The sequence below is a fragment of the Syngnathus typhle genome, linkage group LG15 (assembly GCF_033458585.1).
Source record: "Syngnathus typhle isolate RoL2023-S1 ecotype Sweden linkage group LG15, RoL_Styp_1.0, whole genome shotgun sequence".
In the NCBI taxonomy this organism is placed as follows: domain Eukaryota; kingdom Metazoa; phylum Chordata; class Actinopteri; order Syngnathiformes; family Syngnathidae; genus Syngnathus; species Syngnathus typhle.
This window is the reverse complement of record NC_083752.1, coordinates 12,310,598-12,382,273: the sequence shown is the minus strand read 5'-3', so window position 1 is coordinate 12,382,273 and position 71,676 is coordinate 12,310,598.

Genomic DNA, 71,676 nt, shown 5'->3' with positions numbered 1-71,676 from the left:
ATGACCACCTCCAACGTTTGGTTTATGTTTAATAAGCATTTTTAATTTTATTGCTTAAATCGCATTTTCTCGGCGAGCTGAGCACTTTTTCTGAATTGTGCCGCTCCCGTCACTCTGGTTAGGTTGGCATCGAAAAAAACGCTCTCGGGTGCTTTAGAGTGCCGAGTTTATTACTGCGCATTAAGAAATGACCACCTCCAACGTTTGGTTTATGTTTTATAAGCATTTTTAATTTTATTGCTTAAATCGCATTTTCTCGGCGAGCTGAGCACTTTTTCTGAATTGTGCCGCTCCCGTCACTCTGGTTAGGTTGGCATCGAAAAAAACGCTCTCGGGTGCTTTAGAGTGCCGAGTTTATTACTGCGCATTAAGAAATGACCACCTCCAACGTTTGGTTTATGTTTTATAAGCATTTTTAATTTTATTGCTTAAATCGCATTTTCTCGGCGAGCTGAGCACTTTTTCTGAATTGTGCCGCTCCCGTCACTCTGGTTAGGTTGGCATCGAAAAAAACGCTCTCGGGTGCTTTAGAGTGCCGAGTTTATTACTGCGCATGAAGAAATGACCACCTCCAACGTTTGGTTTATGTTTAATAAGCATTTTTAATTTTATTGCTTTAATCGCATTTTCTCGGCGAGCTGAGCGCTTTTTCTGAATTGTGCCGCTCCCGTCACTCTGGTATAGGTTGGCATCGAAAAAAACGCTCTCGGGTGCTTTAGAGTGCCGAGTTATTCACTGCGCATGAAGAAATGACAACCTCCAACGTTTGGTTTATGTTTAATAAGCATTTTTAACTTAAATCGCATTTTCTCGGCGAGCTGAGCACTTTTTCTGAATTGTGCCGCTCCCGTCACTCTGGTTAGGTTGGCATCGAAAAAAACGCTCTCGGGTGCTTTAGAGTGCCGAGTTTATTACTGCGCATTAAGAAATGACCACCTCCAACGTTTGGTTTATGTTTTATAAGCATTTTTAATTTTATTGCTTAAATCGCATTTTCTCGGCGAGCTGAGCGCTTTTTCTGAATTGTGCCGCTCCCGTCACTCTGGTTAGGTTGGCATCGAAAAAAACGCTCTCGGGTGCTTTAGAGTGCCGAGTTTATTACTTCGCATTAAGAAATGACCACCTCCAACGTTTGGTTTATGTTTTATAAGCATTTTTAATTTTATTGCTTAAATCGCATTTTCTCGGCGAGCTGAGCACTTTTTCTGAATTGTGCCGCTCCCGTCACTCTGGTTAGGTTGGCATCGAAAAAAACGCTCACGGGTGCTTTAGAGTGCCGAGTTTATTACTTCGTATTAAGAAATGACCACCTCCAACGTTTGGTTTATGTTTTATAAGCATTTTTAATTTTATTGCTTAAATCGCATTTTCTCGGCGAGCTGAGCACTTTTTTCTGAATTGTGCCGCTCCCGTCACTCTGGTTAGGTTGGCATCGAAAAAAACGCTCTCGGGTGCTTTAGAGTGCCGAGTTATTCACTGCGCATGAAGAAATGACCACCTCCAACGTTTGGTTTATGTTTTATAAGCATTTTTAATTTTATTGCTTAAATCGCATTTTCTCGGCGAGCTGAGCACTTTTTCTGAATTGTGCCGCTCCCGTCACTCTGGTTAGGTTGGCATCGAAAAAAACGCTCTCGGGTGCTTTAGAGTGCCGAGTTTATCACTGCGCATGAAGAAATGACCACCTCCAACGTTTGGTTTATGTTTTATAAGCATTTTTAATTTTATTGCTTAAATCGCATTTTCTCGGCGAGCTGAGCGCTTTTTCTGAATTGTGCCGCTCCCGTCACTCTGGTTAGGTTGGCATCGAAAAAAACGCTCTCGGGTGCTTTAGAGTGCCGAGTTATTCACTGCGCATGAAGAAATGACCACCTCCAACGTTTGGTTTATGTTTTATAAGCATTTTTAATTTTATTGCTTAAATCGCATTTTCTCGGCGAGCTGAGCGCTTTTTCTGAATTGTGCCGCTCCCGTCACTCTGGTTAGGTTGGCATCGAAAAAAACGCTCTCGGGTGCTTTAGAGTGCCGAGTTTATTACTGCGCATTAAGAAATGACCACCTCCAACGTTTGGTTTATGTTTTATAAGCATTTTTAATTTTATTGCTTAAATCGCATTTTCTCGGCGAGCTGAGCACTTTTTCTGAATTGTGCCGCTCCCGTCACTCTGGTTAGGTTGGCATCGAAAAAAACGCTCTCGGGTGCTTTAGAGTGCCGAGTTTATTACTGCGCATTAAGAAATGACCACCTCCAACGTTTGGTTTATGTTTTATAAGCATTTTTAATTTTATTGCTTAAATCGCATTTTCTCGGCGAGCTGAGCACTTTTTCTGAATTGTGCCGCTCCCGTCACTCTGGTTAGGTTGGCATCGAAAAAAACGCTATCGGGTGCTTTAGAGTGCCGAGTTATTCACTGCGCATGAAGAAATGACCACCTCCAACGTTTGGTTTATGTTTAATAAGCATTTTTAATTTTATTGCTTAAATCGCATTTTCTCGGCGAGCTGAGCACTTTTTCTGAATTGTGCCGCTCCCGTCACTCTGGTTAGGTTGGCATCGAAAAAAACGCTCTCGGGTGCTTTAGAGTGCCGAGTTTATTACTGCGCATTAAGAAATGACCACCTCCAACGTTTGGTTTATGTTTTATAACCATTTTTAATTTTATTGCTTAAATCGCATTTTCTCGGCGAGCTGAGCGCTTTTTCTGAATTGTGCCGCTCCCGTCACTCTGGTTAGGTTGGCATCGAAAAAAACGCTCTCGGGTGCTTTAGAGTGCCGAGTTATTCACTGCGCATGAAGAAATGACCACCTCCAACGTTTGGTTTATGTTTAATAAACATTTTTAATTATATTGCTTAAATCGCATTTTCTCGGCGAGCTGAGCACTTTTTCTGAATTATAATAATAATAATAAATTATATTTATAACGCACTTTACATTTGGGGTAATCTCAAAGTGCTACATGGCAGATAAAAAACAAGAAAACAAAACAAGGACAAGTTTAGAACAACTGGACGACAACCAAGATATGAGAGAAATTACGGAAATGCTAAGGTAAAGAGGTGAGTTTTAAGTCCAGTTTTGAAAGAGTCAGTGGATTGGGGTGCTCTTAGGTGGTCGGGGAGGGAGTTCCATAGTGTAGGGGCTGTATGGCAGAAGGCCCGGTCGCCCATGGTGCGCAGCTTGGTTTTAGGAACGTGGAGAAGGTGTGAATTGGATGAGCGGAGGCTTCGGGTGGCAGGTTTTGGGGCAAGGAGTTCTTTGAGATATGGGGGAGCATGTCCAAGGATACAATGGTGAGTGAGGAGGGCGATCTTATAATCAATTCGGAATTTGATGGGGAGCCAGTGCAGAGAACGGAGGATGGGTGTGATGTGATTGCTTTTCCGCACCCCCATCAGGATCCTAGCAGCGCTGTTTTGAATGTACTGAAGCCTATGGAGGCTCTTGCTAGGGATCCCGATGAGGAGTGCGTTACAATAGTCTATCCTTGAGGAGACAAAGGCGTGGACAAGTTTCTCAGCATCCGTCAGGGTAAGTGTGGGGCGGAGTTTGGAGATATTTCTGAGGTGGAAGAAGGAGGTTTTGCAGATGTGTTTTATGTGTGACTCAAGGTTGAGTTGAGGGTCCAGTTTCACACCCAGGTTGGTGACAGTGGCTGAGAGGGGAATAGTGAGACCGGCGAATAAGATGCTTGTTATTGGGCAGGTATGGATCTGATGGGGAGTGCCAATTAACATGGCTTGGGTTTTGTCACTGTTAACTTGCAGGAAGCTGAGATTCATCCACGCCTTTATCTCCTCCAGACACAGGGAGAGGATGGATGAGGGAGATGGAGAAGGCTGGGTTATGGAGGGCGGGGGGTCAAGTTTGAGGTATAGCTGGGTGTCGTCCGCATAACAATGAAATGAGATGCCGAACTTCCTGATTATATTGCCGAGGGGTAGTATGTAGAGAGTGAAGAGGGTAGGACCGAGTACAGATCCCTGGGGGACACCGGAGGTGACAGTGTGAGTGTCGGATTTTTCCCCCCCCAGGGAAACGTACTCGGTCCGGTTTGAGAGGTAGGACTGAAGCCAGGTTAGAGCAGTGCCAGAGAATCCAGTGGAGTGAAGCTGGTTAAGGAGGATATTGTGGTTGACAGTGTCAAATGCAGCGGACAGATCCAACAGGATGAGAAGTGACGGGGAGCCTGCATCGGCAGCCATGAGAAGGTCGTTGGTGACCCTAACAAGTGCTGTTTCAGTGCTGTGGCCAGAGCGGAACCCGGATTGAAATTTCTCAGCGATGTTATTGCGGGTAAGATGAGTGTGAAGTTGGGCAGCTACCACTTTTTCCAGAACCTTGGAGAGGAACGGGAGTTTAGATATTGGTCTGTAGTTGGCAAGGTTGTCCGGGTCAAGTGAGGGTTTTTTGAGCAGGGGGTTAATAATGGCAGTCTTCAGTGCAGGGGGTACAGAGCCAGACTGGAGTGAGAGGTTGATGACATTGGTTATTAGGGGACTAATGGCTGAGGTTTGTTGTTTAATGAGGGCTGTGGGGAAAGGGTCCAGGGCACATGTGGAGGGCTTCATCTTTTTGATGATGTCCTCTACCTCCGACTGCAAGATAATTGTGCCGCTCCCGCCACTCTGGTTAGGTTGGCATCGAAAAAAACGCTCTCGGGTGCTTTAGAGTGCCGAGTTTATTACTGCGCATTAAGAAATGACCACCTCCAACGTTTGGTTTAAGTTTTATAAGCATTTTTAATTTTATTGCTTAAATCGCATTTTCTCGGCGAGCTGAGCACTTTTTCTGAATTGTGCCGCTCCCGTCACTCTGGTTAGGTTGGCATCGAAAAAAACGCTCTCGGGTGCTTTAGAGTGCCGAGTTATTCACTGCGCACGAAGAAATGACCACCTCCAACGTTTGGTTTATGTTTTATAAGCATTTTTAATTTTATTGCTTAAATCGCATTTTCTCGGCGAGCTGAGCGCTTTTTCTGAATTGTGCCGCTCCCGTCACTCTGGTTAGGTTGGCATCGAAAAAAACGCTCTCGGGTGCTTTAGAGTGCCGAGTTTATTACTGCGCATTAAGAAATGACCACCTCCAACGTTTGGTTTATGTTTTATAAGCATTTTTAATTTTATTGCTTAAATCGCATTTTCTCGGCGAGCTGAGCACTTTTTCTGAATTGTGCCGCTCCCGTCACTCATGGTTAGGTTGGCATCGAAAAAAACGCTCTCGGGTGCTTTAGAGTGCCGAGTTTATTACTGCGCATTAAGAAATGACCACCTCCAACGTTTGGTTTATGTTTTATAAGCATTTTTAATTTTATTGCTTAAATCGCATTTTCTCGGCGAGCTGAGCACTTTTTCTGAATTGTGCCGCTCCCGTCACTCTGGTTAGGTTGGCATCGAAAAAAACGCTCTCGGGTGCTTTAGAGTGCCGAGTTTATCACTGCGCATGAAGAAATGACCACCTCCAACGTTTGGTTTATGTTTTATAAGCAGTTTTAATTTTATTGCTTAAATCGCATTTTCTCGGCGAGCTGAGCACTTTTTCTGAATTGTGCCGCTCCCGTCACTCTGGTTAGGTTGGCATCGAAAAAAACGCTCTCGGGTGCTTTAGAGTGCCGAGTTTATCACTGCGCATGAAGAAATGACCACCTCCAACGTTTGGTTTATGTTTTATAAGCATTTTTAATTTTATTGCTTAAATCGCATTTTCTCGGCGAGCTGAGCGCTTTTTCTGAATTGTGCCGCTCCCGTCACTCTGGTTAGGTTGGCATCGAAAAAAACGCTCTCGGGTGCTTTAGAGTGCCGAGTTATTCACTGCGCATGAAGAAATGACCACCTCCAAAGTTTGGTTTATGTTTAATAAGCATTTTTAATTTTATTGCTTAAATCGCATTTTCTCGGCGAGCTGAGCGCTTTTTCTGAATTGTGCCGCTCCCGTCACTCTGGTTAGGTTGGCATCGAAAAAAACGCTCTCGGGTGCTTTAGAGTGCCGAGTTATTCACTGCGCATGAAGAAATGACCACCTCCAACGTTTGGTTTATGTTTAATAAGCATTTTTAATTTTATTGCTTAAATCGCATTTTCTCGGCGAGCTGAGCACTTTTTCTGAATTGTGCCGCTGTCGTCACTCTAGTTAGGTTGGCATCGAAAAAAACGCTCTCGGGTGCTTTAGAGTGCCGAGTTTATTACTGCGCATTAGGAAATGACCACCTCCAACGTTTGGTTTATGTTTAATAAGCATTATTAATTTTATTGCTTAAATCGCATTTTCTCGGCGAGCTGAGCGCTTTTTCTGAATTGTGCCGCTCCTGTCACTCTGGTTAGGTTGGCATCGAAAAAAACGCTCTCGGGTGCTTTAGAGTGCCGAGTTATTCACTGCGCATGAAGAAATGACCACCTCCAACGTTTGGTTTATGTTTAATAAGCATTTTTAATTTTATTGCTTAAATCGCATTTTCTCGGCGAGCTGAGCACTTTTTCTGAATTGTGCCGCTCCCGTCACTCTGGTTAGGTTGGCATCGAAAAAAACGCTCTCGGGTGCTTTAGAGGGCCGAGTTTATTACTGCGCATTAAGAAATGACCACCTCCAACGTTTGGTTTATGTTTTATAAGCATTTTTAATTTTATGGCTTAAATCACATTTTCTCGGCGAGCTGAGCACTTTTTCTGAATTGTGCCGCTCCCGTCACTCTGGTTAGGTTGGCATCGAAAAAAACGCTCTCGGGTGCTTTAGAGTGCCGAGTTATTCACTGCGCACGAAGAAATGACCACCTCCAACGTTTGGTTTATGTTTTATAAGCATTTTTAATTTTATTGCTTAAATCGCATTTTCTCGGCGAGCTGAGCGCTTTTTCTGAATTGTGCCGCTCCCGTCACTCTGGTTAGGTTGGCATCGAAAAAAACGCTCTCGGGTGCTTTAGAGTGCCGAGTTATTCACTGCGCATGAAGAAATGACCACCTCCAACGTTTGGTTTATGTTTAATAAGCATTTTTAATTTTATTGCTTAAATCGCATTTTCTCGGCGAGCTGAGCACTTTTTCTGAATTGTGCCGCTGTCGTCACTCTAGTTAGGTTGGCATCGAAAAAAACGCTCTCGGGTGCTTTAGAGTGCCGAGTTTATTACTGCGCATTAGGAAATGACCACCTCCAACGTTTGGTTTATGTTTAATAAGCATTTTTAATTTTATTGCTTAAATCGCATTATCTCGGCGAGCTGAGCGCTTTTTCTGAATTGTGCCGCTCCTGTCACTCTGGTTAGGTTGGCATCGAAAAAAACGCTCTCGGGTGCTTTAGAGTGCCGAGTTATTCACTGCGCATGAAGAAATGACCACCTCCAACGTTTGGTTTATGTTTAATAAGCATTTTTAATTTTATTGCTTAAATCGCATTTTCTCGGCGAGCTGAGCACTTTTTCTGAATTGTGCCGCTCCCGTCACTCTGGTTAGGTTGGCATCGAAAAAAACGCTCTCGGGTGCTTTAGAGTGCCGAGTTTATTACTGCGCATTAAGAAATGACCACCTCCAACGTTTGGTTTATGTTTTATAAGCATTTTTAATTTTATTGCTTAAATCACATTTTCTCGGCGAGCTGAGCACTTTTTCTGAATTGTGCCGCTCCCGTCACTCTGGTTAGGTTGGCATCGAAAAAAACGCTCTCGGGTGCTTTAGAGTGCCGAGTTATTCACTGCGCACGAAGAAATGACCACCTCCAACGTTTGGTTTATGTTTTATAAGCATTTTTAATTTTATTGCTTAAATCGCATTTTCTCGGCGAGCTGAGCGCTTTTTCTGAATTGTGCCGCTCCCGTCACTCTGGTTAGGTTGGCATCGAAAAAAACGCTCTCGGGTGCTTTAGAGTGCCGAGTTATTCACTGCGCATGAAGAAATGACCACCTCCAACGTTTGGTTTATGTTTAATAAGCATTTTTAATTTTATTGCTTAAATCGCATTTTCTCGGCGAGCTGAGCACTTTTTCTGAATTGTGCCGCTCCCGTCACTCTGGTTAGGTTGGCATCGAAAAAAACGCTCTCGGGTGCTTTAGAGTGCCGAGTTTATTACTGCGCATTAAGAAATGACCACCTCCAACGTTTGGTTTAAGTTTTATAAGCATTTTTAATTTTATTGCTTAAATCGCATTTTCTCGGCGAGCTGAGCACTTTTTCTGAATTGTGCCGCTCCCGTCACTCTGGTTAGGTTGGCATCGAAAAAAACGCTCTCGGGTGCTTTAGAGTGCCGAGTTATTCACTGCGCACGAAGAAATGACCACCTCCAACGTTTGGTTTATGTTTTATAAGCATTTTTAATTTTATTGCTTAAATCGCATTTTCTCGGCGAGCTGAGCGCTTTTTCTGAATTGTGCCGCTCCCGTCACTCTGGTTAGGTTGGCATCGAAAAAAACGCTCTCGGGTGCTTTAGAGTGCCGAGTTATTCACTGCGCATGAAGAAATGACCACCTCCAACGTTTGGTTTATGTTTAATAAGCATTTTTAATTTTATTGCTTAAATCGTATTTTCTCGGCGAGCTGAGCACTTTTTCTGAATTGTGCCGCTCCCGTCACTCTGGTTAGGTTGGCATCGAAAAAAACGCTCTCGGGTGCTTTAGAGTGCCGAGTTTATTACTGCGCATTAAGAAATGACCACCTCCAACGTTTGGTTTATGTTTTATAAGCATTTTTAATTTTATTGCTTAAATCGCATTTTCTCGGCGAGCTGAGCGCTTTTTATGAATTGTGCCGCTCCAGTCACTCTGGTTAGGTTGGCATCGAAAAAAACGCTTTCGGGTGCTTTAGAGTGCCGAGTTATTCACTGCGCATGAAGAAATGACCACCTCCAACGTTTGGTTTATGTTTAATAAGCATTTTTAATTTTATTGCTTAAATCGCATTTTCTCGGCGAGCTGAGCACTTTTTCTGAATTGTGCCGCTCCCGTCACTCTGGTTAGGTTGGCATCGAAAAAAACGCTCTCGGGTGCTTTAGAGTGCCGAGTTTATTACTGCGCATTAAGAAATGACCACCTCCAACGTTTGGTTTATGTTTTATAAGCATTTTTAATTTTATTGCTTAAATCGCATTTTCTCGGCGAGCTGAGCACTTCTTCTGAATTGTGCCGCTCCCGTCACTCTGGTTAGGTTGGCATCGAAAAAAACGCTCTCGGGTGCTTTAGAGTGCCGAGTTTATCACTGCGCATGAAGAAATGACCACCTCCAACGTTTGGTTTATGTTTAATAAGCATTTTTAATTTTATTGCTTAAATCGCATTTTCTCGGCGAGCTGAGCACTTTTTCTGAATTGTGCCGCTCCCGTCACTCTGGTTAGGTTGGCATCGAAAAAAACGCTCTCGGGTGCTTTAGAGTGCCGAGTTTATCACTGCGCATGAAGAAATGACCACCTCCAACGTTTGGTTTATGTTTTATAAGCATTTTTAATTTTATTGCTTAAATCGCATTTTCTCGGCGAGCTGAGCGCTTTTTCTGAATTGTGCCGCTCCCGTCACTCTGGTTAGGTTGGCATCGAAAAAAACGCTCTCGGGTGCTTTAGAGTGCCGAGTTATTCACTGCGCATGAAGAAATGACCACCTCCAATGTTTGGTTTATGTTTAATAAGCATTTTTAATTTTATTGCTTAAATCGCATTTTCTCGGCGAGCTGAGCGCTTTTTCTGAATTGTGCCGCTCCCGTCACTCTGGTTAGGTTGGCATCGAAAAAAACGCTCTCGGGTGCTTTAGAGTGCCGAGTTATTCACTGCGCATGAAGAAATGACCACCTCCAACGTTTGGTTTATGTTTAATAAGCATTTTTAATTTTATTGCTTAAATCGCATTTTCTCGGCGAGCTGAGCACTTTTTCTGAATTGTGCCGCTGTCGTCACTCTAGTTAGGTTGGCATCGAAAAAAACGCTCTCGGGTGCTTTAGAGTGCCGAGTTTATTACTGCGCATTAGGAAATGACCACCTCCAACGTTTGGTTTATGTTTAATAAGCATTTTTAATTTTATTGCTTAAATCGCATTTTCTCGGCGAGCTGAGCGCTTTTTCTGAATTGTGCCGCTCCTGTCACTCTGGTTAGGTTGGCATCGAAAAAAACGCTCTCGGGTGCTTTAGAGTGCCGAGTTATTCACTGCGCATGAAGAAATGACCACCTCCAACGTTTGGTTTATGTTTAATAAGCATTTTTAATTTTATTGCTTAAATCGCATTTTCTCGGCGAGCTGAGCACTTTTTCTGAATTGTGCCGCTCCCGTCACTCTGGTTAGGTTGGCATCGAAAAAAACGCTCTCGGGTGCTTTAGAGTGCCGAGTTTATTACTGCGCATTAAGAAATGACCACCTCCAACGTTTGGTTTATGTTTTATAAGCATTTTTAATTTTATTGCTTAAATCACATTTTCTCGGCGAGCTGAGCACTTTTTCTGAATTGTGCCGCTCCCGTCACTCTGGTTAGGTTGGCATCGAAAAAAACGCTCTCGGGTGCTTTAGAGTGCCGAGTTATTCACTGCGCACGAAGAAATGACCACCTCCAACGTTTGGTTTATGTTTTATAAGCATTTTTAATTTTATTGCTTAAATCGCATTTTCTCGGCGAGCTGAGCGCTTTTTCTGAATTGTGCCGCTCCCGTCACTCTGGTTAGGTTGGCATCGAAAAAAACGCTCTCGGGTGCTTTAGAGTGCCGAGTTTATTACTGCGCATTAAGAAATGACCACCTCCAACGTTTGGTTTATGTTTTATAAGCATTTTTAATTTTATTGCTTAAATCGCATTTTCTCGGCGAGCTGAGCACTTTTTCTGAATTGTGCCGCTCCCGTCACTCTGGTTAGGTTGGCATCGAAAAAAACGCTCTCGGGTGCTTTAGAGTGCCGAGTTTATTACTGCGCATTAAGAAATGACCACCTCCAACGTTTGGTTTATGTTTTATAAGCATTTTTAATTTTATTGCTTAAATCGCATTTTCTCGGCGAGCTGAGCACTTTTTCTGAATTGTGCCGCTCCCGTCACTCTGGTTAGGTTGGCATCGAAAAAAACGCTATCGGGTGCTTTAGAGTGCCGAGTTATTCACTGCGCATGAAGAAATGACCACCTCCAACGTTTGGTTTATGTTTAATAAGCATTTTTAATTTTATTGCTTAAATCGCATTTTCTCGGCGAGCTGAGCACTTTTTCTGAATTGTGCCGCTCCCGTCACTCTGGTTAGGTTGGCATCGAAAAAAACGCTCTCGGGTGCTTTAGAGTGCCGAGTTTATTACTGCGCATTAAGAAATGACCACCTCCAACGTTTGGTTTATGTTTTATAAGCATTTTTAATTTTATTGCTTAAATCGCATTTTCTCGGCGAGCTGAGCGCTTTTTCTGAATTGTGCCGCTCCCGTCACTCTGGTTAGGTTGGCATCGAAAAAAACGCTCTCGGGTGCTTTAGAGTGCCGAGTTATTCACTGCGCATGAAGAAATGACCACCTCCAACGTTTGGTTTATGTTTAATAAGCATTTTTAATTTTATTGCTTAAATCGCATTTTCTCGGCGAGCTGAGCACTTTTTCTGAATTGTGCCGCTCCCGTCACTCTGGTTAGGTTGGCATCGAAAAAAACGCTCTCGGGTGCTTTAGAGTGCCGAGTTTATTACTGCGCATTAAGAAATGACCACCTCCAACGTTTGGTTTATGTTTTATAAGCATTTTTAATTTTATTGCTTAAATCGCATTTTCTCGGCGAGCTGAGCACTTTTTCTGAATTGTGCCGCTCCCGTCACTCTGGTTAGGTTGGCATCGAAAAAAACGCTCTCGGGTGCTTTAGAGTGCCGAGTTTATTACTGCGCATTAAGAAATGACCACCTCCAACGTTTGGTTTATGTTTTATAAGCATTTTTAATTTTATTGCTTAAATCGCATTTTCTCGGCGAGCTGAGCACTTTTTCTGAATTGTGCCGCTCCCGTCACTCTGGTTAGGTTGGCATCGAAAAAAACGCTCTCGGGTGCTTTAGAGTGCCGAGTTTATTACTGCGCATGAAGAAATGACCACCTCCAACGTTTGGTTTATGTTTAATAAGCATTTTTAATTTTATTGCTTTAATCGCATTTTCTCGGCGAGCTGAGCGCTTTTTCTGAATTGTGCCGCTCCCGTCACTCTGGTATAGGTTGGCATCGAAAAAAACGCTCTCGGGTGCTTTAGAGTGCCGAGTTATTCACTGCGCATGAAGAAATGACAACCTCCAACGTTTGGTTTATGTTTAATAAGCATTTTTAACTTAAATCGCATTTTCTCGGCGAGCTGAGCACTTTTTCTGAATTGTGCCGCTCCCGTCACTCTGGTTAGGTTGGCATCGAAAAAAACGCTCTCGGGTGCTTTAGAGTGCCGAGTTTATTACTGCGCATTAAGAAATGACCACCTCCAACGTTTGGTTTATGTTTTATAAGCATTTTTAATTTTATTGCTTAAATCGCATTTTCTCGGCGAGCTGAGCGCTTTTTCTGAATTGTGCCGCTCCCGTCACTCTGGTTAGGTTGGCATCGAAAAAAACGCTCTCGGGTGCTTTAGAGTGCCGAGTTTATTACTTCGCATTAAGAAATGACCACCTCCAACGTTTGGTTTATGTTTTATAAGCATTTTTAATTTTATTGCTTAAATCGCATTTTCTCGGCGAGCTGAGCACTTTTTCTGAATTGTGCCGCTCCCGTCACTCTGGTTAGGTTGGCATCGAAAAAAACGCTCACGGGTGCTTTAGAGTGCCGAGTTTATTACTTCGTATTAAGAAATGACCACCTCCAACGTTTGGTTTATGTTTTATAAGCATTTTTAATTTTATTGCTTAAATCGCATTTTCTCGGCGAGCTGAGCACTTTTTTCTGAATTGTGCCGCTCCCGTCACTCTGGTTAGGTTGGCATCGAAAAAAACGCTCTCGGGTGCTTTAGAGTGCCGAGTTATTCACTGCGCATGAAGAAATGACCACCTCCAACGTTTGGTTTATGTTTTATAAGCATTTTTAATTTTATTGCTTAAATCGCATTTTCTCGGCGAGCTGAGCACTTTTTCTGAATTGTGCCGCTCCCGTCACTCTGGTTAGGTTGGCATCGAAAAAAACGCTCTCGGGTGCTTTAGAGTGCCGAGTTTATCACTGCGCATGAAGAAATGACCACCTCCAACGTTTGGTTTATGTTTTATAAGCATTTTTAATTTTATTGCTTAAATCGCATTTTCTCGGCGAGCTGAGCGCTTTTTCTGAATTGTGCCGCTCCCGTCACTCTGGTTAGGTTGGCATCGAAAAAAACGCTCTCGGGTGCTTTAGAGTGCCGAGTTATTCACTGCGCATGAAGAAATGACCACCTCCAACGTTTGGTTTATGTTTTATAAGCATTTTTAATTTTATTGCTTAAATCGCATTTTCTCGGCGAGCTGAGCGCTTTTTCTGAATTGTGCCGCTCCCGTCACTCTGGTTAGGTTGGCATCGAAAAAAACGCTCTCGGGTGCTTTAGAGTGCCGAGTTTATTACTGCGCATTAAGAAATGACCACCTCCAACGTTTGGTTTATGTTTTATAAGCATTTTTAATTTTATTGCTTAAATCGCATTTTCTCGGCGAGCTGAGCACTTTTTCTGAATTGTGCCGCTCCCGTCACTCTGGTTAGGTTGGCATCGAAAAAAACGCTCTCGGGTGCTTTAGAGTGCCGAGTTTATTACTGCGCATTAAGAAATGACCACCTCCAACGTTTGGTTTATGTTTTATAAGCATTTTTAATTTTATTGCTTAAATCGCATTTTCTCGGCGAGCTGAGCACTTTTTCTGAATTGTGCCGCTCCCGTCACTCTGGTTAGGTTGGCATCGAAAAAAACGCTATCGGGTGCTTTAGAGTGCCGAGTTATTCACTGCGCATGAAGAAATGACCACCTCCAACGTTTGGTTTATGTTTAATAAGCATTTTTAATTTTATTGCTTAAATCGCATTTTCTCGGCGAGCTGAGCACTTTTTCTGAATTGTGCCGCTCCCGTCACTCTGGTTAGGTTGGCATCGAAAAAAACGCTCTCGGGTGCTTTAGAGTGCCGAGTTTATTACTGCGCATTAAGAAATGACCACCTCCAACGTTTGGTTTATGTTTTATAACCATTTTTAATTTTATTGCTTAAATCGCATTTTCTCGGCGAGCTGAGCGCTTTTTCTGAATTGTGCCGCTCCCGTCACTCTGGTTAGGTTGGCATCGAAAAAAACGCTCTCGGGTGCTTTAGAGTGCCGAGTTATTCACTGCGCATGAAGAAATGACCACCTCCAACGTTTGGTTTATGTTTAATAAACATTTTTAATTATATTGCTTAAATCGCATTTTCTCGGCGAGCTGAGCACTTTTTCTGAATTATAATAATAATAATAAATTATATTTATAACGCACTTTACATTTGGGGTAATCTCAAAGTGCTACATGGCAGATAAAAAACAAGAAAACAAAACAAGGACAAGTTTAGAACAACTGGACGACAACCAAGATATGAGAGAAATTACGGAAATGCTAAGGTAAAGAGGTGAGTTTTAAGTCCAGTTTTGAAAGAGTCAGTGGATTGGGGTGCTCTTAGGTGGTCGGGGAGGGAGTTCCATAGTGTAGGGGCTGTATGGCAGAAGGCCCGGTCGCCCATGGTGCGCAGCTTGGTTTTAGGAACGTGGAGAAGGTGTGAATTGGATGAGCGGAGGCTTCGGGTGGCAGGTTTTGGGGCAAGGAGTTCTTTGAGATATGGGGGAGCATGTCCAAGGATACAATGGTGAGTGAGGAGGGCGATCTTATAATCAATTCGGAATTTGATGGGGAGCCAGTGCAGAGAACGGAGGATGGGTGTGATGTGATTGCTTTTCCGCACCCCCATCAGGATCCTAGCAGCGCTGTTTTGAATGTACTGAAGCCTATGGAGGCTCTTGCTAGGGATCCCGATGAGGAGTGCGTTACAATAGTCTATCCTTGAGGAGACAAAGGCGTGGACAAGTTTCTCAGCATCCGTCAGGGTAAGTGTGGGGCGGAGTTTGGAGATATTTCTGAGGTGGAAGAAGGAGGTTTTGCAGATGTGTTTTATGTGTGACTCAAGGTTGAGTTGAGGGTCCAGTTTCACACCCAGGTTGGTGACAGTGGCTGAGAGGGGAATAGTGAGACCGGCGAATAAGATGCTTGTTATTGGGCAGGTATGGATCTGATGGGGAGTGCCAATTAACATGGCTTGGGTTTTGTCACTGTTAACTTGCAGGAAGCTGAGATTCATCCACGCCTTTATCTCCTCCAGACACAGGGAGAGGATGGATGAGGGAGATGGAGAAGGCTGGGTTATGGAGGGCGGGGGGTCAAGTTTGAGGTATAGCTGGGTGTCGTCCGCATAACAATGAAATGAGATGCCGAACTTCCTGATTATATTGCCGAGGGGTAGTATGTAGAGAGTGAAGAGGGTAGGACCGAGTACAGATCCCTGGGGGACACCGGAGGTGACAGTGTGAGTGTCGGATTTTTCCCCCCCCAGGGAAACGTACTCGGTCCGGTTTGAGAGGTAGGACTGAAGCCAGGTTAGAGCAGTGCCAGAGAATCCAGTGGAGTGAAGCTGGTTAAGGAGGATATTGTGGTTGACAGTGTCAAATGCAGCGGACAGATCCAACAGGATGAGAAGTGACGGGGAGCCTGCATCGGCAGCCATGAGAAGGTCGTTGGTGACCCTAACAAGTGCTGTTTCAGTGCTGTGGCCAGAGCGGAACCCGGATTGAAATTTCTCAGCGATGTTATTGCGGGTAAGATGAGTGTGAAGTTGGGCAGCTACAACTTTTTCCAGAACCTTGGAGAGGAACGGGAGTTTAGATATTGGTCTGTAGTTGGCAAGGTTGTCCGGGTCAAGTGAGGGTTTTTTGAGCAGGGGGTTAATAATGGCAGTCTTCAGTGCAGGGGGTACAGAGCCAGACTGGAGTGAGAGGTTGATGACATTGGTTATTAGGGGACTAATGGCTGAGGTTTGTTGTTTAATGAGGGCTGTGGGGAAAGGGTCCAGGGCACATGTGGAGGGCTTCATCTTTTTGATGATGTCCTCTACCTCCGACTGCAAGATAATTGTGCCGCTCCCGCCACTCTGGTTAGGTTGGCATCGAAAAAAACGCTCTCGGGTGCTTTAGAGTGCCGAGTTTATTACTGCGCATTAAGAAATGACCACCTCCAACGTTTGGTTTAAGTTTTATAAGCATTTTTAATTTTATTGCTTAAATCGCATTTTCTCGGCGAGCTGAGCACTTTTTCTGAATTGTGCCGCTCCCGTCACTCTGGTTAGGTTGGCATCGAAAAAAACGCTCTCGGGTGCTTTAGAGTGCCGAGTTATTCACTGCGCACGAAGAAATGACCACCTCCAACGTTTGGTTTATGTTTTATAAGCATTTTTAATTTTATTGCTTAAATCGCATTTTCTCGGCGAGCTGAGCGCTTTTTCTGAATTGTGCCGCTCCCGTCACTCTGGTTAGGTTGGCATCGAAAAAAACGCTCTCGGGTGCTTTAGAGTGCCGAGTTTATTACTGCGCATTAAGAAATGACCACCTCCAACGTTTGGTTTATGTTTTATAAGCATTTTTAATTTTATTGCTTAAATCGCATTTTCTCGGCGAGCTGAGCACTTTTTCTGAATTGTGCCGCTCCCGTCACTCATGGTTAGGTTGGCATCGAAAAAAACGCTCTCGGGTGCTTTAGAGTGCCGAGTTTATTACTGCGCATTAAGAAATGACCACCTCCAACGTTTGGTTTATGTTTTATAAGCATTTTTAATTTTATTGCTTAAATCGCATTTTCTCGGCGAGCTGAGCACTTTTTCTGAATTGTGCCGCTCCCGTCACTCTGGTTAGGTTGGCATCGAAAAAAACGCTCTCGGGTGCTTTAGAGTGCCGAGTTTATCACTGCGCATGAAGAAATGACCACCTCCAACGTTTGGTTTATGTTTTATAAGCAGTTTTAATTTTATTGCTTAAATCGCATTTTCTCGGCGAGCTGAGCACTTTTTCTGAATTGTGCCGCTCCCGTCACTCTGGTTAGGTTGGCATCGAAAAAAACGCTCTCGGGTGCTTTAGAGTGCCGAGTTTATCACTGCGCATGAAGAAATGACCACCTCCAACGTTTGGTTTATGTTTTATAAGCATTTTTAATTTTATTGCTTAAATCGCATTTTCTCGGCGAGCTGAGCGCTTTTTCTGAATTGTGCCGCTCCCGTCACTCTGGTTAGGTTGGCATCGAAAAAAACGCTCTCGGGTGCTTTAGAGTGCCGAGTTATTCACTGCGCATGAAGAAATGACCACCTCCAAAGTTTGGTTTATGTTTAATAAGCATTTTTAATTTTATTGCTTAAATCGCATTTTCTCGGCGAGCTGAGCGCTTTTTCTGAATTGTGCCGCTCCCGTCACTCTGGTTAGGTTGGCATCGAAAAAAACGCTCTCGGGTGCTTTAGAGTGCCGAGTTATTCACTGCGCATGAAGAAATGACCACCTCCAACGTTTGGTTTATGTTTAATAAGCATTTTTAATTTTATTGCTTAAATCGCATTTTCTCGGCGAGCTGAGCACTTTTTCTGAATTGTGCCGCTGTCGTCACTCTAGTTAGGTTGGCATCGAAAAAAACGCTCTCGGGTGCTTTAGAGTGCCGAGTTTATTACTGCGCATTAGGAAATGACCACCTCCAACGTTTGGTTTATGTTTAATAAGCATTATTAATTTTATTGCTTAAATCGCATTTTCTCGGCGAGCTGAGCGCTTTTTCTGAATTGTGCCGCTCCTGTCACTCTGGTTAGGTTGGCATCGAAAAAAACGCTCTCGGGTGCTTTAGAGTGCCGAGTTATTCACTGCGCATGAAGAAATGACCACCTCCAACGTTTGGTTTATGTTTAATAAGCATTTTTAATTTTATTGCTTAAATCGCATTTTCTCGGCGAGCTGAGCACTTTTTCTGAATTGTGCCGCTCCCGTCACTCTGGTTAGGTTGGCATCGAAAAAAACGCTCTCGGGTGCTTTAGAGGGCCGAGTTTATTACTGCGCATTAAGAAATGACCACCTCCAACGTTTGGTTTATGTTTTATAAGCATTTTTAATTTTATGGCTTAAATCACATTTTCTCGGCGAGCTGAGCACTTTTTCTGAATTGTGCCGCTCCCGTCACTCTGGTTAGGTTGGCATCGAAAAAAACGCTCTCGGGTGCTTTAGAGTGCCGAGTTATTCACTGCGCACGAAGAAATGACCACCTCCAACGTTTGGTTTATGTTTTATAAGCATTTTTAATTTTATTGCTTAAATCGCATTTTCTCGGCGAGCTGAGCGCTTTTTCTGAATTGTGCCGCTCCCGTCACTCTGGTTAGGTTGGCATCGAAAAAAACGCTCTCGGGTGCTTTAGAGTGCCGAGTTATTCACTGCGCATGAAGAAATGACCACCTCCAACGTTTGGTTTATGTTTAATAAGCATTTTTAATTTTATTGCTTAAATCGCATTTTCTCGGCGAGCTGAGCACTTTTTCTGAATTGTGCCGCTGTCGTCACTCTAGTTAGGTTGGCATCGAAAAAAACGCTCTCGGGTGCTTTAGAGTGCCGAGTTTATTACTGCGCATTAGGAAATGACCACCTCCAACGTTTGGTTTATGTTTAATAAGCATTTTTAATTTTATTGCTTAAATCGCATTATCTCGGCGAGCTGAGCGCTTTTTCTGAATTGTGCCGCTCCTGTCACTCTGGTTAGGTTGGCATCGAAAAAAACGCTCTCGGGTGCTTTAGAGTGCCGAGTTATTCACTGCGCATGAAGAAATGACCACCTCCAACGTTTGGTTTATGTTTAATAAGCATTTTTAATTTTATTGCTTAAATCGCATTTTCTCGGCGAGCTGAGCACTTTTTCTGAATTGTGCCGCTCCCGTCACTCTGGTTAGGTTGGCATCGAAAAAAACGCTCTCGGGTGCTTTAGAGTGCCGAGTTTATTACTGCGCATTAAGAAATGACCACCTCCAACGTTTGGTTTATGTTTTATAAGCATTTTTAATTTTATTGCTTAAATCACATTTTCTCGGCGAGCTGAGCACTTTTTCTGAATTGTGCCGCTCCCGTCACTCTGGTTAGGTTGGCATCGAAAAAAACGCTCTCGGGTGCTTTAGAGTGCCGAGTTATTCACTGCGCACGAAGAAATGACCACCTCCAACGTTTGGTTTATGTTTTATAAGCATTTTTAATTTTATTGCTTAAATCGCATTTTCTCGGCGAGCTGAGCGCTTTTTCTGAATTGTGCCGCTCCCGTCACTCTGGTTAGGTTGGCATCGAAAAAAACGCTCTCGGGTGCTTTAGAGTGCCGAGTTATTCACTGCGCATGAAGAAATGACCACCTCCAACGTTTGGTTTATGTTTAATAAGCATTTTTAATTTTATTGCTTAAATCGCATTTTCTCGGCGAGCTGAGCACTTTTTCTGAATTGTGCCGCTCCCGTCACTCTGGTTAGGTTGGCATCGAAAAAAACGCTCTCGGGTGCTTTAGAGTGCCGAGTTTATTACTGCGCATTAAGAAATGACCACCTCCAACGTTTGGTTTAAGTTTTATAAGCATTTTTAATTTTATTGCTTAAATCGCATTTTCTCGGCGAGCTGAGCACTTTTTCTGAATTGTGCCGCTCCCGTCACTCTGGTTAGGTTGGCATCGAAAAAAACGCTCTCGGGTGCTTTAGAGTGCCGAGTTATTCACTGCGCACGAAGAAATGACCACCTCCAACGTTTGGTTTATGTTTTATAAGCATTTTTAATTTTATTGCTTAAATCGCATTTTCTCGGCGAGCTGAGCGCTTTTTCTGAATTGTGCCGCTCCCGTCACTCTGGTTAGGTTGGCATCGAAAAAAACGCTCTCGGGTGCTTTAGAGTGCCGAGTTATTCACTGCGCATGAAGAAATGACCACCTCCAACGTTTGGTTTATGTTTAATAAGCATTTTTAATTTTATTGCTTAAATCGTATTTTCTCGGCGAGCTGAGCACTTTTTCTGAATTGTGCCGCTCCCGTCACTCTGGTTAGGTTGGCATCGAAAAAAACGCTCTCGGGTGCTTTAGAGTGCCGAGTTTATTACTGCGCATTAAGAAATGACCACCTCCAACGTTTGGTTTATGTTTTATAAGCATTTTTAATTTTATTGCTTAAATCGCATTTTCTCGGCGAGCTGAGCGCTTTTTATGAATTGTGCCGCTCCAGTCACTCTGGTTAGGTTGGCATCGAAAAAAACGCTTTCGGGTGCTTTAGAGTGCCGAGTTATTCACTGCGCATGAAGAAATGACCACCTCCAACGTTTGGTTTATGTTTAATAAGCATTTTTAATTTTATTGCTTAAATCGCATTTTCTCGGCGAGCTGAGCACGTTTTCTGAATTGTGCCGCTCCCGTCACTCTGGTTAGGTTGGCATCGAAAAAAACGCTCTCGGGTGCTTTAGAGTGCCGAGTTTATTACTGCGCATTAAGAAATGACCACCTCCAACGTTTGGTTTATGTTTTATAAGCATTTTTAATTTTATTGCTTAAATCGCATTTTCTCGGCGAGCTGAGCACTTCTTCTGAATTGTGCCGCTCCCGTCACTCTGGTTAGGTTGGCATCGAAAAAAACGCTCTCGGGTGCTTTAGAGTGCCGAGTTTATCACTGCGCATGAAGAAATGACCACCTCCAACGTTTGGTTTATGTTTAATAAGCATTTTTTATTTTATTGCTTAAATCGCATTTTCTCGGCGAGCTGAGCACTTTTTCTGAATTGTGCCGCTCCCGTCACTCTGGTTAGGTTGGCATCGAAAAAAACGCTCTCGGGTGCTTTAGAGTGCCGAGTTGTTCACTGCGCATGAAGAAATGACCACCTCCAACGTTTGGTTTATGTTTTATAAGCATTTTTAATTTTATTGCTTAAATCGCATTTTCTCGGCAAGCTGAGCACTTTTTCTGAATTGTGCCGCTCCCGTCACTCTGGTTAGGTTGGCATCGAAAAAAACGCTCTCGGGTGCTTTAGAGTGCCGAGTTTATCACTGCGCATGAAGAAATGACCACCTCCAACGTTTGGTTTATGTTTTATAAGCATTTTTAATTTTATTGCTTAAATCGCATTTTCTCGGCGAGCTGAGCGCTTTTTCTGAATTGTGCCGCTCCCGTCACTCTGGTTAGGTTGGCATCGAAAAAAACGCTCTCGGGTGCTTTAGAGTGCCGAGTTTATCACTGCGCATGAAGAAATGACCACCTCCAACGTTTGGTTTATGTTTTATAAGCATTTTTAATTTTATTGCTTAAATCGCATTTTCTCGGCGAGCTGAGCGCTTTTTCTGAATTGTGCCGCTCCCGTAACTCTGGTTAGGTTGGCATCGAAAAAAACGCTCTCGGGTGCTTTAGAGTGCCGAGTTTATCACTGCGCATGAAGAAATGACCACTTCCAACGTTTGGTTTATGTTTTATAAGCATTTTTAATTTTATTGCTTAAATCGCATTTTCTCGGCGAGCTGAGCACTTTTTCTGAATTGTGCCGCTCCCGTCACTCTGGTTAGGTTGGCATCGAAAAAAACGCTCTCGGGTGCTCTAGAGTGCCGAGTTTATTACTGCGCATTAAGAAATGACCACCTCCAACGTTTGGTTTATGTTTTATAAGCATTTTTAATTTTATTGCTTAAATCGCATTTTCTCGGCGAGCTGAGCACTTTTTCTGAATTGTGCCGCTCCCGTCACTCTGGTTAGGTTGGCATCGAAAAAAACGCTCTCGGGTGCTTTAGAGTGCCGAGTTTATTACTGCGCATTAAGAAATGACCACCTCCAACGTTTGGTTTATGTTTTATAAGCATTTTTAATTTTATTGCTTAAATCGCATTTTCTCGGCGAGCTGAGCACTTTTTCTGAATTGTGCCGCTCCCGTCACTCTGGTTAGGTTGGCATCGACAAAAACGCTCTCGGGTGCTTTAGAGTGCCGAGTTATTCACTGCGCATGAAGATATGACCACCTCCAACGTTTGGTTTATGTTTTATAAGCATTTTTAATTTTATTGCTTAAATCGCATTTTCTCGGCGAGCTGAGCACTTTTTCTGAATTGTGCCGCTCCCGTCACTCTGGTTAGGTTGGCATCGAAAAAAACGCTCTCGGGTGCTTTAGAGTGCCGAGTTTATCACTGCGCATGAAGAAATGACCACCTCCAACGTTTGGTTTATGTTTTATAAGCATTTTTAATTTTATTGCTTAAATCGCATTTTCTCGGCGAGCTGAGCGCTTTTTCTGAATTGTGCCGCTCCCGTCACTCTGGTTAGGTTGGCATCGAAAAAAACGCTCTCGGGTGCTTTAGAGTGCCGAGTTATTCACTGCGCATGAAGAAATGACCACCTCCAATGTTTGGTTTATGTTTAATAAGCATTTTTAATTTTATTGCTTAAATCGCATTTTCTCGGCGAGCTGAGCGCTTTTTCTGAATTGTGCCGCTCCCGTCACTCTGGTTAGGTTGGCATCGAAAAAAACGCTCTCGGGTGCTTTAGAGTGCCGAGTTTATTACTGCGCATTAGGAAATGACCACCTCCAACGTTTGGTTTATGTTTTATAAGCATTTTTAATTTTATTGCTTAAATCGCATTTTCTCGGCGAGCTGAGCGCTTTTTCTGAATTGTGCCGCTCCCGTCACTCTGGTTAGGTTGGCATCGAAAAAAACGCTCTCGGGTGCTTTAGAGTGCCGAGTTTATTACTGCGCATTAAGAAATGACCACCTCCAACGTTTGGTTTATGTTTTATAAGCATTTTTAATTTTATTGCTTAAATCGCATTTTCTCGGCGAGCTGAGCACTTTTTCTGAATTGTGCCGCTCCCGTCACTCTGGTTAGGTTGGCATCGAAAAAAACGCTCTCGGGTGCTTTAGAGTGCCGAGTTTATCACTGCGCATTAAGAAATGACCACCTCCAACGTTTGGTTTATGTTTTATAAGCATTTTTAATTTTATTGCTTAAATCGCATTTTCTCGGCGAGCTGAGCACTTTTTCTGAATTGTGCCGCTCCCGTCACTCTGGTTAGGTTGGCATCGAAAAAAACGCTCTCGGGTGCTTTAGAGTGCCGAGTTTATTACTGCGCATGAAGAAATGACCACCTCCAACGTTTGGTTTATGTTTTATAAGCATTTTTAATTTTATTGCTTAAATCGCATTTTCTCGGCGAGCTGAGCACTTTTTCTGAATTGTGCCGCTCCCGTCACTCTGGTTAGGTTGGCATCGAAAAAAACGCTCTCGGGTGCTTTAGAGTGCCGAGTTTATCACTGCGCATGAAGAAATGACCACCTCCAACGTTTGGTTTATGTTTTATAAGCATTTTTAATTTTATTGCTTAAATCGCATTTTCTCGGCGAGCTGAGCGCTTTTTCTGAATTGTGCCGCTCCCGTCACTCTGGTTAGGTTGGCATCGAAAAAAACGCTCTCGGGTGCTTTAGAGTGCCGAGTTTATCACTGCGCATGAAGAAATGACCACTTCCAACGTTTGGTTTATGTTTTATAAGCATTTTTAATTTTATTGCTTAAATCGCATTTTCTCGGCGAGCTGAGCACTTTTTCTGAATTGTGCCGCTCCCGTCACTCTGGTTAGGTTGGCATCGAAAAAAACGCTCTCGGGTGCTCTAGAGTGCCGAGTTTATTACTGCGCATTAAGAAATGACCACCTCCAACGTTTGGTTTATGTTTTATAAGCATTTTTAATTTTATTGCTTAAATCGCATTTTCTCGGCGAGCTGAGCACTTTTTCTGAATTGTGCCGCTCCCGTCACTCTGGTTAGGTTGGCATCGAAAAAAACGCTCTCGGGTGCTTTAGAGTGCCGAGTTTATTACTGCGCATTAAGAAATGACCACCTCCAACGTTTGGTTTATGTTTTATAAGCATTTTTAATTTTATTGCTTAAATCGCATTTTCTCGGCGAGCTGAGCACTTTTTCTGAATTGTGCCGCTCCCGTCACTCTGGTTAGGTTGGCATCGAAAAAAACGCTCTCGGGTGCTTTAGAGTGCCGAGTTATTCACTGCGCATGAAGAAATGACCACCTCCAACGTTTGGTTTATGTTTTATAAGCATTTTTAATTATATTGCTTAAATCGCATTTTCTCGGCGAGCTGAGCACTTTTTCTGAATTGTGCCGCTCCCGTCACTCTGGTTAGGTTGGCATCGAAAAAAACGCTCTCGGGTGCTTTAGAGTGCCGAGTTATTCACTGCGCATGAAGAAATGACCACCTCCAACGTTTGGTTTATGTTTTATAAGCATTTTTAATTTTATTGCTTAAATCGCATTTTCTCGGCGAGCTGAGCGCTTTTTCTGAATTGTGCCGCTCCCGTCACTCTGGTTAGGTTGGCATCGAAAAAAACGCTCTCGGGTGCTTTAGAGTGCCGAGTTTATTACTGCGCATTAAGAAATGACCACCTCCAACGTTTGGTTTATGTTTTATAAGCATTTTTAATTTTATTGCTTAAATCGCATTTTCTCGGCGAGCTGAGCACTTTTTCTGAATTGTGCCGCTCCCGTCACTCTGGTTAGGTTGGCATCGAAAAAAACGCTCTCGGGTGCTTTAGAGTGCCGAGTTATTCACTGCGCATGAAGAAATGACCAACTCCAACCTTTGGTTTATGTTTAATAAGCATTTTTAATTTTATTGCTTGAATCGCATTTTCTCGGCGAGCTGAGCACTTTTTCTGAATTGTGCCGCTCCCGTCACTCTGGTTAGGTTGGCATCGAAAAAAACGCTCTCGGGTGCTTTAGAGTGCCGAGTTTATCACTGCGCATGAAGAAATGACCACCTCCAACGTTTGGTTTATGTTTTATAAGCATTTTTAATTTAATTGCTTAAATCGCATTTTCTCGGCGAGCTGAGCGCTTTTTCTGAATTGTGCCGCTCCCGTCACTCTGGTTAGGTTGGCATCGAAAAAAACGCTCTCGGGTGCTTTAGAGTGCCGAGTTTATCACTGCGCATGAAGAAATGACCACCTCCAACGTTTGGTTTATGTTTTATAAGCATTTTTAATTTTATTGCTTAAATCGCATTTTCTCGGCGAGCTGAGCACTTTTTCTGAATTGTGCCGCTCCCGTCACTCTGGTTAGGTTGGCATCGAAAAAAACGCTCTCGGGTGCTTTAGAGTGCCGAGTTTATCACTGCGCATGAAGAAATGACCACCTCCAACGTTTGGTTTATGTTTTATAAGCATTTTTAATTTTATTGCTTAAATCGCATTTTCTCGGCGAGCTGAGCGCTTTTTCTGAATTGTGCCTGTCCCGTCACTCTGGTTAGGTTGGCATCGAAAAAAACGCTCTCGGGTGCTTTAGAGTGCCGAGTTATTCACTGCGCACGAAGAAATGACCACCTCCAACGTTTGGTTTATGTTTAATAAGCATTTTTAATTTTATTGCTTAAATCGCATTTTCTCGGCGAGCTGAGCGCTTTTTCTGAATTGTGCCGCTCCCGTCACTCTGGTTAGGTTGGCATCGAAAAAAACGCTCTCGGGTGCTTTAGAGTGCCGAGTTATTCACTGCGCATGAAGAAATGACCACCTCCAACGTTTGGTTTATGTTTAATAAGCATTTTTAATTTTATTGCTTAAATCGCATTTTCTCGGCGAGCTGAGCACTTTTTCTGAATTGTGCCGCTCCCGTCACTCTGGTTAGGTTGGCATCGAAAAAAACGCTCTCGGGTGCTTTAGAGTGCCGAGTTTATTACTGCGCATTAAGAAATGACCACCTCCAACGTTTGGTTTATGTTTTATAAGCATTTTTAATTTTATTGCTTAAATCGCATTTTCTCGGCGAGCTGAGCACTTTTTCTGAATTGTGCCGCTCCCGTCACTCTGGCTAGGTTGGCATCGAAAAAAACGCTCTCGGGTGCTTTAGAGTGCCGAGTTATTCACTGCGCACGAAGAAATGACCACCTCCAACGTTTGGTTTATAGTTTATAAGCATTTTTAATTTTATTGCTTAAATCGCATTTTCTCGGCGAGCTGAGCGCTTTTTCTTGTGCCGCTCCCGTCACTCTGGTTAGGTTGGCATCGAAAAAAACGCTCTCGGGTGCTTTAGAGTGCCGAGTTTATTACTGCGCATTAAGAAATGACCACCTCCAACGTTTGGTTTATGTTTTATAAGCATTTTTAATTTTATTGCTTAAATCGCATTTTCTCGGCGAGCTGAGCACTTTTTCTGAATTGTGCCGCTCCCGTCACTCTGGTTAGGTTGGCATCGAAAAAAACGCTCTCGGGTGCTTTAGAGTGCCGAGTTTATTACTGCGCATTAAGAAATGACCACCTCCAACGTTTGGTTTATGTTTTATAAGCATTTTTAATTTTATTGCTTAAATCGCATTTTCTCGGCGAGCTGAGCACTTTTTCTGAATTGTGCCGCTCCCGTCACTCTGGTTAGGTTGGCATCGAAAAAAACGCTATCGGGTGCTTTAGAGTGCCGAGTTATTCACTGCGCATGAAGAAATGACCACCTCCAACGTTTGGTTTATGTTTAATAAGCATTTTTAATTTTATTGCTTAAATCGCATTTTCTCGGCGAGCTGAGCACTTTTTCTGAATTGTGCCGCTCCCGTCACTCTGGTTAGGTTGGCATCGAAAAAAACGCTCTCGGGTGCTTTAGAGTGCCGAGTTTATTACTGCGCATTAAGAAATGACCACCTCCAACGTTTGGTTTATGTTTTATAAGCATTTTTAATTTTATTGCTTAAATCGCATTTTCTCGGCGAGCTGAGCACTTTTTCTGAATTGTGCCGCTCCCGTCACTCTGGTTAGGTTGGCATCGAAAAAAACGCTCTCGGGTGCTTTAGAGTGCCGAGTTTATTACTGCGCATTAAGAAATGACCACCTCCAACGTTTGGTTTATGTTTAATAAGCATTTTTAATTTTATTGCTTGAATCGCATTTTCTCGGCGAGCTGAGCACTTTTTCTGAATTGTGCCGCTCCCATCACTCTGGTTAGGTTGGCATCGAAAAAAAACGCTCTCGGGTGCTTTAGAGTGCCGAGTTTATCACTGCACATGAAGAAATTACCACCTCCAACGTTTGGTTTATGTTTTATAAGCATTTTTAATTTTATTGCTTAAATCGCATTTTCTCGGCGAGCTGAGCGCTTTTTCTGAATTGTGCCGCTCCCGTCACTCTGGTTAGGTTGGCATCGAAAAAAACGCTCTCGGGTGCTTTAGAGTGCCGAGTTTATCACTGCGCATGAAGAAATGACCACCTCCAACGTTTGGTTTATGTTTTATAAGCATTTTTAATTTTATTGCTTAAATCGCATTTTCTCGGCGAGCTGAGCACTTTTTCTGAACTGTGCCGCTCCCGTCACTCTGGTTAGGTTGGCATCGAAAAAAACGCTCTCGGGTGCTTTAGAGTGCCGAGTTATTCACTGCGCATGAAGAAATGACCACCTCCAACGTTTGGTTTATGTTTAATAAGCATTTTTAATTTTATTGCTTAAATCGCATTTTCTCGGCGAGCTGAGCGCTTTTTCTGAATTGTGCCGCTCCCGTCACTCTGGTTAGGTTGGCATCGAAAAAAACGCTCTCGGGTGCTTTAGAGTGCCGAGTTATTCACTGCGCATGAAGAAATGACCACCTCCAACGTTTGGTTTATGTTTAATAAGCATTTTTAATTTTATTGCTTAAATCGCATTTTCTCGGCGAGCTGAGCACTTTTTCTGAATTGTGCCGCTCCCGTCACTCTGGTTAGGTTGGCATCGAAAAAAACGCTCTCGGGTGCTTTAGAGTGCCGAGTTTATTACTGCGCATTAAGAAATGACCACCTCCAACGTTTGGTTTATGTTTTATAAGCATTTTTAATTTTATTGCTTAAATCGCATTTTCTCGGCGAGCTGAGCACTTTTTCTGAATTGTGCCGCTCCCGTCACTCTGGTTAGGTTGGCATCGAAAAAAACGCTCTCGGGTGCTTTAGAGTGCCGAGTTATTCACTGCGCACGAAGAAATGACCACCTCCAACGTTTGGTTTATAGTTTATAAGCATTTTTAATTTTATTGCTTAAATCGCATTTTCTCGGCGAGCTGAGCGCTTTTTCTTGTGCCGCTCCCGTCACTCTGGTTAGGTTGGCATCGAAAAAAACGCTCTCGGGTGCTTTAGAGTGCCGAGTTTATTACTGCGCATTAAGAAATGACCACCTCCAACGTTTGGTTTATGTTTTATAAGCATTTTTAATTTTATTGCTTAAATCGCATTTTCTCGGCGAGCTGAGCACTTTTTCTGAATTGTGCCGCTCCCGTCACTCTGGTTAGGTTGGCATCGAAAAAAACGCTCTCGGGTGCTTTAGAGTGCCGAGTTTATTACTGCGCATTAAGAAATGACCACCTCCAACGTTTGGTTTATGTTTTATAAGCATTTTTAATTTTATTGCTTAAATCGCATTTTCTCGGCGAGCTGAGCACTTTTTCTGAATTGTGCCGCTCCCGTCACTCTGGTTAGGTTGGCATCGAAAAAAACGCTATCGGGTGCTTTAGAGTGCCGAGTTATTCACTGCGCATGAAGAAATGACCACCTCCAACGTTTGGTTTATGTTTAATAAGCATTTTTAATTTTATTGCTTAAATCGCATTTTCTCGGCGAGCTGAGCACTTTTTCTGAATTGTGCCGCTCCCGTCACTCTGGTTAGGTTGGCATCGAAAAAAACGCTCTCGGGTGCTTTAGAGTGCCGAGTTTATTACTGCGCATTAAGAAATGACCACCTCCAACGTTTGGTTTATGTTTTATAAGCATTTTTAATTTTATTGCTTAAATCGCATTTTCTCGGCGAGCTGAGCACTTTTTCTGAATTGTGCCGCTCCCGTCACTCTGGTTAGGTTGGCATCGAAAAAAACGCTCTCGGGTGCTTTAGAGTGCCGAGTTTATTACTGCGCATTAAGAAATGACCACCTCCAACGTTTGGTTTATGTTTTATAAGCATTTTTAATTTTATTGCTTAAATCGCATTTTCTCGGCGAGCTGAGCACTTTTTCTGAATTGTGCCGCTCCCGTCACTCTGGTTAGGTTGGCATCGAAAAAAACGCTATCGGGTGCTTTAGAGTGCCGAGTTATTCACTGCGCATGAAGAAATGACCACCTCCAACGTTTGGTTTATGTTTAATAAGCATTTTTAATTTTATTGCTTAAATCGCATTTTCTCGGCGAGCTGAGCACTTTTTCTGAATTGTGCCGCTCCCGTCACTCTGGTTAGGTTGGCATCGAAAAAAACGCTCTCGGGTGCTTTAGAGTGCCGAGTTTATTACTGCGCATTAAGAAATGACCACCTCCAACGTTTGGTTTATGTTTTATAAGCATTTTTAATTTTATTGCTTAAATCGCATTTTCTCGGCGAGCTGAGCACTTTTTCTGAATTGTGCCGCTCCCGTCACTCTGGTTAGGTTGGCATCGAAAAAAACGCTCTCGGGTGCTTTAGAGTGCCGAGTTTATTACTGCGCATTAAGAAATGACCACCTCCAACGTTTGGTTTATGTTTTATAAGCATTTTTAATTTTATTGCTTAAATCGCATTTTCTCGGCGAGCTGAGCGCTTTTTCTGAATTGTGCCGCTCCCGTCACTCTGGTTAGGTTGGCATCGAAAAAAACGCTCTCGGGTGCTTTAGAGTGCCGAGTTATTCACTGCGCATGAAGAAATGACCACCTCCAACGTTTGGTTTATGTTTAATAAGCATTTTTAATTTTATTGCTTGAATCGCATTTTCTCGGCGAGCTGAGCACTTTTTCTGAATTGTGCCGCTCCCATCACTCTGGTTAGGTTGGCATCGAAAAAAACGCTCTCGGGTGCTTTAGAGTGCCGAGTTTATCACTGCACATGAAGAAATTACCACCTCCAACGTTTGGTTTATGTTTTATAAGCATTTTTAATTTTATTGCTTAAATCGCATTTTCTCGGCGAGCTGAGCGCTTTTTCTGAATTGTGCCGCTCCCGTCACTCTGGTTAGGTTGGCATCGAAAAAAACGCTCTCGGGTGCTTAGAGTGCCGAGTTTATCACTGCGCATGAAGAAATGATCACCTCCAACGTTTGGTTTATGTTTTATAAGCATTTTTAATTTTATTGCTTAAATCGCATTTTCTCGGCGAGCTGAGCACTTTTTCTGAACTGTGCCGCTCCCGTCACTCTGGTTAGGTTGGCATCGAAAAAAACGCTCTCGGGTGCTTTAGAGTGCCGAGTTATTCACTGCGCATGAAGAAATGACCACCTCCAACGTTTGGTTTATGTTTAATAAGCATTTTTAATTTTATTGCTTAAATCGCATTTTCTCGGCGAGCTGAGCGCTTTTTCTGAATTGTGCCGCTCCCGTCACTCTGGTTAGGTTGGCATCGAAAAAAACGCTCTCGGGTGCTTTAGAGTGCCGAGTTATTCACTGCGCATGAAGAAATGACCACCTCCAACGTTTGGTTTATGTTTAATAAGCATTTTTAATTTTATTGCTTAAATCGCATTTTCTCGGCGCTCTGAGCGCTTTTTCTGAATTGTGCCGCTCCCGTCACTCTGGTTAGGTTGGCATCGAAAAAAACGCTCTCGGGTGCTTTAGAGTGCCGAGTTATTCACTGCGCATGAAGAAATGACCACCTCCAACGTTTGGTTTATGTTTTATAAGCATTTTTAGTTTTATTGCTTAAATCGCATTTTCTCGGCGAGCTGAGCACTTTTTCTGAATTGTGCCGCTCCCGTCACTCTGGTTAGGTTGGCATCGAAAAAAACGCTATCGGGTGCTTTAGAGTGCCGAGTTATTCACTGCGCATGAAGAAATGACCACCTCCAACGTTTGGTTTATGTTTAATAAGCATTTTTAATTTTATTGCTTAAATCGCATTTTCTCGGCGAGCTGAGCACTTTTTCTGAATTGTGCCGCTCCCGTCACTCTGGTTAGGTTGGCATCGAAAAAAACGCTCTCGGGTGCTTTAGAGTGCCGAGTTTATTACTGCGCATTAAGAAATGACCACCTCCAACGTTTGGTTTATGTTTTATAAGCATTTTTAATTTTATTGCTTAAATCGCATTTTCTCGGCGAGCTGAGCGCTTTTTCTGAATTGTGCCGCTCCCGTCACTCTGGTTAGGTTGGCATCGAAAAAAACGCTCTCGGGTGCTTTAGAGTGCCGAGTTATTCACTGCGCATGAAGAAATGACCACCTCCAACGTTTGGTTTATGTTTAATAAGCATTTTTAATTTTATTGCTTAAATCGCATTTTCTCGGCGAGCTGAGCGCTTTTTCTGAATTGTGCCGCTCCCGTCACTCTGGTTAGGTTGGCATCGAAAAAAACGCTCTCGGGTGCTTTAGAGTGCCGAGTTTATCACTGCGCATGAAGAAATGACCACCTCCAACGTTTGGTTTATGTTTTATAAGCATTTTTAATTTTATTGCTTAAATCGCATTTTCTCGGCGAGCTGAGCACTTTTTCTGAACTGTGCCGCTCCCGTCACTCTGGTTAGGTTGGCATCGAAAAAAACGCTCTCGGGTGCTTTAGAGTGCCGAGTTATTCACTGCGCATGAAGAAATGACCACCTCCAACGTTTGGTTTATGTTTAATAAGCATTTTTAATTTTATTGCTTAAATCGCATTTTCTCGGCGAGCTGAGCGCTTTTTCTGAATTGTGCCGCTCCCGTCACTCTGGTTAGGTTGGCATCGAAAAAAACGCTCTCGTGCTTTAGAGTGCCGAGTTATTCACTGCGCATGAAGAAATGACCACCTCCAACGTTTGGTTTATGTTTTATAAGCATTTTTAATTTTATTGCTTAAATCGCATTTTCTCGGCGAGCTGAGCACTTTTTCTGAATTGTGCCGCTCCCGTCACTCTGGTTAGGTTGGCATCGAAAAAAACGCTCTCGGGTGCTTTAGAGTGCCGAGTTTATCACTGCGCATGAAGAAATGACCACCTCCAACGTTTGGTTTATGTTTTATAAGCATTTTTAATTTTATTGCTTAAATCGCATTTTCTCGGCGAGCTGAGCGCTTTTTCTGAATTGTGCCGCTCCCGTCACTCTGGTTAGGTTGGCATCGAAAAAAACGCTCTCGGGTGCTTTAGAGTGCCGAGTTTATCACTGCGCATGAAGAAATGACCACCTCCAACGTTTGGTTTATGTTTTATAAGCATTTTTAATTTTATTGCTTAAATCGCATTTTCTCGGCGAGCTGAGCGCTTTTTTCTGAATTGTGCCGCTCCCGTAACTCTGGTTAGGTTGGCATCGAAAAAAACGCTCTCGGGTGCTTTAGAGTGCCGAGTTTATCACTGCGCATGAAGAAATGACCACTTCCAACGTTTGGTTTATGTTTTATAAGCATTTTTAATTTTATTGCTTAAATCGCATTTTCTCGGCGAGCTGAGCACTTTTTCTGAATTGTGCCGCTCCCGTCACTCTGGTTAGGTTGGCATCGAAAAAAACGCTCTCGGGTGCTTTAGAGTGCCGAGTTTATTACTGCGCATTAAGAAATGACCACCTCCAACGTTTGGTTTATGTTTTATAAGCATTTTTAATTTTATTGCTTAAATCGCATTTTCTCGGCGAGCTGAGCACTTTTTCTGAATTGTGCCGCTCCCGTCACTCTGGTTAGGTTGGCATCGAAAAAAACGCTCTCGGGTGCTTTAGAGTGCCGAGTTATTCACTGCGCATGAAGAAATGACCACCTCCAACGTTTGGTTTATGTTTTATAAGCATTTTTAATTTTATTGCTTAAATCGCATTTTCTCGGCGAGCTGAGCACTTTTTCTGAATTGTGCCGCTCCCGTCACTCTGGTTAGGTTGGCATCGAAAAAAACGCTCTCGGGTGCTTTAGAGTGCCGAGTTTATTACTGCGCATTAAGAAATGACCACCTCCAACGTTTGGTTTATGTTTTATAAGCATTTTTAATTTTATTGCTTAAATCGCATTTTCTCGGCGAGCTGAGCACTTTTTCTGAATTGTGCCGCTCCCGTCACTCTGGTTAGGTTGGCATCGAAAAAAACGCTCTCGGGTGCTTTAGAGTGCCGAGTTTATTACTGCGCATTAAGAAATGACCACCTCCAACGTTTGGTTTATGTTTTATAAGCATTTTTAATTTTATTGCTTAAATCGCATTTTCTCGGCGAGCTGAGCGCTTTTTCTGAATTGTGCCGCTCCCGTCACTCTGGTTAGGTTGGCATCGAAAAAAACGCTCTCGGGTGCTTTAGAGTGCCGAGTTTATTACTGCGCATTAAGAAATGACCACCTCCAACGTTTGGTTTATGTTTTATAAGCATTTTTAATTTTATTGCTTAAATCGCATTTTCTCGGCGAGCTGAGCGCTTTTTCTGAATTGTGCCGCTCCCGTCACTCTGGTTAGGTTGGCATCGAAAAAAACGCTCTCGGGTGCTTTAGAGTGCCGAGTTATTCACTGAGCATTAAGAAATGACCACCTCCAACGTTTGGTTTATGTTTAATAAGCATTTTTAATTTTATTGCTTAAATCGCATTTTCTCGGCGAGCTGAGCACTTTTTCTGAATTGTGCCGCTCCCGTCACTCTGGTTAGGTTGGCATCGAAAAAAACGCTCTCGGGTGCTTTAGAGTGCCGAGTTTATTACTGCGCATTAAGAAATGACCACCTCCAACGTTTGGTTTATATTTTATAAGCATTTTTAATTTTATTGCTTAAATCGCCTTTTCTCGGCGAGCTGAGCACTTTTTCTGAATTGTGCCGCTCCCGTCACTCTGGTTAGGTTGGCATCGAAAAAAACGCTCTCGGGTGCTTTAGAGTGCCGAGTTTATTACTGCGCATTAAGAAATGACCACCTCCAACGTTTGGTTTATGTTTTATAAGCATTTTTAATTTTATTGCTTAAATCGCATTTTCTCGGCGAGCTGAGCACTTTTTCTGAATTGTGCCGCTCCCGTCACTCTGGTTAGGTTGGCATCGAAAAAAACGCTCTCGGGTGCTTTAGAGTGCCGAGTTTATCACTGCGCATGAAGAAATGACCACCTCCAACGTTTGGTTTATGTTTTATAAGCATTTTTAATTTTATTGTTTAAATCGCATTTTCTCGGCGAGCTGAGCGCTTTTTCCCGCTCCCGTCACTCTGGTTAGGTTGGCATCGAAAAAAACGCTCTCGGGTGCTTTAGAGTGCCGAGTTTATCACTGCGCATGAAGAAATGACCACCTCCAACGTTTGGTTTATGTTTTATAAGCATTTTTAATTTTATTGCTTAAATCGCATTTTCTCGGCGAGCTGAGCGCTTTTTCTGAATTGTGCCGCTCCCGTAACTCTGGTTAGGTTGGCATCGAAAAAAAACGCTCTCGGGTGCTTTAGAGTGCCGAGTTTATCACTGCGCATGAAGAAATGACCACTTCCAACGTTTGGTTTATGTTTTATAAGCATTTTTAATTTTATTGCTTAAATCGCATTTTCTCGGCGAGCTGAGCACTTTTTCTGAATTGTGCCGCTCCCGTCACTCTGGTTAGGTTGGCATCGAAAAAAACGCTCTCGGGTGCTTTAGAGTGCCGAGTTTATTACTGCGCATTAAGAAATGACCACCTCCAACGTTTGGTTTATGTTTTATAAGCATTTTTAATTTTATTGCTTAAATCGCATTTTCTCGGCGAGCTGAGCACTTTTTCTGAATTGTGCCGCTCCCGTCACTCTGGTTAGGTTGGCATCGAAAAAAACGCTCTCGGGTGCTTTAGAGTGCCGAGTTTATCACTGCGCATGAAGAAATGACCACCTCCAACGTTTGGTTTATGTTTTATAAGCATTTTTAATTTTATTGCTTAAATCGCATTTTCTCGGCGAGCTGAGCGCTTTTTCCCGCTCCCGTCACTCTGGTTAGGTTGGCATCGAAAAAAACGCTCTCGGGTGCTTTAGAGTGCCGAGTTTATCACTGCGCATGAAGAAATGACCACCTCCAACGTTTGGTTTATGTTTTATAAGCATTTTTAATTTTATTGCTTAAATCGCATTTTCTCGGCGAGCTGAGCGCTTTTTCTGAATTGTGCCGCTCCCGTAACTCTGGTTAGGTTGGCATCGAAAAAAACGCTCTCGGGTGCTTTAGAGTGCCGAGTTTATCACTGCGCATGAAGAAATGACCACTTCCAACGTTTGGTTTATGTTTTATAAGCATTTTTAATTTTATTGCTTAAATCGCATTTTCTCGGCGAGCTGAGCACTTTTTCTGAATTGTGCCGCTCCCGTCACTCTGGTTAGGTTGGCATCGAAAAAAACGCTCTCGGGTGCTTTAGAGTGCCGAGTTTATTACTGCGCATTAAGAAATGACCACCTCCAACGTTTGGTTTATGTTTTATAAGCATTTTTAATTTTATTGCTTAAATCGCATTTTCTCGGCGAGCTGAGCACTTTTTCTGAATTGTGCCGCTCCCGTCACTCTGGTTAGGTTGGCATCGAAAAAAACGCTCTCGGGTGCTTTAGAGTGCCGAGTTATTCACTGCGCATGAAGAAATGACCACCTCCAACGTTTGGTTTATGTTTTATAAGCATTTTTAATTTTATTGCTTAAATCGCATTTTCTCGGCGAGCTGAGCACTTTTTCTGAATTGTGCCGCTCCCGTCACTCTGGTTAGGTTGGCATCGAAAAAAACGCTCTCGGGTGCTTTAGAGTGCCGAGTTTATCACTGCGCATGAAGAAATGACCACCTCCAACGTTTGGTTTATGTTTTATAAGCATTTTTAATTTTATTGCTTAAATCGCATTTTCTCGGCGAGCTGAGCGCTTTTTCTGAATTGTGCCGCTCCCGTCACTCTGGTTAGGTTGGCATCGAAAAAAACGCTCTCGGGTGCTTTAGAGTGCCGAGTTATTCACTGCGCATGAAGAAATGACCACCTCCAATGTTTGGTTTATGTTTAATCAGCATTTTTAATTTTATTGCTTAAATCGCATTTTCTCGGCGAGCTGAGCGCTTTTTCTGAATTGTGCCGCTCCCGTCACTGGTTAGGTTGGCATCGAAAAAAACGCTCTCGGGTGCTTTAGAGTGCCGAGTTATTCACTGCGCATGAAGAAATGACCACCTCCAACGTTTGGTTTATGTTTAATAAGCATTTTTAATTTTATTGCTTAAATCGCATTTTCTCGGCGAGCTGAGCACTTTTTCTGAATTGTGCCGCTGTCGTCACTCTAGTTGGGTTGACATCGAAAAAAACGCTCTCGGGTGCTTTAGAGTGCCGAGTTTATTACTGCGCATTAGGAAATGACCACCTCCAACGTTTGGTTTATGTTTTATAAGCATTTTTAATTTTATTGCTTAAATCGCATTTTCTCGGCGAGCTGTGCGCTTTTTCTGAATTGTGCCGCTCCCGTCACTCTGGTTAGGTTGGCATCGAAAAAAACGCTCTCGGGTGCTTTAGAGTGCCGAGTTTATTACTGCGCATTAAGAAATGACCACCTCCAACGTTTGGTTTATGTTTTATAAGCATTTTTAATTTTATTGCTTAAATCGCATTTTCTCGGCGAGCTGAGCACTTTTTCTGAATTGTGCCGCTCCCGTCACTCTGGTTAGGTTGGCATCGAAAAAAACGCTCTCGGGTGCTTTAGAGTGCCGAGTTTATTACTGCGCATTAAGAAATGACCACCTCCAACGTTTGGTTTATGTTTTATAAGCATTTTTAATTTTATTGCTTAAATCGCATTTTCTCGGCGAGCTGAGCACTTTTTCTGAATTGTGCCGCTCCCGTCACTCTGGTTAGGTTGGCATCGAAAAAAACGCTCTCGGGTGCTTTAGAGTGCCGAGTTTATTACTGCGCATTAAGAAATGACCACCTCCAACGTTTGGTTTATGTTTTATAAGCATTTTTAATTTTATTGCTTAAATCGCATTTTCTCGGCGAGCTGAGCACTTTTTCTGAATTGTGCCGCTCCCGTCACTCTGGTTAGGTTGGCATCGAAAAAAACGCTCTCGGGTGCTTTAGAGTGCCGAGTTATTCACTGCGCATGAAGAAATGACCACCTCCAACGTTTGGTTTATGTTTAATAAGCATTTTTAATTTTATTGCTTGAATCGCATTTTCTCGGCGAGCTGAGCACTTTTTCTGAATTGTGCCGCTCCCGTCACTCTGGTTAGGTTGGCATCGAAAAAAACGCTCTCGGGTGCTTTAGAGTGCCGAGTTTATCACTGCGCATGAAGAAATGACCACCTCCAACGTTTGGTTTATGTTTTATAAGCATTTTTAATTTTATTGCTTAAATCGCATTTTCTCGGCGTGCTGAGCGCTTTTTCTGAATTGTGCCGCTCCCGTCACTCTGGTTAGGTTGGCATCGAAAAAAACGCTCTCGGGTGCTTTAGAGTGCCGAGTTTATCACTGCGCATGAAGAAATGACCACCTCCAACGTTTGGTTTATGTTTTATAAGCATTTTTAATTTTATTGCTTAAATCGCATTTTCTCGGCGAGCTGAGCACTTTTTCTGAATTGTGCCGCTCCCGTCACTCTGGTTAGGTTGGCATCGAAAAAAACGCTCTCGGGTGCTTTAGAGTGCCGAGTTTATCACTGCGCATGAAGAAATGACCACCTCCAACGTTTGGTTTATGTTTTATAAGCATTTTTAATTTTATTGCTTAAATCGCATTTTCTCGGCGAGCTGAGCGCTTTTTCTGAATTGTGCCTCTCCCGTCACTCTGGTTAGGTTGGCATCGAAAAAAACGCTCTCGGGTGCTTTAGAGTGCCGAGTTATTCACTGCGCATGAAGAAATGACCACCTCCAACGTTTGGTTTATGTTTAATAAGCATTTTTAATTTTATTGCTTAAATCGCATTTTCTCGGCGAGCTGAGCACTTTTTCTGAATTGTGCCGCTCCCGTCACTCTGGTTAGGTTGGCATCGAAAAAAACGCTCTCGGGTGCTTTAGAGTGCCGAGTTTATTACTGCGCATTAGGAAATGACCACCTCCAACGTTTGGTTTATGTTTAATAAGCATTTTTAATTTTATTGCTTAAATCGCATTTTCTCGGCGAGCTGAGCGCTTTTTCTGAATTGTGCCGCTCCTGTCACTCTGGTTAGGTTGGCATCGAAAAAAACGCTCTCGGGTGCTTTAGAGTGCCGAGTTATTCACTGCGCATGAAGAAATGACCACCTCCAACGTTTGGTTTATGTTTAATAAGCATTTTTAATTTTATTGCTTAAATCGCATTTTCTCGGCGAGCTGAGCACTTTTTCTGAATTGTGCCGCTCCCGTCACTCTGGTTAGGTTGGCATCGAAAAAAACGCTCTCGGGTGCTTTAGAGTGCCGAGTTTAATCCTGCGCATTAAGAAATGACCACCTCCAACGTTTGGTTTATGTTTTATAAGCATTTTTAATTTTATTGCTTAAATCACATTTTCTCGGCGAGCTGAGCACTTTTTCTGAATTGTGCCGCTCCCGTCACTCTGGTTAGGTTGGCATCGAAAAAAACGCTCTCGGGTGCTTTAGAGTGCCGAGTTATTCACTGCGCACGAAGAAATGACCACCTCCAACGTTTGGTTTATGTTTTATAAGCATTTTTAATTTTATTGCTTAAATCGCATTTTCTCGGCGAGCTGAGCGCTTTTTCTGAATTGTGCCGCTCCCGTCACTCTGGTTAGGTTGGCATCGAAAAAAACGCTCTCGGGTGCTTTAGAGTGCCGAGTTTATTACTGCGCATTAAGAAATGACCACCTCCAACGTTTGGTTTATGTTTTATAAGCATTTTTAATTTTATTGCTTAAATCGCATTTTCTCGGCGAGCTGAGCACTTTTTCTGAATTGTGCCGCTCCCGTCACTCTGGTTAGGTTGGCATCGAAAAAAACGCTCTCGGGTGCTTTAGAGTGCCGAGTTTATTACTGCGCATTAAGAAATGACCACCTCCAACGTTTGGTTTATGTTTTATAAGCATTTTTAATTTTATTGCTTAAATCGCATTTTCTCGGCGAGCTGAGCACTTTTTCTGAATTGTGCCGCTCCCGTCACTCTGGTTAGGTTGGCATCGAAAAAAACGCTATCGGGTGCTTTAGAGTGCCGAGTTATTCACTGCGCATGAAGAAATGACCACCTCCAACGTTTGGTTTATGTTTAATAAGCATTTTTAATTTTATTGCTTAAATCGCATTTTCTCGGCGAGCTGAGCACTTTTTCTGAATTGTGCCGCTCCCGTCACTCTGGTAGGTTGGCATCGAAAAAAACGCTCTCGGGTGCTTTAGAGTGCCGAGTTTATTACTGCGCATTAAGAAATGACCACCTCCAACGTTTGGTTTATGTTTTATAAGCATTTTTAATTTTATTGCTTAAATCGCATTTTCTCGGCGAGCTGAGCGCTTTTTCTGAATTGTGCCGCTCCCGTCACTCTGGTTAGGTTGGCATCGAAAAAAACGCTCTCGGGTGCTTTAGAGTGCCGAGTTATTCACTGCGCATGAAGAAATGACCACCTCCAACGTTTGGTTTATGTTTAATAAGCATTTTTAATTTTATTGCTTAAATCGCATTTTCTCGGCGAGCTGAGCACTTTTTCTGAATTGTGCCGCTCCCGTCACTCTGGTTAGGTTGGCATCGAAAAAAACGCTCTCGGGTGCTTTAGAGTGCCGAGTTTATTACTGCGCATTAAGAAATGACCACCTCCAACGTTTGGTTTAAGTTTTATAAGCATTTTTAATTTTATTGCTTAAATCGCATTTTCTCGGCGAGCTGAGCACTTTTTCTGAATTGTGCCGCTCCCGTCACTCTGGTTAGGTTGGCATCGAAAAAAACGCTCTCGGGTGCTTTAGAGTGCCGAGTTATTCACTGCGCACGAAGAAATGACCACCTCCAACGTTTGGTTTATGTTTTATAAGCATTTTTAATTTTATTGCTTAAATCGCATTTTCTCGGCGAGCTGAGCGCTTTTTCTGAATTGTGCCGCTCCCGTCACTCTGGTTAGGTTGGCATCGAAAAAAACGCTCTCGGGTGCTTTAGAGTGCCGAGTTATTCACTGCGCATGAAGAAATGACCACCTCCAACGTTTGGTTTATGTTTAATAAGCATTTTTAATTTTATTGCTTAAATCGTATTTTCTCGGCGAGCTGAGCACTTTTTCTGAATTGTGCCGCTCCCGTCACTCTGGTTAGGTTGGCATCGAAAAAAACGCTCTCGGGTGCTTTAGAGTGCCGAGTTTATTACTGCGCATTAAGAAATGACCACCTCCAACGTTTGGTTTATGTTTTATAAGCATTTTTAATTTTATTGCTTAAATCGCATTTTCTCGGCGAGCTGAGCGCTTTTTCTGAATTGTGCCGCTCCAGTCACTCTGGTTAGGTTGGCATCGAAAAAAACGCTTTCGGGTGCTTTAGAGTGCCGAGTTATTCACTGCGCATGAAGAAATGACCACCTCCAACGTTTGGTTTATGTTTAATAAGCATTTTTAATTTTATTGCTTAAATCGTATTTTCTCGGCGAGCTGAGCACTTTTTCTGAATTGTGCCGCTCCCGTCACTCTGGTTAGGTTGGCATCGAAAATAACGCTCTCGGGTGCTTTAGAGTGCCGAGTTTATTACTGCGCATTAAGAAATGACCACCTCCAACGTTTGGTTTATGTTTTATAAGCATTTTTAATTTTATTGCTTAAATCGCATTTTCTCGGCGAGCTGAGCGCTTTTTCTGAATTGTGCCGCTCCAGTCACTCTGGTTAGGTTGGCATCGAAAAAAACGCTTTCGGGTGCTTTAGAGTGCCGAGTTATTCACTGCGCATGAAGAAATGACCACCTCCAACGTTTGGTTTATGTTTAATAAGCATTTTTAATTTTATTGCTTAAATCGCATTTTCTCGGCGAGCTGAGCACTTTTTCTGAATTGTGCCGCTCCCGTCACTGTGGTTAGGTTGGCATCGAAAAAAACGCTCTCGGGTGCTTTAGAGTGCCGACTTTATCACTGCGCATGAAGAAATGACCACCTCCAACGTTTGGTTTATGTTTTATAAGCATTTTTAATTTTATTGCTTAAATCGCATTTTCTCGGTGAGCTGAGCACTTTTTCTGAATTGTGCCGCTCCCGTCACTCTGGTTAGGTTGGCATCGAAAAAAACGCTCACGGGTGCTTTAGAGTGCCGAGTGTATTACTGCGCATTAAGAAATGACCACCTCCAACGCTTGGTTTATGTTTTATAAGCATTTTTAATTTTATTGCTTAAATCGCATTTTCTCGGCGAGCTGAGCACTTTTTCTGAATTGTGCCGCTCCCGTCACTCTGGTTAGGTTGGCATCGAAAAAAACGCTCTCGGGTGCTTTAGAGTGCCGAGTTATTCACTGCGCATGAAGAAATGACCACCTCCAACGTTTGGTTTATGTTTTATAAGCATTTTTAATTTTATTGCTAAAATCGCATTTTCTCGGCGAGCTGAGCACTTTTTCTGAATTGTGCCGCTCCCGTCACTCTGGTTAGGTTGGCATCGAAAATAACGCTCTCGGGTGCTTTAGAGTGCCGAGTTTATCACTGCGCATGAAGAAATGACCACCTCCAACGTTTGGTTTATGTTTAATAAGCATTTTTAATTTTATTGCTTAAATCGCATTTTCTCGGCGAGCTGAGCGCTTTTTCTGAATTGTGCCGCTCCCGTCACTCTGGTTAGGTTGGCATCGAAAAAAACGCTCTCGGGTGCTTTAGAGTGCCGAGTTTATCACTGCGCATGAAGAAATGACCACCTCCAACGTTTGGTTTATGTTTTATAAGCATTTTTAATTTTATTGCTTAAATCGCATTTTCTCGGCGGGCTGAGCGCTTTTTCTGAATTGTGCCGCTCCCGTAACTCTGGTTAGGTTGGCATCGAAAAAAACGCTCTCGGGTGCTTTAGAGTGCCGAGTTTATTACTGCGCATGAAGAAATGACCACTTCAAACGTTTGGTTTAGCATTTTTAATTTTATTGCTTAAATCGCATTTTCTCGGCGAGCTGAGCACTTTTTCTGAATTGTGCCGCTCCCGTCACTCTGGTTAGGTTGGCATCGAAAATAACGCTCTCGGGTGCTTTAGAGTGCCGAGTTTATCACTGCGCATGAAGAAATGACCACCTCCAACGTTTGGTTTATGTTTTATAAGCATTTTTAATTTTATTGCTTAAATCGCATTTTCTCGGCGAGCTGAGCGCTTTTTCTGAATTGTGCCGCTCCCGTCACTCTGGTTAGGTTGGCATCGAAAAAAACGCTCTCGGGTGCTCTAGAGTGCCGAGTTTATTACTGCGCATTAAGAAATGACCACCTCCAACGTTTGGTTTATGTTTTATAAGCATTTTTAATTTTATTGCTTAAATCGCATTTTCTCGGCGAGCTGAGCACTTTTTCTGAATTGTGCCGCTCCCGTCACTCTGGTTGGCATCGAAAAAAACGCTCTCGGGTGCTTTAGAGTGCCGAGTTTATTACTGCGCATTAAGAAATGACCACCTCCAACGTTTGGTTTATGTTTTATAAGCATTTTTAATTTTATTGCTTAAATCGCATTTTCTCGGCGAGCTGAGCACTTTTTCTGAATTGTGCCGCTCCCGTCACTGTGGTTAGGTTGGCATCGAAAAAAACGCTCTCGGGTGCTTTAGAGTGCCGACTTTATCACTGCGCATGAAGAAATGACCACCTCCAACGTTTGGTTTATGTTTTATAAGCATTTTTAATTTTATTGCTTAAATCGCATTTTCTCGGTGAGCTGAGCACTTTTTCTGAATTGTGCCGCTCCCGTCACTCTGGTTGGCATCGAAAAAAACGCTCTCGGGTGCTTTAGAGTGCCGAGTTTATTACTGCGCATTAAGAAATGACCACCTCCAACGTTTGGTTTATGTTTTATAAGCATTTTTAATTTTATTGCTTAAATCGCATTTTCTCGGCGAGCTGAGCGCTTTTTCTGAATTGTGCCGCTCCCGTCACTCTGGTTAGGTTGGCATCGAAAAAAACGCTCTCGGGTGCTTTAGAGTGCCGAGTTATTCACTGCGCATGAAGAAATGACCACCTCCAACGTTTGGTTTATGTTTAATAAGCATTTTTAATTTTATTGCTTAAATCGCATTTTCTCGGCGAGCTGAGCACTTTTTCTGAATTGTGCCGCTCCCGTCACTCTGGTTAGGTTGGCATCGAAAAAAACGCTCTCGGGTGCTTTAGAGTGCCGAGTTTATTACTGCGCATTAGGAAATGACCACCTCCAACGTTTGGTTTATGTTTTATAAGCATTTTTAATTTTATTGCTTAAATCGCATTTTCTCGGCGAGCTGAGCGCTTTTTCTGAATTGTGCCGCTCCCGTCACTCTGGTTAGGTTGGCATCGAAAAAAACGCTCTCGGGTGCTTTAGAGTGCCGAGTTTATTACTGCGCATTAAGAAATGACCACCTCCAACGTTTGGTTTATGTTTTATAAGCATTTTTAATTTTATTGCTTAAATCGCATTTTCTCGGCGAGCTGAGCACTTTTTCTGAATTGTGCCGCTCCCGTCACTCTGGTTAGGTTGGCATCGAAAAAAACGCTCTCGGGTGCTTTAGAGTGCCGAGTTTATTACTGCGCATTGAGAAATGACCACCTCCAACGTTTGGTTTATGTTTTATAAGCATTTTTAATTTTATTGCTTAAATCGCATTTTCTCGGCGAGCTGAGCACTTTTTCTGAATTGTGCCGCTCCCGTCACTCTGGTTAGGTTGGCATCGAAAAAAACGCTCTCGGGTGCTTTAGAGTGCCGAGTTTATTACTGCGCATTAAGAAATGACCACCTCCAACGTTTGGTTTATGTTTTATAAGCATTTTTAATTTTATTGCTTAAATCGCATTTTCTCGGCGAGCTGAGCGCTTTTTCTGAATTGTGCCGCTCCCGTCACTCTGGTTAGGTTGGCATCGAAAAAAAAACGCTCTCGGGTGCTTTAGAGTGCCGAGTTTATCACTGCGCATGAAGAAATGACCACCTCCAACGTTTGGTTTATGTTTTATAAGCATTTTTAATTTTATTGCTTAAATTGCATTTTCTCGGCGAGCTGAGCACTTTTTCTGAATTGTGCCGCTCCCGTCACTCTGGTTGGCATCGAAAAAAACGCTCTCGGGTGCTTTAGAGTGCCGAGTTTATTACTGCGCATTAAGAAATGACCACCTCCAACGTTTGGTTTATGTTTTATAAGCATTTTTAATTTTATTGCTTAAATCGCATTTTCTCGGCGAGCTGAGCACTTTTTCTGAATTGTGCCGCTCCCGTCACTCTGGTTAGGTTGGCATCGACAAAAACGCTCTCGGGTGCTTTAGAGTGCCGAGTTATTCACTGCGCATGAAGAAATGACCACCTCCAACGTTTGGTTTATGTTTTATAAGCATTTTTAATTTTATTGCTTAAATCGCATTTTCTCGGCGAGCTGAGCACTTTTTCTGAATTGTGCCGCTCCCGTCACTCTGGTTAGGGTTGGCATCGAAAAAAACGCTCTCGGGTGCTTTAGAGTGCCGAGTTTATCACTGCGCATGAAGAAATGACCACCTCCAACGTTTGGTTTATGTTTTATAAGCATTTTTAATTTTATTGCTTAAATCGCATTTTCTTGGCGAGCTGAGCGCTTTTTTCTGAATTGTGCCGCTCCCGTCACTCTGGTTAGGTTGGCATCGAAAAAAACGCTCTCGGGTGCTTTAGAGTGCCGAGTTATTCACTGCGCATGAAGAAATGACCACCTCCAATGTTTGGTTTATGTTTAATAAGCATTTTTAATTTTATTGCTTAAATCGCATTTTCTCGGCGAGCTGAGCGCTTTTTCTGAATTGTGCCGCTCCCGTCACTCTGGTTAGGTTGGCATCGAAAAAAACGCTCTCGGGTGCTTTAGAGTGCCGAGTTATTCACTGCGCATGAAGAAATGACCACCTCCAACGTTTGGTTTATGTTTAATAAGCATTTTTAATTTTATTGCTTAAATCGCATTTTCTCGGCGAGCTGAGCACTTTTTCTGAATTGTGCCGCTCCCGTCACTCTGGTTAGGTTGGCATCGAAAAAAACGCTCTCGGGTGCTTTAGAGTGCCGAGTTTATTACTGCGCATTAGGAAATGACCACCTCCAACGTTTGGTTTATGTTTTATAAGCATTTTTAATTGTATTGCTTAAATCGCATTTTCTCGGCGAGCTGAGCGCTTTTTCTGAATTGTGCCGCTCCCGTCACTCTGGTTAGGTTGGCATCGAAAAAAACGCTCTCGGGTGCTTTAGAGTGCCGAGTTTATTACTGCGCATTAAGAAATGACCACCTCCAACGTTTGGTTTATGTTTTATAAGCATTTTTAATTTTATTGCTTAAATCGCATTTTCTCGGCGAGCTGAGCACTTTTTCTGAATTGTGCCGCTCCCGTCACTCTGGTTAGGTTGGCATCGAAAAAAACGCTCTCGGGTGCTTTAGAGTGCCGAGTTTATTACTGCGCATTGAGAAATGACCACCTCCAACGTTTGGTTTATGTTTTATAAGCATTTTTAATTTTATTGCTTAAATCGCATTTTCTCGGCGAGCTGAGCACTTTTTCTGAATTGTGCCGCTCCCGTCACTCTGGTTAGGTTGGCATCGAAAAAAACGCTCACGGGTGCTTTAGAGTGCCGAGTTATTCACTGCGCATGAAGAAATGACCACCTCCAACGTTTGGTTTATGTTTAATAAGCATTTTTAATTTTATTGCTTAAATCGCATTTTCTCGGCGAGATGAGCGCTTTTTCTGAATTGTGCCGCTCCCGTCACTCTGGTTAGGTTGGCATCGAAAAAAACGCTCTCGGGTGCTTTAGAGTGCCGAGTTATTCACTGCGCATGAAGAAATGACAACCTCCAACGTTTGGTTTATGTTTAATAAGCATTTTTAATTTTATTGCTTAAATCGCATTTTCTCGGCGAGCTGAGCACTTTTTCTGAATTGTGCCGCTCCCGTCACTCTGGTTAGGTTGGCATCGAAAAAAACGCTCTCGGGTGCTTTAGAGTGCCGAGTTTATTACTGCGCATTAAGAAATGACCACCTCCAACGTTTGGTTTATGTTTTATAAGCATTTTTAATTTTATTGCTTAAATCGCATTTTCTCGGCGAGCTGAGCGCTTTTTCTGAATTGTGCCGCTCCCGTCACTCTGGTTAGGTTGGCATCGAAAAAAACGCTCTCGGGTGCTTTAGAGTGCCGAGTTTATTACTGCGCATTAAGAAATGACCACCTCCAACGTTTGGTTTATGTTTTATAAGCATTTTTAATTTTATTGCTTAAATCGCATTTTCTCGGTGAGCTGAGCACTTTTTCTGAATTGTGCCGTCCCGTCACTCTGGTTAGGTTGGCATCGAAAAAAACGCTCACGGGTGCTTTAGAGTGCCGAGTTTATTACTGCGCATTAAGAAATGACCACCTCCAACGTTTGGTTTATGTTTTATAAGCATTTTTAATTTTATTGCTTAAATCGCATTTTCTCGGCGAGCTGAGCACTTTTTCTGAATTGTGCCGCTCCCGTCACTCTGGTTAGGTTGGCATCGAAAAAAACGCTCTCGGGTGCTTTAGAGTGCCGAGTTATTCACTGCGCATGGAGAAATGACCACCTCCAACGTTTGGTTTATGTTTTATAAGCATTTTTAATTTTATTGCTTAAATCGCATTTTCTCGGCGAGCTGAGCACTTTTTCTGAATTGTGCCGCTCCCGTCACTCTGGTTAGGTTGGCATCGAAAAAAACGCTCTCGGGTGCTTTAGAGTGCCGAGTTTATCACTGCGCATGAAGAAATGACCACCTCCAACGTTTGGTTTATGTTTTATAAGCATTTTTAATTTTATTGCTTAAATCGCATTTTCTCGGCGAGCTGAGCGCTTTTTCTGAATTGTGCCGCTCCCGTCACTCTGGTTAGGTTGGCATCGAAAAAAACGCTCTCGGGTGCTTTAGAGTGCCGAGTTTATCACTGCGCATGAAGAAATGACCACTTCCAACGTTTGGTTCATGTTTTATAAGCATTTTTAATTTTATTGCTTAAATCGCATTTTCTCGGCGAGCTGAGCACTTTTTTCTGAATTGTGCCGCTCCCGTCACTCTGGTTAGGTTGGCATCGAAAAAAACGCTCTCGGGTGCTCTAGAGTGCCGAGTTTATTACTGCGCATTAAGAAATGACCACCTCCAACGTTTGGTTTATGTTTTATAAGCATTTTTAATTTTATTGCTTAAATCGCATTTTCTCGGCGAGCTGAGCACTTTTTCTGAATTGTGCCGCTCCCGTCACTCTGGTTAGGTTGGCATCGAAAAAAACGCTCTCGGGTGCTTTAGAGTGCCGAGTTTATCACTGCGCATGAAGAAATGACCACCTCCAACGTTTGGTTTATGTTTTATAAGCATTTTTAATTTTATTGCTTAAATCGCATTTTCTCGGCGAGCTGAGCGCTTTTTCTGAATTGTGCCGCTCCCGTAACTCTGGTTAGGTTGGCATCGAAAAAAACGCTCTCGGGTGCTTTAGAGTGCCGAGTTTATCACTGCGCATGAAGAAATGACCACTTCCAACGTTTGGTTTATGTTTTATAAGCATTTTTAATTTTATTGCTTAAATCGCATTTTCTCGGCGAGCTGAGCACTTTTTCTGAATTGTGCCGCTCCCGTCACTCTGGTTAGGTTGGCATCGAAAAAAACGCTCTCGGGTGCTCTAGAGTGCCGAGTTTATTACTGCGCATTAAGAAATGACCACCTCCAACGTTTGGTTTATGTTTTATAAGCATTTTTAATTTTATTGCTTAAATCGCATTTTCTCGGCGAGCTGAGCACTTTTTCTGAATTGTGCCGCTCCCGTCACTCTGGTTAGGTTGGCATCGAAAAAAACGCTCTCGGGTGCTTTAGAGTGCCGAGTTATTCACTGCGCATGAAGAAATGACCACCTCCAACGTTTGGTTTATGTTTTATAAGCATTTTTAATTTTATTGCTTAAATCGCATTTTCTCGGCGAGCTGAGCACTTTTTCTGAATTGTGCCGCTCCCGTCACTCTGGTTAGGTTGGCATCGAAAAAAACGCTCGGGTGCTTTAGAGTGCCGAGTTTATCACTGCGCATGAAGAAATGACCACCTCCAACGTTTGGTTTATGTTTTATAAGCATTTTTAATTTTATTGCTTAAATCGCATTTTCTCGGCGAGCTGAGCGCTTTTTCTGAATTGTGCCGCTCCCGTCACTCTGGTTAGGTTGGCATCGAAAAAAACGCTCTCGGGTGCTTTAGAGTGCCGAGTTATTCACTGCGCATGAAGAAATGACCACCTCCAACGTTTGGTTTATGTTTACTAAGCATTTTTAATTTTATTGCTTAAATCGCATTTTCTCGGCGAGCTGAGCGCTTTTTCTGAATTGTGCCGCTCCCGTCACTCTGGTTAGGTTGGCATCGAAAAAAACGCTCTCGGGTGCTTTAGAGTGCCGAGTTATTCACTGCGCATGAAGAAATGACCACCTCCAACGTTTGGTTTATGTTTAATAAGCATTTTTAATTTTATTGCTTAAATCGCATTTTCTCGGCGAGCTGAGCACTTTTTCTGAATTGTGCCGCTCCCGTCACTCTGGTTAGGTTGGCATCGAAAAAAACGCTCTCGGGTGCTTTAGAGTGCCGAGTTTATTACTGCGCATTAGGAAATGACCACCTCCAACGTTTGGTTTATGTTTTATAAGCATTTTTAATTTTATTGCTTAAATCGCATTTTCTCGGCGAGCTGAGCACTTTTTCTGAATTGTGCCGCTCCCGTCACTCTGGTTAGGTTGGCATCGAAAAAAACGCTCTCGGGTGCTTTAGAGTGCCGAGTTATTCACTGCGCACGAAGAAATGACCACCTCCAACGTTTGGTTTATAGTTTATAAGCATTTTTAATTTTATTGCTTAAATCGCATTTTCTCGGCGAGCTGAGCGCTTTTTCTTGTGCCGCTCCCGTCACTCTGGTTAGGTTGGCATCGAAAAAAACGCTCTCGGGTGCTTTAGAGTGCCGAGTTTATTACTGCGCATTAAGAAATGACCACCTCCAACGTTTGGTTTATGTTTTATAAGCATTTTTAATTTTATTGCTTAAATCGCATTTTCTCGGCCAGCTGAGCACTTTTTCTGCATTGTGCCGCTCCCGTCACTCTGGTTAGGTTGGCATCGAAAAAAATGCTCTCGGGTGCTTTAGAGTGCCGAGTTTATTACTGCGCATTAAGAAATGACCACCTCCAACGTTTGGTTTATGTTTTATAAGCATTTTTAATTTTATTGCTTAAATCGCATTTTCTCGGCGAGCTGAGCACTTTTTCTGAATTGTGCCGCTCCCGTCACTCTGGTTAGGTTGGCATCGAAAAAAACGCTATCGGGTGCTTTAGAGTGCCGAGTTATTCACTGCGCATGAAGAAATGACCACCTCCAACGTTTGGTTTATGTTTAATAAGCATTTTTAATTGTATTGCTTAAATCGCATTTTCTCGGCGAGCTGAGCACTTTTTCTGAATTGTGCCGCTCCCGTCACTCTGGTTAGGTTGGCATCGAAAAAAACGCTCTCGGGTGCTTTAGAGTGCCGAGTTTATTACTGCGCATTAAGAAATGACCACCTCCAACGTTTGGTTTATGTTTTATAAGCATTTTTAATTTTATTGCTTAAATCGCATTTTCTCGGCGAGCTGAGCACTTTTTCTGAATTGTGCCGCTTCCGTCACTCTGGTTAGGTTGGCATCGAAAAAAACGCTCTCGGGTGCTTTAGAGTGCCGAGTTTATTACTGCGCATTAAGAAATGACCACCTCCAACGTTTGGTTTATGTTTTATAAGCATTTTTAATTTTATTGCTTAAATCGCATTTTCTCGGCGAGCTGAGCACTTTTTCTGAATTGTGCCGCTCCCGTCACTCTGGTTAGGTTGGCATCGAAAAAAACGCTCTCGGGTGCTTTAGAGTGCCGAGTTATTCACTGCGCATGAAGAAATGACCACCTCCAACGTTTGGTTTAAGCATTTTTAATTTTATTGCTTGAATCGCATTTTCTCGGCGAGCTGAGCACTTTTTCTGAATTGTGCCGCTCCCATCACTCTGGTTAGGTTGGCATCGAAAAAAAACGCTCTCGGGTGCTTTAGAGTGCCGAGTTTATCACTGCACATGAAGAAATTACCACCTCCAACGTTTGGTTTATGTTTTATAAGCATTTTTAATTTTATTGCTTAAATCGCATTTTCTCGGCGAGCTGAGCGCTTTTTCTGAATTGTGCCGCTCCCGTCACTCTGGTTAGGTTGGCATCGAAAAAAACGCTCTCGGGTGCTTTAGAGTGCCGAGTTTATCACTGCGCATGAAGAAATGACCACCTCCAACGTTTGGTTTATGTTTTATAAGCATTTTTAATTTTATTGCTTAAATCGCATTTTCTCGGCGAGCTGAGCACTTTTTCTGAACTGTGCCGCTCCCGTCACTCTGGTTAGGTTGGCATCGAAAAAAACGCTCTCGGGTGCTTTAGAGTGCCGAGTTATTCACTGCGCATGAAGAAATGACCACCTCCAACGTTTGGTTTATAGTTTATAAGCATTTTTAATTTTATTGCTTAAATCGCATTTTCTCGGCGAGCTGAGCGCTTTTTCTTGTGCCGCTCCCGTCACTCTGGTTAGGTTGGCATCGAAAAAAACGCTCTCGGGTGCTTTAGAGTGCCGAGTTTATTACTGCGCATTAAGAAATGACCACCTCCAACGTTTGGTTTATGTTTTATAAGCATTTTTAATTTTATTGCTTAAATCGCATTTTCTCGGCGAGCTGAGCACTTTTTCTGAATTGTGCCGCTCCCGTCACTCTGGTTAGGTTGGCATCGAAAAAAACGCTCTCGGGTGCTTTAGAGTGCCGAGTTTATTACTGCGCATTAAGAAATGACCACCTCCAACGTTTGGTTTATGTTTTATAAGCATTTTTAATTTTATTGCCTAAATCGCATTTTCTCGGCGAGCTGAGCACTTTTTCTGAATTGTGCCGCTCCCGTCACTCTGGTTAGGTTGGCATCGAAAAAAACGCTCTCGGGTGCTTTAGAGTGCCGAGTTTATTACTGCGCATTAAGAAATGACCACCTCCAACGTTTGGTTTATGTTTTATAAGCATTTTTAATTTTATTGCTTATATCGCATTTTCTCGGCGAGCTGAGCACTTTTTCTGAATTGTGCCGCTCCCGTCACTCTGGTTAGGTTGGCATCGAAAAAAACGCTCTCGGGTGCTTTAGAGTGCCGAGTTTATTACTGCGCATTAAGAAATGACCACCTCCAACGTTTGGTTTATGTTTTATAAGCATTTTTAATTTTATTGCTTAAATCGCATTTTCTCGGCGAGCTGAGCACTTTTTCTGAATTGTGCCGCTCCCGTCACTCTGGTTAGGTTGGCATCGAAAAAAACGCTATCGGGTGCTTTAGAGTGCCGAGTTATTCACTGCGCATGAAGAAATGACCACCTCCAACGTTTGGTTTATGTTTAATAAGCATTTTTAATTTTATTGCTTAAATCGCATTTTCTCGGCGAGCTGAGCACTTTTTCTGAATTGTGCCGCTCCCGTCACTCTGGTTAGGTTGGCATCGAAAAAAACGCTCTCGGGTGCTTTAGAGTGCCGAGTTTATTACTGCGCATTAAGAAATGACCACCTCCAACGTTTGGTTTATGTTTTATAAGCATTTTTAATTTTATTGCTTAAATCGCATTTTCTCGGCGAGCTGAGCACTTTTTCTGAATTGTGCCGCTCCCGTAACTCTGGTTAGGTTGGCATCGAAAAAAACGCTCTCGGGTGCTTTAGAGTGCCGAGTTTATTACTGCGCATTAAGAAATGACCACCTCCAACGTTTGGTTTATGTTTTATAAGCATTTTTAATTTTATTGCTTAAATCGCATTTTCTCGGCGAGCTGAGCACTTTTTCTGAATTGTGCCGCTCCCGTCACTCTGGTTAGGTTGGCATCGAAAAAAACGCTCTCGGGTGCTTTAGAGTGCCGAGTTATTCACTGCGCATGAAGAAATGACCACCTCCAACGTTTGGTTTATGTTTAATAAGCATTTTTAATTTTATTGCTTGAATCGCATTTTCTCGGCGAGCTGAGCACTTTTTCTGAATTGTGCCGCTCCCATCACTCTGGTTAGGTTGGCATCGAAAAAAACGCTCTCGGGTGCTTTAGAGTGCCGAGTTTATCACTGCACATGAAGAAATTACCACCTCCAACGTTTGGTTTATGTTTTATAAGCATTTTTAATTTTATTGCTTAAATCGCATTTTCTCGGCGAGCTGAGCGCTTTTTCTGAATTGTGCCGCTCCCGTCACTCTGGTTAGGTTGGCATCGAAAAAAACGCTCTCGGGTGCTTTAGAGTGCCGAGTTTATCACTGCGCATGAAGAAATGATCACCTCCAACGTTTGGTTTATGTTTTATAAGCATTTTTAATTTTATTGCTTAAATCGCATTTTCTCGGCGAGCTGAGCACTTTTTCTGAACTGTGCCGCTCCCGTCACTCTGGTTAGGTTGGCATCGAAAAAAACGCTCTCGGGTGCTTTAGAGTGCCGAGTTATTCACTGCGCATGAAGAAATGACCACCTCCAACGTTTGGTTTATGTTTAATGAGCATTTTTAATTTTATTGCTTAAATCGCATTTTCTCGGCGAGCTGAGCGCTTTTTCTGAATTGTGCCGCTCCCGTCACTCTGGTTAGGTTGGCATCGAAAAAAACGCTCTCGGGTGCTTTAGAGTGCCGAGTTATTCACTGCGCATGAAGAAATGACCACCTCCAACGTTTGGTTTATGTTTAATAAGCATTTTTAATTTTATTGCTTAAATCGCATTTTCTCGGCGCTCTGAGCGCTTTTTCTGAATTGTGCCGCTCCCGTCACTCTGGTTAGGTTGGCATCGAAAAAAACGCTCTCGGGTGCTTTAGAGTGCCGAGTTATTCACTGCGCATGAAGAAATGACCACCTCCAACGTTTGGTTTATGTTTTATAAGCATTTTTAGTTTTATTGCTTAAATCGCATTTTCTCGGCGAGCTGAGCACTTTTTCTGAATTGTGCCGCTCCCGTCACTCTGGTTAGGTTGGCATCGAAAAAAAACGCTATCGGGTGCTTTAGAGTGCCGAGTTATTCACTGCGCATGAAGAAATGACCACCTCCAACGTTTGGTTTATGTTTAATAAGCATTTTTAATTTTATTGCTTAAATCGCATTTTCTCGGCGAGCTGAGCACTTTTTCTGAATTGTGCCGCTCCCGTCACTCTGGTTAGGTTGGCATCGAAAAAAACGCTCTCGGGTGCTTTAGAGTGCCGAGTTTATTACTGCGCATGAAGAAATGACCACCTCCAACGTTTGGTTTATGTTTAATAAGCATTTTTAATTTTATTGCTTGAATCGCATTTTCTCGGCGAGCTGAGCACTTTTTCTGAATTGTGCCGCTCCCATCACTCTGGTTAGGTTGGCATCGAAAAAAAACGCTCTCGGGTGCTTTAGAGTGCCGAGTTTAATTACCACCTCCAACGTTTGGTTTATGTTTTATAAGCATTTTTAATTTTATTGCTTAAATCGCATTTTCTCGGCGAGCTGAGCGCTTTTTCTGAATTGTGCCGCTCCCGTCACTCTGGTTAGGTTGGCATCGAAAAAAACGCTCTCGGGTGCTTTAGAGTGCCGAGTTTATCACTGCGCATGAAGAAATGACCACCTCCAACGTTTGGTTTATGTTTTATAAGCATTTTTAATTTTATTGCTTAAATCGCATTTTCTCGGCGAGCTGAGCACTTTTTCTGAACTGTGCCGCTCCCGTCACTCTGGTTAGGTTGGCATCGAAAAAAACGCTCTCGGGTGCTTTAGAGTGCCGAGTTATTCACTGCGCATGAAGAAATGACCACCTCCAACGTTTGGTTTATGTTTAATAAGCATTTTTAATTTTATTGCTTAAATCGCATTTTCTCGGCGAGCTGAGCGCTTTTTCTGAATTGTGCCGCTCCCGTCACTCTGGTTAGGTTGGCATCGAAAAAAACGCTCTCGGGTGCTTTAGAGTGCCGAGTTATTCACTGCGCATGAAGAAATGACCACCTCCAACGTTTGGTTTATGTTTAATAAGCATTTTTAATTTTATTGCTTAAATCGCATTTTCTCGGCGAGCTGAGCACTTTTTCTGAATTGTGCCGCTCCCGTCACTCTGGTTAGGTTGGCATCGAAAAAAACGCTCTCGGGTGCTTTAGAGTGCCGAGTTTATTACTGCGCATTAAGAAATGACCACCTCCAACGTTTGGTTTATGTTTTATAAGCATTTTTAATTTTATTGCTTAAATCGCATTTTCTCGGCGAGCTGAGCACTTTTTCTGAATTGTGCCGCTCCCGTCACTCTGGTTAGGTTGGCATCGAAAAAAACGCTCTCGGGTGCTTTAGAGTGCCGAGTTATTCACTGCGCACGAAGAAATGACCACCTCCAACGTTTGGTTTATAGTTTATAAGCATTTTTAATTTTATTGCTTAAATCGCATTTTCTCGGCGAGCTGAGCGCTTTTTCTTGTGCCGCTCCCGTCACTCTGGTTAGGTTGGCATCGAAAAAAACGCTCTCGGGTGCTTTAGAGTGCCGAGTTTATTACTGCGCATTAAGAAATGACCACCTCCAACGTTTGGTTTATGTTTTATAAGCATTTTTAATTTTATTGCTTAAATCGCATTTTCTCGGCGAGCTGAGCACTTTTTCTGAATTGTGCCGCTCCCGTCACTCTGGTTAGGTTGGCATCGAAAAAAACGCTCTCGGGTGCTTTAGAGTGCCGAGTTTATTACTGCGCATTAAGAAATGACCACCTCCAACGTTTGGTTTATGTTTTATAAGCATTTTTAATTTTATTGCCTAAATCGCATTTTCTCGGCGAGCTGAGCACTTTTTCTGAATTGTGCCGCTCCCGTCACTCTGGTTAGGTTGGCATCGAAAAAAACGCTCTCGGGTGCTTTAGAGTGCCGAGTTTATTACTGCGCATTAAGAAATGACCACCTCCAACGTTTGGTTTATGTTTTATAAGCATTTTTAATTTTATTGCTTATATCGCATTTTCTCGGCGAGCTGAGCACTTTTTCTGAATTGTGCCGCTCCCGTCACTCTGGTTAGGTTGGCATCGAAAAAAACGCTCTCGGGTGCTTTAGAGTGCCGAGTTTATTACTGCGCATTAAGAAATGACCACCTCCAACGTTTGGTTTATGTTTTATAAGCATTTTTAATTTTATTGCTTAAATCGCATTTTCTCGGCGAGCTGAGCACTTTTTCTGAATTGTGCCGCTCCCGTCACTCTGGTTAGGTTGGCATCGAAAAAAACGCTATCGGGTGCTTTAGAGTGCCGAGTTATTCACTGCGCATGAAGAAATGACCACCTCCAACGTTTGGTTTATGTTTAATAAGCATTTTTAATTTTATTGCTTAAATCGCATTTTCTCGGCGAGCTGAGCACTTTTTCTGAATTGTGCCGCTCCCGTCACTCTGGTTAGGTTGGCATCGAAAAAAACGCTCTCGGGTGCTTTAGAGTGCCGAGTTTATTACTGCGCATTAAGAAATGACCACCTCCAACGTTTGGTTTATGTTTTATAAGCATTTTTAATTTTATTGCTTAAATCGCATTTTCTCGGCGAGCTGAGCACTTTTTCTGAATTGTGCCGCTCCCGTCACTCTGGTTAGGTTGGCATCGAAAAAAACGCTCTCGGGTGCTTTAGAGTGCCGAGTTTATTACTGCGCATTAAGAAATGACCACCTCCAACGTTTGGTTTATGTTTTATAAGCATTTTTAATTTTATTGCTTAAATCGCATTTTCTCGGCGAGCTGAGCACTTTTTCTGAATTGTGCCGCTCCCGTCACTCTGGTTAGGTTGGCATCGAAAAAAACGCTCTCGGGTGCTTTAGAGTGCCGAGTTATTCACTGCGCATGAAGAAATGACCACCTCCAACGTTTGGTTTATGTTTAATAAGCATTTTTAATTTTATTGCTTGAATCGCATTTTCTCGGCGAGCTGAGCACTTTTTCTGAATTGTGCCGCTCCCATCACTCTGGTTAGGTTGGCATCGAAAAAAACGCTCTCGGGTGCTTTAGAGTGCCGAGTTTATCACTGCACATGAAGAAATGATCACCTCCAACGTTTGGTTTATGTTTTATAAGCATTTTTAATTTTATTGCTTAAATCGCATTTTCTCGGCGAGCTGAGCACTTTTTCTGAACTGTGCCGCTCCCGTCACTCTGGTTAGGTTGGCATCGAAAAAAACGCTCTCGGGTGCTTTAGAGTGCCGAGTTATTCACTGCGCATGAAGAAATGACCACCTCCAACGTTTGGTTTATGTTTAATGAGCATTTTTAATTTTATTGCTTAAATCGCATTTTCTCGGCGAGCTGAGCGCTTTTTCTGAATTGTGCCGCTCCCGTCACTCTGGTTAGGTTAGCATCGAAAAAAACGCTCTCGGGTGCTTTAGAGTGCCGAGTTTATCACTGCGCATGAAGAAATGACCACCTCCAACGTTTGGTTTATGTTTTATAAGCATTTTTAATTTTATTGCTTAAATCGCATTTTCTCGGCGAGCTGAGCGCTTTTTCTGAACTGTGCCGCTCCCGTCACTCTCGTTAGGTTGGCATCGAAAAAAACGCTCTCGGGTGCTTTAGAGTGCCGAGTTATTCACTGCGCATGAAGAAATGACCACCTCCAACGTTTGGTTTATGTTTAATAAGCATTTTTAATTTTATTGCTTAAATCGCATTTTCTCGGCGAGCTGAGCGCTTTTTCTGAATTGTGCCGCTCCCGTCACTCTGGTTAGGTTGACATCGAAAAAAACGCTCTCGGGTGCTTTAGAGTGCCGAGTTATTCACTGCGCATGAAGAAATGACCACCTCCAACGTTTGGTTTATGTTTAATAAGCATTTTTAATTTTATTGCTTAAATCGCATTTTCTCGGCGAGCTGAGCACTTTTTCTGAATTGTGCCGCTCCCGTCACTCTGGTTAGGTTGGCATCGAAAAAAACGCTCTCGGGTGCTTTAGAGTGCCGAGTTTATTACTGCGCATTAAGAAATGACCACCTCCAACGTTTGGTTTATGTTTTATAAGCATTTTTAATTTTATTGCTTAAATCGCATTTTCTCGGCGAGCTGAGCACTTTTTCTGAATTGTGCCGCTCCCGTCACTCTGGTTAGGTTGGCATCGAAAAAAACGCTCTCGGGTGCTTTAGAGTGCCGAGTTATTCACTGCGCACGAAGAAATGACCACCTCCAACGTTTGGTTTATAGTTTATAAGCATTTTTAATTTTATTGCTTAAATCGCATTTTCTCGGCGAGCTGAGCGCTTTTTCTTGTGCCGCTCCCGTCACTCTGGTTAGGTTGGCATCGAAAAAAACGCTCTCGGGTGCTTTAGAGTGCCGAGTTTATTACTGCGCATTAAGAAATGACCACCTCCAACGTTTGGTTTATGTTTTATAAGCATTTTTAATTTTATTGCTTATATCGCATTTTCTCGGCGAGCTGAGCACTTTTTCTGAATTGTGCCGCTCCCGTCACTCTGGTTAGGTTGGCATCGAAAAAAACGCTCTCGGGTGCTTTAGAGTGCCGAGTTTATTACTGCGCATTAAGAAATGACCACCTCCAACGTTTGGTTTATGTTTTATAAGCATTTTTAATTTTATTGCTTAAATCGCATTTTCTCGGCGAGCTGAGCACTTTTTCTGAATTGTGCCGCTCCCGTCACTCTGGTTAGGTTGGCATCGAAAAAAACGCTATCGGGTGCTTTAGAGTGCCGAGTTATTCACTGCGCATGAAGAAATGACCACCTCCAACGTTTGGTTTATGTTTAATAAGCATTTTTAATTTTATTGCTTAAATCGCATTTTCTCGGCGAGCTGAGCACTTTTTCTGAATTGTGCCGCTCCCGTCACTCTGGTTAGGTTGGCATCGAAAAAAACGCTCTCGGGTGCTTTAGAGTGCCGAGTTTATTACTGCGCATTAAGAAATGACCACCTCCAACGTTTGGTTTATGTTTTATAAGCATTTTTAATTTTATTGCTTAAATCGCATTTTCTCGGCGAGCTGAGCACTTTTTCTGAATTGTGCCGCTCCCGTCACTCTGGTTAGGTTGGCATCGAAAAAAACGCTCTCGGGTGCTTTAGAGTGCCGAGTTTATTACTGCGCATTAAGAAATGACCACCTCCAACGTTTGGTTTATGTTTTATAAGCATTTTTAATTTTATTGCTTAAATCGCATTTTCTCGGCGAGCTGAGCACTTTTTCTGAATTGTGCCGCTCCCGTCACTCTGGTTAGGTTGGCATCGAAAAAAACGCTCTCGGGTGCTTTAGAGTGCCGAGTTATTCACTGCGCATGAAGAAATGACCACCTCCAACGTTTGGTTTATGTTTAATAAGCATTTTTAATTTTATTGCTTGAATCGCATTTTCTCGGCGAGCTGAGCACTTTTTCTGAATTGTGCCGCTCCCATCACTCTGGTTAGGTTGGCATCGAAAAAAACGCTCTCGGGTGCTTTAGAGTGCCGAGTTTATCACTGCACATGAAGAAATTACCACCTCCAACGTTTGGTTTATGTTTTATAAGCATTTTTAATTTTATTGCTTAAATCGCATTTTCTCGGCGAGCTGAGCGCTTTTTCTGAATTGTGCCGCTCCCGTCACTCTGGTTAGGTTGGCATCGAAAAAAACGCTCTCGGGTGCTTTAGAGTGCCGAGTTTATCACTGCGCATGAAGAAATGATCACCTCCAACGTTTGGTTTATGTTTTATAAGCATTTTTAATTTTATTGCTTAAATCGCATTTTCTCGGCGAGCTGAGCACTTTTTCTGAACTGTGCCGCTCCCGTCACTCTGGTTAGGTTGGCATCGAAAAAAACGCTCTCGGGTGCTTTAGAGTGCCGAGTTATTCACTGCGCATGAAGAAATGACCACCTCCAACGTTTGGTTTATGTTTAATGAGCATTTTTAATTTTATTGCTTAAATCGCATTTTCTCGGCGAGCTGAGCGCTTTTTCTGAATTGTGCCGCTCCCGTCACTCTGGTTAGGTTGGCATCGAAAAAAACGCTCTCGGGTGCTTTAGAGTGCCGAGTTATTCACTGCGCATGAAGAAATGACCACCTCCAACGTTTGGTTTATGTTTAATAAGCATTTTTAATTTTATTGCTTAAATCGCATTTTCTCGGCGCTCTGAGCGCTTTTTCTGAATTGTGCCGCTCCCGTCACTCTGGTTAGGTTGGCATCGAAAAAAACGCTCTCGGGTGCTTTAGAGTGCCGAGTTATTCACTGCGCATGAAGAAATGACCACCTCCAACGTTTGGTTTATGTTTTATAAGCATTTTTAGTTTTATTGCTTAAATCGCATTTTCTCGGCGAGCTGAGCACTTTTTCTGAATTGTGCCGCTCCCGTCACTCTGGTTAGGTTGGCATCGAAAAAAACGCTATCGGGTGCTTTAGAGTGCCGAGTTATTCACTGCGCATGAAGAAATGACCACCTCCAACGTTTGGTTTATGTTTAATAAGCATTTTTAATTTTATTGCTTAAATCGCATTTTCTCGGCGAGCTGAGCACTTTTTCTGAATTGTGCCGCTCCCGTCACTCTGGTTAGGTTGGCATCGAAAAAAACGCTCTCGGGTGCTTTAGAGTGCCGAGTTTATTACTGCGCATGAAGAAATGACCACCTCCAACGTTTGGTTTATGTTTAATAAGCATTTTTAATTTTATTGCTTGAATCGCATTTTCTCGGCGAGCTGAGCACTTTTTCTGAATTGTGCCGCTCCCATCACTCTGGTTAGGTTGGCATCGAAAAAAAACGCTCTCGGGTGCTTTAGAGTGCCGAGTTTAATTACCACCTCCAACGTTTGGTTTATGTTTTATAAGCATTTTTAATTTTATTGCTTAAATCGCATTTTCCCGGCGAGCTGAGCGCTTTTTCTGAATTGTGCCGCTCCCGTCACTCTGGTTAGGTTGGCATCGAAAAAAACGCTCTCGGGTGCTTTAGAGTGCCGAGTTTATCACTGCGCATGAAGAAATGACCACCTCCAACGTTTGGTTTATGTTTTATAAGCATTTTTAATTTTATTGCTTAAATCGCATTTTCTCGGCGAGCTGAGCACTTTTTCTGAACTGTGCCGCTCCCGTCACTCTGGTTAGGTTGGCATCGAAAAAAACGCTCTCGGGTGCTTTAGAGTGCCGAGTTATTCACTGCGCATGAAGAAATGACCACCTCCAACGTTTGGTTTATGTTTAATAAGCATTTTTAATTTTATTGCTTAAATCGCATTTTCTCGGCGAGCTGAGCGCTTTTTCTGAATTGTGCCGCTCCCGTCACTCTGGTTAGGTTGGCATCGAAAAAAACGCTCTCGGGTGCTTTAGAGTGCCGAGTTATTCACTGCGCATGAAGAAATGACCACCTCCAACGTTTGGTTTATGTTTAATAAGCATTTTTAATTTTATTGCTTAAATCGCATTTTCTCGGCGAGCTGAGCACTTTTTCTGAATTGTGCCGCTCCCGTCACTCTGGTTAGGTTGGCATCGAAAAAAACGCTCTCGGGTGCTTTAGAGTGCCGAGTTTATTACTGCGCATTAAGAAATGACCACCTCCAACGTTTGGTTTATGTTTTATAAGCATTTTTAATTTTATTGCTTAAATCGCATTTTCTCGGCGAGCTGAGCACTTTTTCTGAATTGTGCCGCTCCCGTCACTCTGGTTAGGTTGGCATCGAAAAAAACGCTCTCGGGTGCTTTAGAGTGCCGAGTTATTCACTGCGCACGAAGAAATGACCACCTCCAACGTTTGGTTTATAGTTTATAAGCATTTTTAATTTTATTGCTTAAATCGCATTTTCTCGGCGAGCTGAGCGCTTTTTCTTGTGCCGCTCCCGTCACTCTGGTTAGGTTGGCATCGAAAAAAACGCTCTCGGGTGCTTTAGAGTGCCGAGTTTATTACTGCGCATTAAGAAATGACCACCTCCAACGTTTGGTTTATGTTTTATAAGCATTTTTAATTTTATTGCTTAAATCGCATTTTCTCGGCGAGCTGAGCACTTTTTCTGAATTGTGCCGCTCCCGTCACTCTGGTTAGGTTGGCATCGAAAAAAACGCTCTCGGGTGCTTTAGAGTGCCGAGTTTATTACTGCGCATTAAGAAATGACCACCTCCAACGTTTGGTTTATGTTTTATAAGCATTTTTAATTTTATTGCCTAAATCGCATTTTCTCGGCGAGCTGAGCACTTTTTCTGAATTGTGCCGCTCCCGTCACTCTGGTTAGGTTGGCATCGAAAAAAACGCTCTCGGGTGCTTTAGAGTGCCGAGTTTATTACTGCGCATTAAGAAATGACCACCTCCAACGTTTGGTTTATGTTTTATAAGCATTTTTAATTTTATTGCTTATATCGCATTTTCTCGGCGAGCTGAGCACTTTTTCTGAATTGTGCCGCTCCCGTCACTCTGGTTAGGTTGGCATCGAAAAAAACGCTCTCGGGTGCTTTAGAGTGCCGAGTTTATTACTGCGCATTAAGAAATGACCACCTCCAACGTTTGGTTTATGTTTTATAAGCATTTTTAATTTTATTGCTTAAATCGCATTTTCTCGGCGAGCTGAGCACTTTTTCTGAATTGTGCCGCTCCCGTCACTCTGGTTAGGTTGGCATCGAAAAAAACGCTATCGGGTGCTTTAGAGTGCCGAGTTATTCACTGCGCATGAAGAAATGACCACCTCCAACGTTTGGTTTATGTTTAATAAGCATTTTTAATTTTATTGCTTAAATCGCATTTTCTCGGCGAGCTGAGCACTTTTTCTGAATTGTGCCGCTCCCGTCACTCTGGTTAGGTTGGCATCGAAAAAAACGCTCTCGGGTGCTTTAGAGTGCCGAGTTTATTACTGCGCATTAAGAAATGACCACCTCCAACGTTTGGTTTATGTTTTATAAGCATTTTTAATTTTATTGCTTAAATCGCATTTTCTCGGCGAGCTGAGCACTTTTTCTGAATTGTGCCGCTCCCGTCACTCTGGTTAGGTTGGCATCGAAAAAAACGCTCTCGGGTGCTTTAGAGTGCCGAGTTTATTACTGCGCATTAAGAAATGACCACCTCCAACGTTTGGTTTATGTTTTATAAGCATTTTTAATTTTATTGCTTAAATCGCATTTTCTCGGCGAGCTGAGCACTTTTTCTGAATTGTGCCGCTCCCGTCACTCTGGTTAGGTTGGCATCGAAAAAAACGCTCTCGGGTGCTTTAGAGTGCCGAGTTATTCACTGCGCATGAAGAAATGACCACCTCCAACGTTTGGTTTATGTTTAATAAGCATTTTTAATTTTATTGCTTGAATCGCATTTTCTCGGCGAGCTGAGCACTTTTTCTGAATTGTGCCGCTCCCATCACTCTGGTTAGGTTGGCATCGAAAAAAACGCTCTCGGGTGCTTTAGAGTGCCGAGTTTATCACTGCACATGAAGAAATTACCACCTCCAACGTTTGGTTTATGTTTTATAAGCATTTTTAATTTTATTGCTTAAATCGCATTTTCTCGGCGAGCTGAGCGCTTTTTCTGAATTGTGCCGCTCCCGTCACTCTGGTTAGGTTGGCATCGAAAAAAACGCTCTCGGGTGCTTTAGAGTGCCGAGTTTATCACTGCGCATGAAGAAATGATCACCTCCAACGTTTGGTTTATGTTTTATAAGCATTTTTAATTTTATTGCTTAAATCGCATTTTCTCGGCGAGCTGAGCACTTTTTCTGAACTGTGCCGCTCCCGTCACTCTGGTTAGGTTGGCATCGAAAAAAACGCTCTCGGGTGCTTTAGAGTGCCGAGTTATTCACTGCGCATGAAGAAATGACCACCTCCAACGTTTGGTTTATGTTTAATGAGCATTTTTAATTTTATTGCTTAAATCGCATTTTCTCGGCGAGCTGAGCGCTTTTTCTGAATTGTGCCGCTCCCGTCACTCTGGTTAGGTTAGCATCGAAAAAAACGCTCTCGGGTGCTTTAGAGTGCCGAGTTATTCACTGCGCATGAAGAAATGACCACCTCCAACGTTTGGTTTATGTTTAATAAGCATTTTTAATTTTATTGCTTAAATCGCATTTTCTCGGCGCTCTGAGCGCTTTTTCTGAATTGTGCCGCTCCCGTCACTCTGGTTAGGTTGGCATCGAAAAAAACGCTCTCGGGTGCTTTAGAGTGCCGAGTTATTCACTGCGCATGAAGAAATGACCACCTCCAACGTTTGGTTTATGTTTTATAAGCATTTTTAGTTTTATTGCTTAAATCGCATTTTCTCGGCGAGCTGAGCACTTTTTCTGAATTGTGCCGCTCCCGTCACTCTGGTTAGGTTGGCATCGAAAAAAACGCTATCGGGTGCTTTAGAGTGCCGAGTTATTCACTGCGCATGAAGAAATGACCACCTCCAACGTTTGGTTTATGTTTAATAAGCATTTTTAATTTTATTGCTTAAATCGCATTTTCTCGGCGAGCTGAGCACTTTTTCTGAATTGTGCCGCTCCCGTCACTCTGGTTAGGTTGGCATCGAAAAAAACGCTCTCGGGTGCTTTAGAGTGCCGAGTTTATTACTGCGCATGAAGAAATGACCACCTCCAACGTTTGGTTTATGTTTTATAAGCATTTTTAATTTTATTGCTTAAATCGCATTTTCTCGGCGAGCTGAGCGCTTTTTCTGAATTGTGCCGCTCCCGTCACTCTGGTTAGGTTGGCATCGAAAAAAACGCTCTCGGGTGCTTTAGAGTGCCGAGTTATTCACTGCGCATGAAGAAATGACCACCTCCAACGTTTGGTTTATGTTTAATAAGCATTTTTATCTTTATTGCTTAAATCGCATTTTCTCGGCGAGCTGAGCGCTTTTTCTGAATTGTGCCGCTCCCGTCACTCTGGTTAGGTTGGCATCGAAAAAAACGCTCTCGGGTGCTTTAGAGTGCCGAGTTTATCACTGCGCATGAAGAAATGACCACCTCCAACGTTTGGTTTATGTTTTATAAGCATTTTTAATTTTATTGCTTAAATCGCATTTTCTCGGCGAGCTGAGCACTTTTTCTGAACTGTGCCGCTCCCGTCACTCTGGTTAGGTTGGCATCGAAAAAAACGCTCTCGGGTGCTTTAGAGTGCCGAGTTATTCACTGCGCATGAAGAAATGACCACCTCCAACGTTTGGTTTATGTTTAATAAGCATTTTTAATTTTATTGCTTAAATCGCATTTTCTCGGCGAGCTGAGCGCTTTTTCTGAATTGTGCCGCTCCCGTCACTCTGGTTAGGTTGGCATCGAAAAAAACGCTCTCGGGTGCTTTAGAGTGCCGAGTTATTCACTGCGCATGAAGAAATGACCAACTCCAACGTTTGGTTTATGTTTAATAAGCATTTTTAATTTTATTGCTTAAATCGCATTTTCTCGGCGAGCTGAGCACTTTTTCTGAATTGTGCCGCTCCCGTCACTCTGGTTAGGTTGGCATCGAAAAAAACGCTCTCGGGTGCTTTAGAGTGCCGAGTTTATTACTACGCATTAAGAAATGACCACCTCCAACGTTTGGTTTATGTTTTATAAGCATTTTTAATTTTATTGCTTAAATCGCATTTTCTCGGCGAGCTGAGCACTTTTTCTGAATTGTGCCGCTCCCGTCACTCTGGTTAGGTTGGCATCGAAAAAAACGCTCTCGGGTGCTTTAGAGTGCCGAGTTATTCACTGTGCACGAAGAAATGACCACCTCCAACGTTTGGTTTATGTTTTATAAGCATTTTTAATTTTATTGCTTAAATCGCATTTTCTCGGCGAGCTGAGCGCTTTTTCTGAATTGTGCCGCTCCCGTCACTCTGGTTAGGTTGGCATCGAAAAAAACGCTCTCGGGTGCTTTAGAGTGCCGAGTTTATTACTGCGCATTAAAAAATGACCACCTCCAACGTTTGGTTTATGTTTTATAAGCATTTTTAATTTTATTGCTTAAATCGCATTTTCTCGGCGAGCTGAGCGCTTTTTCTGAATTGTGCCGCTCCCGTCACTCTGGTTAGGTTGGCATCGAAAAAAACGCTCTCGGGTGCTTTAGAGTGCCGAGTTTATTACTGCGCATTAAGAAATGACCACCTCCAACGTTTGGTTTATGTTTTATAAGCATTTTTAATTTTATTGCTTAAATCGCATTTTCTCGGCGAGCTGAGCGCTTTTTCTGAATTGTGCCGCTCCCGTCACTCTGGTTAGGTTGGCATCGAAAAAAACGCTCTCGGGTGCTTTAGAGTGCCGAGTTATTCACTGAGCATTAAGAAATGACCACCTCCAACGTTTGGTTTATGTTTAATAAGCATTTTTAATTTTATTGCTTAAATCGCATTTTCTCGGCGAGCTGAGCACTTTTTCTGAATTGTGCCGCTCCCGTCACTCTGGTTAGGTTGGCATCGAAAAAAACGCTCTCGGGTGCTTTAGAGTGCCGAGTTATTCACTGCGCATGAAGAAATGACCACCTCCAACGTTTGGTTTATGTTTTATAAGCATTTTTAATTTTATTGCTTAAATCGCATTTTCTCGGCGAGCTGAGCACTTTTTCTGAATTGTGCCGCTCCCGTCACTCTGGTTAGGTTGGCATCGAAAAAAACGCTCTCGGGTGCTTTAGAGTGCCGAGTTTATCACTGCGCATGAAGAAATGACCACCTCCAACGTTTGGTTTATGTTTTATAAGCATTTTTAATTTTATTGCTTAAATCGCATTTTCTCGGCGAGCTGAGCGCTTTTTCTGAATTGTGCCGCTCCCGTCACTCTGGTTAGGTTGGCATCGAAAAAAACGCTCTCGGGTGCTTTAGAGTGCCGAGTTTATCACTGCGCATGAAGAAATGACCACCTCCAACGTTTGGTTTATGTTTTATAAGCATTTTTAATTTTATTGCTTAAATCGCATTTTCTCGGCGAGCTGAGCGCTTTTTCTGAATTGTGCCGCTCCCGTAACTCTGGTTAGGTTGGCATCGAAAAAAACGCTCTCGGGTGCTTTAGAGTGCCGAGTTTATCACTGCGCATGAAGAAATGACCACTTCCAACGTTTGGTTTATGTTTTATAAGCATTTTTAATTTTATTGCTTAAATCGCATTTTCTCGGCGAGCTGAGCACTTTTTCTGAATTGTGCCGCTCCCGTCACTCTGGTTAGGTTGGCATCGAAAAAAACGCTCTCGGGTGCTTTAGAGTGCCGAGTTTATTACTGCGCATTAAGAAATGACCACCTCCAACGTTTGGTTTATGTTTTATAAGCATTTTTAATTTTATTGCTTAAATCGCATTTTCTCGGCGAGCTGAGCACTTTTTCTGAATTGTGCCGCTCCCGTCACTCTGGTTAGGTTGGCATCGAAAAAAACGCTCTCGGGTGCTTTAGAGTGCCGAGTTATTCACTGCGCATGAAGAAATGACCACCTCCAACGTTTGGTTTATGTTTAATAAGCATTTTTAATTTTATTGCTTAAATCGCATTTTCTCGGCGAGCTGAGCGCTTTTTCTGAATTGTGCCGCTCCCGTCACTCTGGTTAGGTTGGCATCGAAAAAAACGCTCTCGGGTGCTTTAGAGTGCCGAGTTATTCACTGCGCATGAAGAAATGACCACCTCCAACGTTTGGTTTATGTTTAATAAGCATTTTTAATTTTATTGCTTAAATCGCATTTTCTCGGCGAGCTGAGCGCTTTTTCTGAATTGTGCCGCTCCCGTCACTCTGGTTAGGTTGGCATCGAAAAAAACGCTCTCGGGTGCTTTAGAGTGCCGAGTTATTCACTGCGCATGAAGAAATGACCACCTCCAACGTTTGGTTTATGTTTTATAAGCATTTTTAGTTTTATTGCTTAAATCGCATTTTCTCGGCGAGCTGAGCACTTTTTCTGAATTGTGCCGCTCCCGTCACTCTGGTTAGGTTGGCATCGAAAAAAACGCTCTCGGGTGCTTTAGAGTGCCGAGTTTATCACTGCGCATGAAGAAATGACCACCTCCAACGTTTGGTTTATGTTTAATAAGCATTTTTAATTTTATTGCTTAAATCGCATTTTCTCGGCCAGCTGAGCACTTTTTCTGAATTGTGCCGCTCCCGTCACTCTGGTTAGGTTGGCATCGAAAAAAACGCTCTCGGGTGCTTTAGAGTGCCGACTTTATCACTGCGCATGAAGAAATGACCACCTCCAACGTTTGGTTTATGTTTTATAAGCATTTTTAATTTTATTGCTTAAATCGCATTTTCTCGGCGAGCTGAGCGCTTTTTCTGAATTGTGCCGCTCCCGTCACTCTGGTTAGGTTGGCATCGAAAAAAACGTTCTCGGGTGCTTTAGAGTGCCGAGTTTATTACTGCGCATTAAGAAATGACCACCTCCAACGTTTGGTTTATGTTTTATAAGCATTTTTAATTTTATTGCTTAAATCGCATTTTCTCGGCGAGCTGAGCACTTTTTCTGAATTGTGCCGCTCCCGTCACTCTGGTTAGGTTGGCATCGAAAAAAACGCTATCGGGTGCTTTAGAGTGCCGAGTTATTCACTGCGCATGAAGAAATGACCACCTCCAACGTTTGGTTTATGTTTAATAAGCATTTTTAATTTTATTGCTTAAATCGCATTTTCTCGGCGAGCTGAGCACTTTTTCTGAATTGTGCCGCTCCCGTCACTCTGGTTAGGTTGGCATCGAAAAAAACGCTCTCGGGTGCTTTAGAGTGCCGAGTTTATTACTGCGCATTAAGAAATGACCACCTCCAACGTTTGGTTTATGTTTTATAAGCATTTTTAATTTTATTGCTTAAATCGCATTTTCTCGGCGAGCTGAGCGCTTTTTCTGAATTGTGCCGCTCCCGTCACTCTGGTTAGGTTGGCATCGAAAAAAACGCTCTCGGGTGCTTTAGAGTGCCGAGTTATTCACTGCGCATGAAGAAATGACCACCTCCAACGTTTGGTTTATGTTTAATAAGCATTTTTAATTTTATTGCTTAAATCGCATTTTCTCGGCGAGCTGAGCGCTTTTTCTGAATTGTGCCGCTCCCGTCACTCTGGTTAGGTTGGCATCATAAAAAACGCTCTCGGGTGCTTTAGAGTGCCGAGTTTATCACTGCGCATGAAGAAATGACCACCTCCAACGTTTGGTTTATGTTTAATAAGCATTTTTAATTTTATTGCTTAAATCGCATTTTCTCGGCGAGTTGAGCGCTTTTTCTGAATTGTGCCGCTCCCGTCACTCTGGTTAGGTTGGCATCGAAAAAAACGCTCTCGGGTGCTTTAGAGTGCCGAGTTATTCACTGCGCATGAAGAAATGACCACCTCCAACGTTTGGTTTATGTTTAATAAGCATTTTTAATTGTATTGCTTAAATCGCATTTTCTCGGCGAGCTGAGCACTTTTTCTGAATTGTGCCGCTCCCGTCACTCTGGTTAGGTTGGCATCGAAAAAAACGCTCTCGGGTGCTTTAGAGTTCCGAGTTTATTACTACGCATTAAGAAATGACCACCTCCAACGTTTGGTTTATGTTTTATAAGCATTTTTAATTTTATTGCTTAAATCGCATTTTCTCGGCGAGCTGAGCACTTTTTCTGAATTGTGCCGCTCCCGTCACTCTGGTTAGGTTGGCATCGAAAAAAACGCTCTCGGGTGCTTTAGAGTGCCGAGTTATTCACTGCGCACGAAGAAATGACCACCTCCAACGTTTGGTTTATGTTTTATAAGCATTTTTAATTTTATTGCTTAAATCGCATTTTCTCGGCGAGCTGAGCGCTTTTTCTGAATTGTGCCGCTCCCGTCACTCTGGTTAGGTTGGCATCGAAAAAAACGCTCTCGGGTGCTTTAGAGTGCCGAGTTTATTACTGCGCATTAAGAAATGACCACCTCCAACGTTTGGTTTATGTTTTATAAGCATTTTTAATTTTATTGCTTAAATCGCATTTTCTCGGCGAGCTGAGCACTTTTTCTGAATTGTGCCGCTCCCGTCACTCTGGTTAGGTTGGCATCGAAAAAAACGCTCTCGGGTGCTTTAGAGTGCCGAGTTTATCACTGCGCATGAAGAAATGACCACCTCCAACGTTTGGTTTATGTTTTATAAGCATTTTTAATTTTATTGCTTAAATCGCATTTTCTCGGCGAGCTGAGCACTTTTTCTGAATTGTGCCGCTCCCGTCACTCTGGTTAGGTTGGCATCGAAAAAAACGCTCTCGGGTGCTTTAGAGTGCCGAGTTTATCACTGCGCATGAAGAAATGACCACCTCCAACGTTTGGTTTATGTTTTATAAGCATTTTTAATTTTATTGCTTAAATCGCATTTTCTCGGCGAGCTGAGCGCTTTTTCTGAATTGTGCCTCTCCAGTCACTCTGGTTAGGTTGGCATCGAAAAAAACGCTCTCGGGTGCTTTAGAGTCCCGAGTTTATTACTGCGCATTAAGAAATGACCACCTCCAACGTTTGGTTTATGTTTTATAAGCATTTTTAATTTTATTGCTTAAATCGCATTTTCTCGGTGAGCTGAGCACTTTTTCTGAATTGTGCCGCTCCCGTCACTCTGGTTAGGTTGGCATCGAAAAAAACGCTCACGGGTGCTTTAGAGTGCCGAGTTTATTACTGCGCATTAAGAAATGACCACCTCCAACGTTTGGTTTATGTTTTATAAGCATTTTTAATTTTATTGCTTAAATCGCATTTTCTCGGCGAGCTGAGCACTTTTTCTGAATTGTGCCGCTCCCGTCACTCTGGTTAGGTTGGCATCGAAAAAAACGCTCTCGGGTGCTTTAGAGTGCCGAGTTATTCACTGCGCATGAAGAAATGACCACCTCCAACGTTTGGTTTATGTTTTATAAGCATTTTTAATTTTATTGCTTAAATCGCATTTTCTCGGCGAGCTGAGCACTTTTTCTGAATTGTGCCGCTCCCGTCACTCTGGTTAGGTTGGCATCGAAAAAACGCTCTCGGGTGCTTTAGAGTGCCGAGTTTATCACTGCGCATGAAGAAATGACCACCTCCAACGTTTGGTTTATGTTTTATAAGCATTTTTAATTTTATTGCTTAAATCGCATTTTCTCGGCGAGCTGAGCGCTTTTTCTGAATTGTGCCGCTCCCGTCACTCTGGTTAGGTTGGCATCGAAAAAAACGCTCTCGGGTGCTTTAGAGTGCCGAGTTTATTACTGCGCATTAAGAAATGACCACCTCCAACGTTTGGTTTATGTTTTATAAGCATTTTTAATTTTATTGCTTAAATCGCATTTTCTCGGCGAGCTGAGCGCTTTTTCTGAATTGTGCCGCTCCCGTCACTCTGGTTAGGTTGGCATCGAAAAAACGCTCTCGGGTGCTTTAAAGTGCCGAGTTTATCACTGCGCATGAAGAAATGACCACCTCCAACGTTTGGTTTATGTTTTATAAGCATTTTTAATTTTATTGCTTAAATCGCATTTTCTCGGCGAGCTGAGCGCTTTTTCTGAATTGTGCCGCTCCCGTCACTCTGGTTAGGTTGGCATCGAAAAAAACGCTCTCGGGTGCTTTAGAGTGCCGAGTTTATCACTGCGCATGAAGAAATGACCACCTCCAACGTTTGGTTTATGTTTTATAAGCATTTTTAATTTTATTGCTTAAATCGCATTTTCTCGGCGAGCTGAGCGCTTTTTCTGAATTGTGCCGCTCCCGTCACTCTGGTTAGGTTGGCATCGAAAAAAACGCTCTCGGGTGCTTTAGAGTGCCGAGTTATTCACTGCGCATGAAGAAATGACCACCTCCAACGTTTGGTTTATGTTTAATAAGCATTTTTAATTTTATTGCTTAAATCGCATTTTCTCGGCGAGCTGAGCACTTTTTCTGAATTGTGCCGCTCCCGTCACTCTGGTTAGGTTGGCATCGAAAAAAACGCTCTCGGGTGCTTTAGAGTGCCGAGTTTATTACTGCGCATTAAGAAATGACCACCTCCAACGTTTGGTTTATGTTTTATAAGCATTTTTAATTTTATTGCTTAAATCGCATTTTCTCGGCGAGCTGAGCGCTTTTTCTGAATTGTGCCGCTCCCGTCACTCTGGTTAGGTTGGCATCGAAAAAAACGCTCTCGGGTGCTTTAGAGTGCCGAGTTATTCACTGCGCATGAAGAAATGACCACCTCCAACGTTTGGTTTATGTTTAATAAGCATTTTTAATTTTATTGCTTAAATCGCATTTTCTCGGCGAGCTGAGCACTTTTTCTGAATTGTGCCGCTCCCGTCACTCTGGTTAGGTTGGCATCGAAAAAAACGCTCTCGGGTGCTTTAGAGTGCCGAGTTATTCACTGCGCATGAAGAAATGACCACCTCCAACGTTTGGTTTATGTTTAATAAGCATTTTTAATTTTATTGCTTAAATCGCATTTTCTCGGCGAGCTGAGCACTTTTTCTGAATTGTGCCGCTCCCGTCACTCTGGTTAGGTTGGCATCGAAAAAAACGCTCTCGGGTGCTTTAGAGTGCCGAGTTTATTACTGCGCATTAAGAAATGACCACCTCCAACGTTTGGTTTATGTTTTATAAGCATTTTTAATTTTATTGCTTAAATCACATTTTCTCGGCGAGCTGAGCACTTTTTCTGAATTGTGCCGCTCCCGTCACTCTGGTTAGGTTGGCATCGAAAAAAACGCTCTCGGGTGCTTTAGAGTGCCGAGTTATTCACTGCGCACGAAGAAATGACCACCTCCAACGTTTGGTTTATGTTTTATAAGCATTTTTAATTTTATTGCTTAAATCGCATTTTCTCGGCGAGCTGAGCGCTTTTTCTGAATTGTGCCGCTCCCGTCACTCGGGTTAGGTTGGCATCGAAAAAAACGCTCTCGGGTGCTTTAGAGTGCCGAGTTTATTACTGCGCATTAAGAAATGACCACCTCCAACGTTTAGTTTATGTTTTATAAGCATTTTTAATTTTATTGCTTAAATCGCATTTTCTCGGCGAGCTGAGCGCTTTTTCTGAATTGTGCCGCTCCCGTCA